This window comes from Actinia tenebrosa, unplaced genomic scaffold (assembly GCF_029948245.1).
Source record: "Actinia tenebrosa isolate PJP-AT-01 unplaced genomic scaffold, QUT_ActTen_1.0 PGA_scaffold2__45_contigs__length_23673736, whole genome shotgun sequence".
Taxonomy (NCBI): Eukaryota; Metazoa; Cnidaria; class Anthozoa; order Actiniaria; family Actiniidae; genus Actinia; species Actinia tenebrosa.
Genome location: NW_028292579.1, coordinates 8,426,787 through 8,498,288, shown reverse-complemented (window position 1 = coordinate 8,498,288; position 71,502 = coordinate 8,426,787). Strand labels below are relative to the sequence as shown.

The following is a 71,502-nucleotide window of genomic DNA, read 5'->3' as shown; positions in this document are numbered from 1 at the left end:
TGCGACTGCTGCTTGCTGTCATTTACATCCTTAAATGCCCTAAAGAAACACGATGAGATCTGCCGCGGAGTCGAAGAAGTGGCGCAACGGATCCAGATGCCCACCAACAAAGAGCTTTCATACGCAAACCATCAAAAGCAGATGCAAGTGCCTTACGTGATATATGCAGACTTCGAAGCGTTGATAACTAAGGAAGAGCAGAAACGTGGTGCCACGAATAAGATAGGATTACACGAGATCTGCTCCTTTGGTTACATAGTAGTCAGATCAGACGGTAAAGCAAACCCTCCTGTGATTTACCGAGGTAAGAACGCAGCTAATGAGTTTCTAGAAGCATTGCGAGAAGAGGAGGGGGAGATTAGAGAACAATTAAGACGTCCAAAGAAGATGGAATTTACCAAAGAGAACCAGGAGGCTTTTAACAAGGCAAAAAAATGCCACATTTGTCAACATACGCTTCTTCAGTTTGGAAGACGAGCCAAGAAAGCGTGGGATGAAGATGGAAAGTATCTAGGAGAAGCTCATTTTAAATGCGGGAAGTATGCTAAGAAAGGTGAGAAGCCGGGAAAGCCCTCCACGCACTGCATTCACTGCCACAAAGCATTTGTTGAGGATTTCTATGTGGATAAGGTTAGGGATCACTGCCACATCACGGGTAAATACAGAGGAGCGGCTCATTGGAAATGCAATATAAACTTCAAAGTAAATCCAGACATGGAGATTCCGGTGTTCTTTCACAACCTCCGCGGTTACGACTCCCATTTGCTACTACAAGGAACAGACGGCTCCGACGTCAAATGCATACCCAACAACAAAGAGCGCTACATGTCCGTAACTGTGGGTAAGCTAAAGTTCTTAGATTCGCAGCAGTTTATGGCGGACTCCTTAGCAAACCTCGTAAAGTATAACACCAACTTTCCCATTTCCAGTCAATATGGCGCGGAAAGGAAAGGAGTCTACCCATATGAATACATGGATTCCTGGGAGCGATTCGAAGAACCCCTACCACCCAAAGAGAGATTCTACAGCACCCTAAACGAGTCCGGTATAAAGGACGAGGAGTACCAGCATGCGTTAGATGTGTGGGAAAAGTACTCCTGTGAGAATATGGGAGAATACCACGACATCTACCTACGTTCAGACGTAGTGCTGCTCGCAGATGTTTTCCAAAGCTTTCGAAAGATGGCAATGGAATACTACGGGTTGGATCCCGCTAATTTCTACACGGCTCCTGGGCTCAGCTGGAGTGCTTTGTTAAAGAAGACAAATGCGCAGTTGGATCTCCTAACGGAGTACGACATGTATCGGTTTATGGAAGACGGTATTCGTGGCGGCGTATGCGGACCCAGCCGACGTTACGCCCGCGCAAACAACCCCTTAGTAGAGCACGACCCAGAGAAACCAACCACATACATTTACTACCTGGATGCGAATAACCTTTATGGTTGGGCAATGTCACAGTACCTACCTGTGAGAGACTTCGAATGGGATCCAGTGAAGCCGATAGACTTCTACATGCAGGTAGGAAAGGAGGAAGACAAGGGTTACGTCTTAGAAGTGGATCTGGAGTACCCAGAGCGCCTGCACGACGAACACAATGAGTTCCCCTTAGCACCAGAAGCGATAGAGATACCATTTAAGCAGCTAAGTCCGCTGCAAAAGCAAATGTGCCCTGGTTACAAACCGTACAGGAAACTAACTATGAACCTGATGGATAAGAAGAAGTATGTGGTACATTACCGCAACCTGCAGTTCTACGTGCGACACGGAATGCGCGTAGAGAAGATCCACAGAGTCCTAAAATTCACACAGGAACCCTGGATGCGCCCCTACATTGACTTTAACACGCAAAAGCGTACCGCAGCGAAAAATGACTTCGAGAAAAACCTCTTCAAACTGATGAACAACAGCGTGTTCGGAAAGACAATGGAGAACATCCGCAAGCGCGTAAGCGTAAAAATAGTCAGCACCAAAGAGGAAGCAGAAGCATACGTGTCACAGCCAGGCTTCGTTAGATACGTAGAAATGCTGAACTTCTACGTGATTCACATGAAAAGGGCAAACCTCTTACTAAACAAGCCCGTTTACACAGGCTTTACGGTGCTGGATCTATCGAAGCTGCTTATGTACGAGTTCTACTACGATAAGCTTAAGCCAAAGTACGGAGACCGCTGTCGCCTCCTGTACACAGACACCGACTCCCTAATTCTAGAAGTGCAAACGGAAGACGTTTACAAAGACTGCCTCCCCGACATAGACGAGTACGACACCAGCGGTTACCCGAAGGAGCACTTCCTTTACTCTGCGAAGAATAAGAAGGTAATTGGGAAGATGAAAGACGAAATGTTAGGAAAACCCATAGTAGAGTACGTGGGTCTGAAACCAAAGATGTACAGCGTGCTAAAGTTAGACGGCGTAGAAAAGAAAGCTAAAGGCGTAAAAAAGTACGTGGTTAAGAAGGACATTACGCACGAGTCCTACCTCAACGTATTACGAACACGCAAGGAACAGCGGCATAAGATGAACAGCCTGCGCAGCTATGGTCATCAGATACATAACGTCACGCAGGAGAAGGTGTCACTGTCTGCATTTGACGGTAAGCGATGGATGTGTGATGACGGAGTGCATACGATAGCATTCGGACATCACACGATAAGCAGTTCTTCCATGACGAACCCACGTGTGGGGCCATCGTGAAGATAATACAAGATGGGCTGACCCTTCTTAGCTATTACGCTTCGGATCTGGTAAGTTTCCAAAGACCAATTAGGATCCGTAGCTCTTTTGGATCCTCCTTCTAATTCACCCGGTCCGTAGAGATATCGGACTGTGACATTACCTAATTTTTTTTCATGGGGGAAGACCGCCCTCGAACTTCTGACGAAGGACTTGTGTTCCACGTGTTTCTTTTTTATGGCATCCCTGGGTTTTATTCCCGTAGCCCTGGCCGCCTCGTTATTCAAAGCCGCGATGACCTGGGGGAGCCGCTGTGTCCATTCCCTGTTGCGTTTGGAGGGATCTTCCAGCTCTTTCCAATACTGGTACCCAAAGAGACGCTCGGCCAGGGTCTTATTGAATCTTTCGACAATGCTCTGACCCCTGTGGTACTCTGCTTCGGCTCTCCTAATCTTAGTGCTGTGGTCTTTCAGGGTCTTAGTAACCACGCCCATGAACTCTGTCCCCGCATCCACTTGCAGCAGCTTAGGCCATTTCAAGACGCGCTTATAAATCCTACCTAGGGCTTCTGCGACTTCTCCAGAATCCTTGCTGGTTATGGGTTCGGCGTCCTTGTATCTGCTTGCGATATCAACTACGGTCAAAGCGTACCTATAGGTCTTTTTTCTCACCTTATCGTGCGGTAAGAAAAGCAAATCTGCCTGATGAACTTCATTAGGGGTATTTACGGTAAAGCTGGGCCTGGGAATGTACTTGGGCACGGGAAGATAAACCTGCCAGAGGGTTTGTTTTCTTAGCCAGTTCTTAGCCGTTTCATCTGATACCCTGGCCGCGGTCGCGAGTTTCTTGATAGCTGACGCTCCTTTCCAATAACCTTCAGGTCCATAGTAAATCCTTTTGAGTTTGTCCTCTACGCGGCCCATTATATGAATTCCAAAACGAGATTGATCTTACGTCCGTTAAAATCCACCGTCTTTCCGTCCACTTTAATGGTGATGTTTATGCTTTCTACCAAATTGGACAAGTCATAGCTTAAAGAAATGGGAGTGTATTCTACCAGGTCAAATGGATTACCTTTGGGCAGAAACTTGGACATAAGAGAAGACTTTTCTCCATCGTTGTAACTATGGACCAAGTCGCAATAGACTTCGTAAGAGGATGCGACTTTCCATTTCACAGGTATGGCTGTGTCGGTAATTGTCTTGCCTGAGGCACATAATAATGACCCCAATGGGTCAGACTTTCCAAAAGTTACTGAATAGTTTGGCATATTATGTTTGAAGGTCATTTCGTGCGGCAATCCTGTGGTGAGCGTATAACCGTGTTTTGCTAATTCCTTAGCAAGGGTGATTGGTGTGTAATGTCCATCGGGCAGCAATACGCCTTGATAATTGCCGCCGCCTTTATGCTCAGTGATCAAGGCATTGACTAAATTATACCAAGAATTGTACAAAGAACAACTAACCAGCCTAACCTTATGGGCTTTGATGGGAGGATTCAAGTAAGTGGTAAAGTCATTTTTATCGCTTTCCAAAAAGACGATCATATATTTCAGGAAACACAGTTTCCTTCGTTAGAGCAGATACGCCAAAGCTACGCCTCCTGCCAGCCCTGCGACTCCTACGAAGACCAACTCACTATCTTTTTGTTTCTTAGAAGGCTGATAGTAATTCTTAAACTGAGGCTTTCTTAACCCCGTTAATGCCGCGGGGTGTGCCTGTGCATAAAGTTTAAAGGCGTAGTCTGTGTTTTCGAAGTTCTTATCCGCCTGCATTTTGTCTTGGTAGTTCTTGTCCAACCAATCCCTGTAAGCTTGTCTTTTTTCATTCCAAGCCGCCACGTCCCGCTGATATTTCTCCAGCGCTAAATCATGCCTTTTCCTTTCGGCAGCTAAATCTCCGCTTTTGTCGCCTCTAACTAATCTATCCAAATATTGACCACCATAATTAGCTCCAGTGAATGCTAAAGCTGCAATGACTCCACCTGCGATTAAACTAGCCATATATATTACACCGTAGGGAGGTACTTTTCCTTCCGTAGGTAATCCTTTACCATGATAGCCCCGCCTACGGCAGCGGTCATCTTAGCAAAATTAGCGAAGCTCTTGCTTGGGTCTTCAGTAAAGTCTTCTTTGAGCACTTTCTTACCTACCCAACCAATACCCGCAACGATGGAAGTAATAATAGCTGCTTCTTCAACAGTTTTTAACAACGCGGTCGACATTATATTACAGAGCGAGAAGGAAAATCTAGGTCGCCACGGCACGTGGTGATAAATCTACTCCATTTCAGGGATCTTACTTTTTCTAACAGCCGGCTCCACAGGTGCGTGCACGGGCGCGTGATATGTTGGCGGTTCTACTTTTGGCTTCGTAGCCCGCCATTGTAAGTAAAGGCTGCCTGCTGCTATAGCAACTCCTAACGCGCCAATGACGTACCCAGGATTAATGAAGGATTCCTCTTCTTTTTCCTCCACCTTTTCTTCTTTTTTGGCTTTGTTCTTTTTATTCATCTCCGCGAGCTTCTTACCGGCAGCGCCTCTGCCTGGAGATTTAACCTTGGTAATCTTTTGCTCCTCTTGGGGCTGCTCTACCTTCGACTCTGGTTCACTCATTTATATCTAAGGACTTGAAGGACTTGATAAGTACTTGACTAAGTACTTAAGGACGACTTGGAAATAACCTGGGCGCGACCTGACCAAGTACTTAAGGACGACTTAACTAAGTACTTGAGGCGACTTGATCAGGTACCTCAGCAAGTGCTGCCTGGAAGACCTTTTCGACTTCTCTGTCCTTTTTGAAGTCCTTCCAAGATGTTCCGAAGGAACCTAGTACCTCCTTCAAGTCGACATGCTGAGCTACGTGAAGTGCCGCAGAGGCGACTGCCATTAACTTACCGCACTTCAAAGACAGCCACCCGCAGGTTATCTTAAGTTCTTGGGCGATGACATAGTCATCACTAATGTCCTTCCGTAGTTGCTCCACGTCGTCTATGGGCAGCGCAAGTCCGAGAAGCTTGGTGGCCAGCTTAATGGCTGAGTCTGCTACGGCGTCCGTGGTCTTACTTGCAAGGGCGGCCTCGTACCTCTTATGGAACTTCTTAACCTCCTCTTCTGACAACTTATTAACCTGCTCATGGGTAAGTTCCTTGCCTATCATTTCTTTACACTTCCCCGAAGACACAAGGATGTTGAGTTGTTCCTTAAGGTTACTTTCGTCTAACTGCGCGGGGACTTCATCTAAGAGCTGCTCAATGTCCATATATGTTAATGGAATACGGAAACCTCAAAGAGAAGATCATCTTGGAATGTTGGTGCGTTTTTAGGTGCCGCATGTATTCGTGTAACTGTTCCTTGCTTATCTCGCCGCCGTAGTCGCTTAAGATGGTTTCCAGGTCAGACTTACTGGGCGTATAAAATACGACAAGTGAACCTATGTTTTCCCTGAAGGGCTTAGAGACACTGGTAAGCTGCTGGGAAAGCAACCAAACGCTGATATTGTCGTGTCTACCGCTGAAGGCGAGTTTAACGAGCTCGGAAGTGCGTCTTTTTACGTCGTCCCCGCAGGCAATGTCATCCAGTATGAGTAAAGTCTGTGTATCTTTAGGGAATTGCTTGTGCCAGAACTTAAGATGGCTGGATAACTCGTTAGGATCTAAGATATCTACAAAGAAGTCGTCATCTTTCACTCCTATGCCCGTCCAGGTGCGGTTATTCACGTAGGTGGGGCATAATAGCACGACGTAGTCGAAACGGTATCTAAAGGGTCCTAATAGCTGCTCCACGATGAACTGCGTTTTGCCGCAGCCGGTGGGTCCTACTATCAGAGCATTGCAGGGAATATGGTTCGGATCCATTATATATACGATGGACCCAGTGGACGCAGTGCAAAGAATTGTCGCCGACGCAAAAGATAAAAGAGACACCATAGAAATGCAAAGGGAGGAGATAGACCGGCTGAAAGAGCGCGTGCAGGAATTGTACGATGAAATGTGCGGTCTGAAGCGCGCAGAACGGTTTGGCGCGCTGGTGACGATGGCAACGTGGGCTAAGGAGTCCGTTAAGGACTTCATGCGATATCCCCTGTAGAATGTTGACAATAAGGTTAAATCTTTGTTAAGGATGCCTGGAAACTATTTAAAAAGTGTCTTAGAATGTTGACAATAAGGTTAAATCTTTGTTAAGGATGCCTGGAAACTATTTAAAAAGTGTCTTAGAATGTTTACGATAAGGTTAAATCTTTGTTAAGTCGCCCATAAGCTATTCCAAAAAATGCCTCAGAATGTTGACAATAAGGTTAAATCTTTGTTAAGTATATATACTATTTAAAAAGTGTCTCAGAATGTTGACGTTTAGGTTAAATCTTTGTTAAGGATGTTAAATGGAGGCTAAGATATTGTTAAGTATATATGGACTGCTCGTTGTGTAAGAAGGTGTTCAGCACCAAACAAAGACTTCAATACCACGTTCGTCGCGGCGTTTGTACAAAGAAACCCCTTAGCCGCGCTTGTAAGGATTGCGGTAAGGAATTCAGCACCGTTCAAAAGATGCAACAACATCAGGATAAACGCATTTGTGGGAATAAGGAATTCCACAACCCCTTCGAAATGCGGCAGCATCTGAAAAGGGGCGTCTGTAATCGAACCAGACAGTGTAGTTTCTGTAATAAGATACTTAGTAGTCGTCAACGTTTACAGACGCACCGGAGAACGCATGAAGTGAATTATCGATTTCTCTTTGGGGCGTATGACTTGGAAGGCGTGGATTGCTACCAATGTGCGGATTTGATGTGTCGCTGCCCGCATAAAGAGGATTACTTAAGGAATCGCATAGATTACCATAAGAAGATAGTCCGTACTTTCCCCTCTTTTGAACGCGCCGAAGGCGTTCCGTGGACTAAAAGGGAGTATTGGAGGCAGGAGTGCGATCGTTGTGGTTGTGTTAGAGAAGAGGAACATATCTTCAACTGTCTTAACAAAGATTTAACCTAAACGTCAACATTCTGAGACACTCTTTGAAATAGTTTCCGGGGTGTCTTAACAAAGATTTAACCTTATTGTTAACATTCTGAGACACTCTTTGAAATAGTTTCCAGGCATCCTTAACAAAGATTTAACCTTATTGTTAACATTCTGAGACACTTTTGAAATAGCATTTCTTGGGGCCTTTAATAGTAAGGTAGGGTTTGTGCAAAGAGTCTCAAATCCCATTCTTATTTTTATTTATTATTATTAAGGATAATGAATAATAATAAATAAAAATAAAGACCCCTTTAAAGGGGCCTTGCAGAGTCCCCTAAGTATATGGTAGCCTACTTCACGGCATTCTTAGGAGGATTCCTAATCGCCCTTTCAATATATGGACTGTATTACTTGCGAACTACCTGCCGACTGCATTACCCCTCGTAGGCCGCGTAAAAAATACACCTGCCTTCATTGCGACAGGGTATTCTCCGAAGGATCCTTTGTGGGGCATTGGTGCTCCGCGGATCCTAAAGCGCAGCGGACTTTAGCAGACGCGCTTAACTACAAAGAGGAGATGGAGTGACTCTTCTTTCAATGTCAAACTTCCATCGGCCATTTACCTTACCATAGCTGCGTAAGTGGGTGAATTCCTCGCCCTGAATTACGTACCGCACGCAATCCGGCGCCCAAAGGGAATATTCCTTGCCTTCTAAGTCTTTGAGGACTAACCGTAAACGGTCGATGTCTTCGAAGACGACGTAATTTTTTATTTCGTATGCTTTACCGTGGACAAGATCACGCCAGTGAGTCAAGCTGAGCTTCATTATACCTATGGAATATCTTTAGGTGCGTTTTCAAAGTGGCGTAGGACTTAAACCGCTTTACACAGCCCTTACAGGGAATACGAATACCATCCGCGTAATCCATCAGGGCACGGCAGATAATGTCGTAATCGTTGCTAACCATCGTTAGGTAACCATTTACGTCAAGCTGCGAGATTTTCTTAGATTGCTTCGCGGATAAGACGCCGTTTCCTTTTGGGGTTTTCAACTCAATACACAACCCGCGGTATTTCTTATGCGCATTTAGGATTAAAAGGTCGGGTTGACCGGCTTGGTAGCCTTTTCGCCAGCAGGTTATTCGCTTGCTGTCTGAATCTTGAAGTTCGCCAAGACCCGGCGCTATGATGAAATCGGGGTAAAACCTACGTGTGTAGTCGACGACCTTCGCGTGTAGGTCGGCTTCATTTTCGATCTTAAATACTAACTTGTTTGGACCGTCAAACCGCCTTTCTATCGCATATTTACCCGTTTTCCTTAGCGCGGGTAGGACTTCCTCAAAGACCCAATCACGAAACTCCACAGCTTTGGGTAGTTTGGAGCTAAATATCAGTTCATACAAGCCAGGTTCGGATATAAACACGGCATTTGGTTGCGTAGTAAAGGAGCGGTGATTCGCAGCCCCTTGTAGATCAACCCATTTTTTCTGGTATTTCTCAGATACGTGTGCTCTAATTGCATCTCTAGGGCGCTCATAGCCCAACGCCAAAGCCACCTCCTTTGCTTTGAAGTACAAAGTTTCGCCTTGCACTATGCATTGCAGTTTGGTGTCGTTGTTTTCAAATACGCGAAGCATTGTATATTAGACAAATATTTTAATAGGCAACGCTCTTTAGCTGATTCATTTCTACGCTCAGTTGCGCGTCAGACACGACGAAGACGTAGCAGTTTATCTTATCACCGTCGCCCGCGGAGGCATTCTTGGTGCGTTTGATCTCCAATGTTATACCATCCTGCGTATTTACTAGACGTAAACCCTGACCATGTAGGTCTTCGTCGTTAATGGTGCGCATATCAATCCACAGCGCATATTTGTCCTTAAAGAATTCCTCGGGGCTAATTTGGTCGCCAAACTTACGCTTTGCCTCTCTGTACACGTCTGCGGGCTTTATTCCCTGGGAGTAGACCTTGTTTGGAACGCCGTTAATATTCACGCCGACGTTAGTAATGTTGGGGTTGTGAAAGGCTTCGGATTCGCGCTTACCGGCCTCGTAGGGTTTGGCAAACACCAACATTAACCCCGTGAGACTTCTTCGGGGGAGGTTAATGCTTTGGTTGATAACCTCATCCGTCTTATCCAAGAAGCTAAACGTCTTATACATCACTACGTGGTCGTAAAGGAATGCCTTCCCGGAGCTGTATTCCATGCCAGCGCTACGGGCCAGCTCTTCGCTGTACACGGTCTCATACTGCAGCTCTAAGTTAGTGATAGAGTATGGGGTTGTTGTGGTAAGTGCAGTGCTTAGCCCACCAATGATGTTATTAGCATCTGCTAAAGTTACTTCAAACTGCAGTTCGGCAAGCTGTCTTGGGTAATAGACACCGTGATTCGTGATTACTTCAAAGTCTAATGGTATGACATACTTGCTACCATAGGCGGTCTTTATTCGCTTTGCGTCTGCTACTGCGGTTTCTCCGCTGCCGTCAGTAGGTTGCGTTTTCGTAGGTGTGCGGACCTTACGCAGGATAACACTACCAATTCCTTGTTCTATCCTTTGCGCGCGGTCAAAGGCTGTCAACCATAGATCCTTATAGGTGGTATACAGATCGTACCTATTTAAGTCCAGCAAGGATTCCCCAGCAAACTTGATTCTCATCTTAGAAACGATGTTGCGACCCACGTTGTTAACGATAATCCTTTCATCTGTGGGGCTTGACTGCACCGCTAGGTCGAACCTTAACGCCAAGGTGCCAGGAACTAAGACTAGGTTATCCGTTAGGCGGGGCACGCCTACGTATAGGGTTTCCCCTGGCTTGGCGCTAGAAGGTGTGAATGTGACCCGGTGAAAGGTGCGTTCTGCTTTCAGCCCGCCAACCTGCTTAGGTAATACGTTGGGATTTAACTTTGAGCTTATCATATATAATGGAAGTAGAAGGAACAGACCCCGACTTCGATCCCACCACTGAGGAAGGTCAGGCTGACATTAACGACGGTGATGAAGAACCGCTGCTTCCCACCAAACAAGTCGACGATTCCCTAAGGAATAGAATTGCAAAGGCCCTAAGACATCCCAAAGCACGCGAGTACACGTTTCCGCGTGAGCACATAGAGCTTCAAAACATGGGCGAGCCGGAAGCAGCCGCGCGGGAAACCGTAGAGTGGGCAAAGCAGGAGCTAGAGCTGCGCTACACCCACCTTGATGCTGACGAGGTAAGGCTCACAGAACGCGGAAACAAAGTTCTCATAAGCGTTCAAGACCTAAGATTTCCTGACAAAGACCGCTGGACGAAACCACAACCCCTCTTTGATGAGAATGGTGACGTTAGGGGCGACGTCTTAAGATTAAAAGGCTTTCAGCATGCTACCCGAAGCATGTTAGAAAGGTTGCAAACCCTGAATGAAAAGGTCGCGCTAGAAAAACGCGCAATCGAACTGCAAAAAACGTTAAAAGAAAGGGAGGAAGAATACGCAAAGCAAACTCAGCTAATTGTCGATACCGAAAAAAAGTTCAGCAACGAAAGAATGGTAGAAATGAGGAACCAGGTGGATCAGGCCCTGCGCGAAAGGGATAAAGCACAAAGAGACTTGGAGGAGGCTAAAGGCTCTGACGCCTCAGTGGAAGCGCTGCGAGAAACGCTGGAAGAAAGGGAGGAGGAATACATGAAGCAAAACCAACGGCTTGCCGACGCGCATAGGAGGGAAGTCGAATTTAAAAATCAAGAAATAAGGGAGCTGGTAGACCAAAGAACCCAAATTCGACGTGAAAGAAATCAAACTCAAAGGGCTCTTAACCTCGCCCTGCAGGAGTTGGATCTAATTAAAGACGATACCGATAACCTACAAACTACCATAGCTGGCTCTTTGGTGGAACGGCGACGGTTAATGGCTGAAATCAATACTAAGGAGGAGCAAATCCGGCAAAGAGATCAGGCTATCGAAGACCTGGAGGGGCAAATAGAGCGGCAGCAAGAAGTAGTTGCGGACCAAACTCGTACCGAAGAGGAAAGGGAGGCTGCCCAAAGGGAAACAGAAGATCTAGAGGTGCGCCTTGCGGAATTACGGGCGCAAAAGGAAAACCTGGAAAAAGAGCTGGGGCTTACCACCAAGGAAAAAATAAAAAGAGCTCTGGTGAAGTATGGCGTTCCACTGGCATTTGCGGTTGCTATTAGTACCGTAGTAGGAGTTATCCTATCCACGCTTAAGGCTACGGGCGCGGGCGTAAAGAAATTAGGCAATGGACTAACGGACTTGGGAAAAAAGATGGCAGCCGGTCTTCCTGGGCTGCTGGGTTCGGTTGTTTCCTTGGCACTTAGGGCCGGCGGAGAACTGCTAAAGTTTGTGGGGAATAACATTTGGATCCTCGTAGTAGCTATTGGAGTGGTACTCCTGAAGAAGATGAAGGCTTAATCTTGTCTTTATATATTACTGGTGGCTTATCGTCGTCGGGCGCCCGAGGCGTCCTCGACTGGGGATAAGTAAAGATAGTATTCGCACCGCCTTGATAATGCGGAACTAGCGGCAGCACGCTCATGGTGCTAATGGGCTTGTGATTCCAAGTGGCATCCGTTGGGGAATCTCTTGACGGGGCGGCATTTATCCGAAGGTAGGCAACGTCGTTGGGGAGAACTTGTAACTTCGCATATTGGCAATTGGCTATCATGTGAAAAGTTACCGGCGTTAAGTCTTCTCCGCTTCTTGGAGGGGGCTCCGACGAGAAATGGGCTGGGTTCCTATTATTATCTTTTTTTCTGTAGGGTAGTAATGGGCGGTCATTCTCATCAACGATCCTAAACCCGACATTACACGAATACCCCGTCGAAATGCTAATGGTACACATGATCAATCCCAGGCCCCCAACCTTCACCCACAACCCGGTGTCATGCCAATGCTGTTCTAAGTAGTCCTTCTCCTCCAAAAAATGTAGAAACCAATCTTCCTTCGCGTGTGGGTTCATATATTACAGGGAATAAATTCCCTTCTGAGACTAAGCACCGTAAGAGTGCTAATGGTCTTGTGATTATAAACCGTATCTCTCTGATTTTCTATGCTATTTATGCAAACGCTCCCGGTGTCATCTACGCGCATTTGCAGCTTTACCTTCCCATGGCAATCGGCGACCATGTGGAAAGTCCAAACCGATAGATTTTCGGCGCTGCCGGGGTTGGGCTCTACGGAGAAATGCGCAGGCTCCCTGTTGTTTGTCTTCGCGCGCATAGGCTGCAGTACGCCATTGTCATCGCAGAAACGAAATCCTACGTTGGCATGGCTGCTCGTGCCAATGCAAATGCTGCATATTATCAACTTCTTTCCCGAGTAATTCAAATTCACGGACATGCCCGTGACATCAACCCAAGAGCTCTGGGTGTATTTTTTCTCGCCTGTGTAAGTCGTATAGACACAATCTACTCCAGCTACGTAGGGGTTGTTCATCGCCATATATAATAGCTCAGACCAATGCTTGCAGCGGTTAAGCCGACCTTTAGTAAGTTATGGTCATATTCCTCAGGTATCGCAGGCAGGGCCTTCTTTGATGGTTTCTTAACTACGGGTAGCTTCGTTTCATGCGACTTTTTTGACTTCTCCACGAAATGGGGGATGTTCCTAAGAGTGTCAGAGTTCACGTCGTTCACCCCAAACTTCATATCCTTAGTAGCTCGTTGAAGTTTGTTGTTGTATCCTACTACAGAACCAGTATTTATAGATAAATTACTGGGCATTAACCAACAACCCGGGGCTACTGCGTAGTCCAGTCGGACCTTAGAATTTTGTATAGCTAGTTGGTAACGCTGTACGCCCTTGCTAATGTCGCCCTCCAAAATCGAACTTTCGAATAGAATCAAAGCTTCGGCTCGCGTTTCTTCTGCGGCGCCGGTATTCCCCACTATACTCGATCGGGTGTTTACCTGAGCTCCAAGGATGGAATACACGTAAGCTTCTATGCTGCGGTTCAAACGGGCAAGGCCGGCTTTGGTTAGTCCTTTACCTTCTGGGGGTATGAAATTAAAGTATTGCTTCGTTTGCTCGTCGTTGGTAATCTTGATAATCAGCGGGTTAGCCCCTGCATACTTACCGCCCTCGTCTTTGAACAGAGGTCCGTCTCTGACTTCCTTAGTGGTTTTGGCATTTGGTTCAAAGAAGGTGCTACTGTCGTGAGTTTCTTTGTGATATCCCGTGTCCCATCGCAACTGCAGCGCATGAACTTCCTTATCACTTAGCACATGCCCACCAATCCCCCAATAAGCCCAAATGTACCCCAAACCATTGTTAGCACCGGTAGTGCATCTAAAGTCTTTTCCCACAACTCCAAACTCCTTACAAAGCCTGTCATAAGCCGGCACGCTGTATTTGTTATCTCTAGGATAAAACGCAGCATCTCCCGGCAGCGCAATAACACCCATTTCATGTAGTATTCTTCTAACCGTGAAGTGGAAGTGAAACATGAATATTGAATTCTTCATCAAGTTTGCACTTACACCGCAGCCGCTAGTGGCACACCAAACCGCAAAGTTCAGCTGCTGCGGCCAATAACGCATGTTAGGACCACTTAACCATTCGTGGGCTTCTTTTGCGGTGGTATGATTAATGGGCACGTTTTTGAAGATATCTCGCACCTTTAACGGAAAGGAATGGTTGTTAGAGATCCGCATGTTCAATGTCAAATCCAAACTTGGATGTTCATTAAACGTAACTGCGGGTATCGGATAAGTACCGGTACCAAGCAATAATTCCTTTGACCAACCTTGCACGGGCTTATGTTCGATATAACCAGAATTCTTCAGTTGATTGTCTATCTGATCGACCAGCGTAGGTTTCAAATCCTCGTTGCTGTACATCCTAGAGCCGTTAAAGTAAATCCCATCGGGTCTCCTTTCGAACTTACTAGGGTCTGCATGCGGAAACATCTTCCTAAATGCTCTCCAATTCCAGTAATCCCGGTTGTCGTGATGTGGCTGCTCCTCTATGTTATTCCCAAAAGCGTCGTACATTAGTATATATAATGGATGTTATACCATCAGCACCTAAGTTGTACCCAGATGTTCCCTATACTACACCTAACGAACTAAACGCCGAAAACTTTCGTCTGAATAAAGCGAACTTAATCCTGGCTTACTTGGAAGGGCAGGCAAAACACTATGAAAAAGTTAGAAAAAAGTACGTTAGAGCCCGGAGTACGCTACATAAGATTTCAATAACTTTGGGGTCTATATCTGTTGTGTTAACGGGCTCCGGCGTGGCTACTTCGCTTACTGGGCCGGGAATAATCGTTGGAGTTCCTTTGGCCGGCGTTGGGGCAGCCTGTGGTATTATCTCGGCTGTTGCTACGGGTATTATGAAAAAGCTATCCACGAAAATATCCAAGCATGACACGACAATAGCTCTGTCTAGGGCTAAAGTAAATACTATTACCGACCTTGTCTCAAAGGCTTTGCGTGACAGAAAGATAGACGACGTAGAATTCTCGCTTATTCTGACCGAAGAAGACAAATACGAGAAACTAAAGTCGGACATAAGGAACAAAAAAACAGTCGTAAAAGATCTTTCCGAGGAATCTCGCAAAAAGATCTACCAGGAGGCAAAAGAAGAGCTTCAAAGAAAGCTTGCTCAGTAAACATCTGCTTTGAAAAAAGCAAAACAGGATTCTATTTACATATTGAACGCCGGCTGTCTGGTTCATTTGCAAATTAGTTTCACAAAATATTACACAGCCTGCATCGTTTTCACAAAATATTACACAAATGTGAAAAAACTTGTGTAAAATCATCTTCTCGGAAGCAAAACAGGATTCTATTTACATATTGAACGCCGGCTGTCTGGTTCATTTGCAAATTAGTTTCACAAAATATTACGCAGCCTGCATCGTTTTCACAAAATATTACACAAATGTGAAAAAACTTGTGTAAAATCATCTTCTCGGAATCCATTCTAACAGCGGGTGACTGGGATCTATTTTATAAAATATTTCGTAAATTACGTCAGGATAATAAGGAATATCCTTATTCAGCCGACAAAACATCCACTCGGCTTTTGTCATATCAGAAACCTCAGGAATAGACTTACCGGTAATTTCAGACAAAAGATAGGGAATAGCTTTGTAATATTTCCCTAGTTTTAATTTTTTCAACGTTTTCCGTAGACTTTGTGGGGTTGGCTCTTCTAAATGGTCTATGATTTTCTTCTTTACTTCGTTGTCTAAATATATCGGATGTAAACCTTGGATATGACTCATCCAGTCCCTGAAGTATTTTATTCTCTTATATGGCGTTTTCTTACGACCTCCATTGGCGTAATACTGCTCTCTGGTAGCATTTGGTACGGCATTACGAATATTCTTACCACACTCGTAACACTGTGCTGACGTGTCGTCTTCTATTTGCATTTTCTTACCACAACACCAAAAGGGTTCTGGCTTAGGTATGATAACTTTAGGTCTTAGACAAATTATGCAAAAGTCGTTAACGAACTTCTTACATTCTTCGCACTCCATATATAGACTAACATATTTAAGTGCGCTGTTGCCCTCAACCACACTTGGAGTGGGGGTCGTCCGTAGGTGGATTTTTGACGCGGGTCTTACCCCGTGTTGAGATTGCGCTGGAACCCCCATTCCCTATACTACTCATTAAATATGCAGAAATCATTGTTTGGCGATTGCGTGACTAAAGACTTCTCGAAATAAATTCATTTGAAACATCATTGTTTTTCAAATCTAGTCTATACAAATAAAAGAAAACATTAATACACTAACCTTCAACACATAAGGGCCTTTTACGTTGCTCCATTCATCGGAGTTATCAAGAAATTAGAATTTGCAACCGTGGCGTTGGCTTGTTTATTCAACCGATTTCCAAAAATACCATCTATCAGTACCAGTCGACAGTTCGTGTTTCTTTACAAATAACTAGTCAGATTTCAATAAGAAATATACAGAACAGTATATTTATAAATTCGATTCCTAGAGAGTCCAGTAGGGTATTCTAACCTCACTGGCAATTTAGTGTCTCTAGTTTGCATATTGTCGGAAAAGTCACAGTTGGCGCGAGAAAAGAGCGTACCGTAGTTTCTTCCGGTTCTGTCCATACCCTAGTGGTGTTGGAATTTTATGTAGTACATTTGGCAAGAAAAAGAGGTGAGATATACATTATTATGCCATTTAAACATGAACAATGAAAAGCCCTTTGTGAGCAATTTTAAAAGTAGTTCTGTCAATAGATTATGGTGGAGCCGGATAGTGGCACCTGTGCGAACTACTATGCCATACTGCTCCGTTTTGATATAATTCATGAAATAATTTTGTTTCCTGTGAATAGTTACTGCGCTAGATTTCTCTTTACATGAAAGAAGACAGCTTGTTGCAAGACAAATTCCTGTTTTCTTTCTTTCTATTTCATCAAAGAACAGTAGTCGGTGCACTATGGTCCCATAACACGATCTGCACGCTGGAATGCTGTCTCGGTATAAGTTTATGACAGTCACTCGCAAACAATTACCGATCGATCTGTTAAATATCAAAGACCAATTTATCAGAGCGCTACTGACTAGTAGTTCTTGGAAGAAATAACCAAAGGTAGATCCCTGGCCTGTTCTGCATATTTCTTATTGAAATCTGACTATATAGTTACTGATAGATGGTATTTTCTGAAATCGGTTGCATAAAACAAGCCAACGTCACGGTTGCAAATTCTAATTCCTTGATAACTCCGATGAATGGAGCAACGTAAAAGACCTTTTCGTGTTGAAGGTTAGTAAAAACAATCATTAGCGATTTTTTATCACTTCAAAACATATAAAAAAACTAAGGAAACTGCCTCCATAATAGCGGTTGCGTAGGAGAATAACAATTAGCTCACTTAAAGCAGCAATTAAAGCCGACATCAGCCGTCCAGAGATCCAACAACATACGAACTATCGGGCTAAGGCAAGATGACAAGGAATTGCTCTAGGTCACTACAGAAAGCAGTTGCTAATGGAAGGGTTCCAGAGAAATGTGGCAACCATCACTATCGCTAAATGTGATCAGTGGTTCAGATATATGCAAACGTATTTGCCACGATGTATAAATGGTGAAGAAATTGAAGGCTAAAATAATTTTTAAAAAAATCGCTAATGATTGTTTTATTTCTCTTATTGTTCATTCGATTCATGCAATTGTTTGTTCAACCACGCTATAGAATATAACGTTGTCCCTCATGACTGTCCAAGCGCGTTATAGATTGTCAATGATTATGCTAATAGCACTAATGAATTTTCACTTTTGGGTAAATGATTGTCCATAAATGCAATTGTATGTCTTTTGGTATTATTAGACCTTTTGCATATAAGACATGTGTCCCGTGTCCCGAAATGTCTCACTTATACCCTGTCATTGTTATTCAGGCACGTGGAAATGAGTATTTTCCTCTTACTAGCGGTTTTCATGTCGGCTCTAATGTTCCTTTTCTGCCATATTTTTGTGTCAGTTACCCACGCTGAAAAATATGTGTTTTGTATTTCGTGTTTCATTTATCAGAAACAATTATTAAAAACAATGGACTACTTCGACGATACTGCGGCCATTGTGTTAAGGGGCACTTATAAAAGACTGTTTTTGCAGTTATGGAGTCGATTAGCATTCAATAGATCTTTCCCGAACACAAAATGGTTTCAAGTCGAGGCTGGCTTTGATAAAGAAAAGAATCAAGGACCGCCTCCATTTCAAGCGAATTGGGGAAAGGTTTATTCATCGCGAGAGAGATATGAATATGAAGATGAATGTGAAATGATACCAAAATACCATTTACGACCTGCATTTTTGTGATAAGGCGATCACCTTCAATTGCAATGCCTTGTGGGGTGTCCAGGGGCAAAGCAAAACAAAAATGTCGGATGCCTGTTATAAAGAAAGTTTTGTGTATTTGTAAGTGCTTCCACTTCATTGTTGTTAATTTGTCTCTTTTTTTTACCATTAATTTGTGTTGAATGGAATGCTAATGGTCGTCAATACTATAAAAAATCTTATGGTATTTATATTGTTATTTACATTTTATCTAGCACGAGCTAATTTGTGAAAAGCCTTACGAAAAGTTTTACGGATATGATGGAAATACTCTACTAGATCTTTGTTTTAAACATTGATGTCTTCGTAACAAAATATCAAAATTTCTTTTGCTTTTAATTTTTCTTACGCAATACATGCACGATTTCAGCTTCCTTTATGGTGCAGTTTCATTTAAACTATACTCGACTAAGTGTCTTTTATACGCCAACTGTATCTATAAAATATCGTTCGAAAAGAAATCTTAAAAATAGAAAAACGAAAAAACAAATGAAACATGTATAAAGGTATTAGTAGACCTTTATCAATAGACCAGTGGTTTCAATAAAAAGACTAGTCGTGAAATCAGCCTAAGTATGTAGATGACCAGGAGTTTAAGCTACCAAATGAATAATATTCCAAAATTTTACCGAGAGGAAATAGAAACTAGAAAGCTAAGGTCTACTGATACCTTATTCAAAATCTGAAAGATTTTGTCACTTGGCGACAGCTTTCTTATGGGCGTCGCGGCTGATTTGACGCTGTCCATCATGTCTGGAAGCATGTCCAGGACGCTATCAATCTTCGACTTTTTGGTGTCCTTCTTGTACTGGAAAGTTTGAGTGACCACAGTCACCATTGTTATTTATTTATCAAAGATATGCCACCACCGTTTCCTTTTTTTCTTTGGTCAAATTCCAGTGATTGTTCCGACATTATACCAAATTCTGAATTATAAACAATACCCAGTTTTTTCCTTTGAAATTTTTAGCATGGCTTCAGTGTTTCAAAGCAATGCTAGTCGTTCAGGTTTTGGCCGTGATGAATATCCACTTGACGTCCTGGATTGTTTGGGTGTCTTTGGTCCCGAAATGAACGGTGGTAGAGATTATTACAGTGTCCTTATAAACTCGCCACGAATGCTGAATCTTGGTATCTAACCGGGGAAACTATAGAAACATTTGAAGAAATCGTGATAAGGACGAGAATACCGATACTGAACTTACAACGTCGTATGCTGCTGCTCGCGTGCGAATTCGACGCCTAACTATACGAAATAGAAGACGAAGATTTCTAATGAATTAATATTATTGAAACTTTCGTTGTGACAAGGAATAAAAACGAATCCAATCAATCAGTCGCCAACTCATCACTATTCTTCCTCCATTCATTCGTCCATTGAAAACAAAACAAAAGAAGAATATTCCCTCCCACCTCACCCAATTAAAAGAACCGTTAATTTGCATAGTAAGATTGCTCATCAACAATGGCATGTATTCATAGGGTGATAATGATGCTTTTAGAACCCTCATTATCTTATCACGGTGCTTGATAAGTGAGTAGTATAGGGAATGGGGGTTCCAGCGCAATCTCAACACGGGCAAGATCCGTGTCAAAAATCCACCTACGGACGACCCCCACTCCAAGTGTGGTTGAGGGCAACAGCGCACTTAAATATGTTAGTCTATATATGGAGTGCGAAGAATGTAAGAGAACTTTTAAGAAAGAAGCGGATTTGAAAAAGCATTTGAAAATGAAGACGAAGTGTATTAGAAGAGTATATTTTTGCCCATCGTTTCGGCAACCATTTTCGGCTACCTTTTCTACTCTCGTAGGCACAAAGTAGTATTTTTTTGTGTCCTCTGCGCTGGTAGCAAGGGCGCGGCAAGACACCGCTACCTTTTCGAAAATCCATAGTAGTAGCCCAAAACCTTCGACACCCTCTATCTATTTCGTGGTAGTTGCGCCAAAGTGGCTATGTAGCCTGGTATGCGAATTCCTTGCAAAGTCTTTTGCGCTCGGTAGAGACCTTCCAAGATCTCCAAAAGTATTTGTGTAGTTCTTTGTTTTCCTAGCACGTATGCGACCATACCCGCAGCTATGTAGAGATACATGTCTATATCCTATGGACCCACGGAATACCCCTATGGATCCATAGGTACCTAGCTATGTTCGAACCGTATTCGTAGATATATATGGCAACGCCCAAAATACTATCCGAGGAAGAAATCGCAGGATTGTTGGAAGATAGGAGAAATGGAGTAGGGCTGCAAAAGGCAGCCAAAAAGTACGGCATAGGAATACCAAAGATTCGTAGGATAGAGCGAGAGAATGGTCTGGAGGTAGCAATCCCCGAAAAGCCACCAACTACAGACCTGCAGAAACATTTCCTAGAAGTGCAGGATTCCTTTGCTATAGTCTTGGACGATCTCCAAAAAGCTAGAGAAGAACTCCGAGACGCAAAGGAGGAATTGCTAGCCAAAATGGAGCAGGAAGAAGATTCGTTCGAGAAAATAGACGTGGAAGAAATAGAGAACGAAGTAGAGGAAGTATCCACGAAAATAGACTGGCAAATAGCCGGCAACGTACTATTTGCAGTCGCAGGCATAGCTGCCATTGTTTGGGCGCGCATGCAACCACCCAAAGTTGTCTACTACAGACATCCAGCGGAGGATACGAAACCGCAGAGAAATTCTAGGATTCCGGAGATGGAGTAGAGACGTGCACCAGTCTGTCTTTCTTCTTTGCTTTGGTAGTCTTTTCTCTACCAATTTTGCAGTATAGCGGTGGCTGCGATGTCCAGTCTATCTTTTGCTCGTCCAGAAAGTGTCCCCAAACCGGAGTAGTAGCATGTTCTACCGTGCAGCCCTCCAAAACGCACTCCGAGCATTTTTCGGAAAGGAATAGGATTGTCCTTTCTTTTTTTCTGTAGGTGGTTTTGGCGTATTTCCAGCATTGGTATTCGCCTGGATGCATATGTAGCGCCTGTACACATTCTTTGTTGGGTGGCGCAGGCACTTCTAGTAGTCTTTCCGGGTGTTTGGGATGTTCTATTTTCCTAACCAATTCGTAGTACGTATCCAAACCAGGTCCTTCGGGCACGAAGACAGTGGCTATGTTGTTCTGCCACTCCACCAATATTTCTTCTCCTGGTATGGCAGTGCGTATGTTGCCGTTCGCTTCGAACTTTCCAGCCGCACACGCTTCCAATAGGGCTTCTGTGGCCCATGCTACAGAAGTTTCCCTATTCCTTCGCAATACTACGCGGTGCCCTCTTGCCAACCAGTTGGCATCCAAGTCTCTGGGGATCGCATATCCTAGTATCTTGTAGTCTCCTGCAGGTATTTGGTCCATCCTATGCACTTTGGCCCTAGGCGTCTCTGGGCCAAACGGGCTTTCCTCTCCAAAGAACAATCTACACAGATTGTTGGTTCTCCCGGAAATCCTATCCAATAGTTTCCTGTATTTCTCCAATTCTTTCTCTATGGCTTTCCTGTCCTCTTCCTTCTGCCGCAGGATGGACTGCCTTTGCTCCGACAGTTCTGCGTGGTATCTTTTCGTAGCTTCGACCCACTCGTCTCCTTCCAAATCGTCCCGTATGTCTTCCAATCTTTGCTGTCGTTTTCTTTTGGACAGGAAGGATATTCTGCGGGAGGAAGGCACTTCCAAAATGCCGAACGGACTCTTTTCTACTCCGATCCTTTGTGCCTTCTTTGTGCGCCAAACCCACTCCACGTGTTCCGTTGGGGGCAGCATCGTGGCAATGGTGGGGGCATTTGCATGCACTCGAGTGGGAAACTTGGACTCCGCTAGTATGGTTGGGGAGTCCTTCGTGTAGCAGCGCAGTGGAGCTATTTCCACCGGGTCTGTTCCCAGAATATCCACACGGAATATAGGACATTTTCGGAACCCAAACTCTGCTATCGTCCAAAGTACGCATTGTTCCCACTTTTCGTTGCCTCGAACTCGCACACCGGCTATGCGCCGTGTTCCCAAATTGCAGTACCACGCTAGGAATATTTCTCCCGTCTCTTCGCAGCAAATGCAGCAGCATCTATCCAAGTGTTCTGCGAGAGCCAACCACAAATTCTTTGGCGGCTGTACTACGAATATGTCCTGCAAAGGTTCTATGGTCTCCGCAATAGCGTTGGTGTGGGATTTGGAGAAGTCTTTGCCGTAGATGGATATTTCCACTCTGCTGCATCCTCTTTTCTGCACGTCTGGGTGCAGGAATGTTCTACGCAGGTGGTCGTTCGGACAATCCACGTACTCTGCTAGCTTTGCTCCTACTGGGTTTTGCACTTCTCCGGCTTCGAAGTTGGATACTATTTTGTTGTATATTTTCGTACGTTTTCCGTCTTCCATCCAAGTGCAAACATGTTCTCCCACAGCATGCGTGTTCTCCAAAATCGTACCGTTGCGCCAACCGCTACTATGCTGCGGCACGTATCCCAACTCCCGCAAACGACGCACCAATGCAGCTCTATCCAAAGTTCCGGAGAAATCCTGTGTGTAGTCCACGGAGTATATTCCATATCCGTGTGCTTGTAGCAGCCTAGCAAACTTGGAAATGTTTTCGTCTACGGCTTCTATGGACAACTCCGAGGTGTCTACTTTGGCTACGAATACCGCGGCGGGTTCTCCATGCAAACTGGACCACTTGGCTGCCATATTGGAGACGCGGTCTACTATGTTTCCCTGCCTGCACGTGTGCACTACGCTGGTTGGTAGGAACACCCCAAATGTCTCCGTGGCTGCAATGGATATCTTGGAGACTATTGCCTTCGCATTCCTACAAAGCAGCTTCTTTCCATACAAATTCTCTTCGGAAACAAAACCATAGACAAACACATCGTCTACGAAAGGAGGCAATCCTTCCAGCGGCTGCAGACTGGTTGGTCCTTCGTTGCCCCGCAAGTAGTCGCACTTGGATATGTCTGGCAGCAGGTTTCCGTCGCAGGCATTGTCCAGCAGCAAATGTGCTAGTAGCCTACTCTTTGCTCGTATACCCATCTCTTGCAATGTAGTCGAAATACTCTTTTGCTCTTCCATCTTCTATATATAGGAGTAGAAGGTTTTGGGCTACTACTATGGATTTTCCAAAAGGTAGCGGTGTCTTGCCGCGCCCTTGCTACGAGGACTCGTTTTGGGGCCCTTGCTACCATGGAGAGGCATTTCGCCTCCACCTACTTCCCTACGGACATTTCTGGTGCTTGCTGCCAGCGCAGTGGACACAAAAAAATACTTTTCCTACGCAAAATGTGCCTACCAGGAATACCCGTGCGGTAGTAGAAAAGGTAGCCGAAAATGGTTGCCGAAACAATGGGTAAAAATATACTCTTCTAAAAGAAAGCTTGCTCAGTAAATATCGTGACAGGGTTCTATTTACATATCGAACGCCGGCTGTCAGGTTCATATGCAAATTAATTTCACAAAATATTACACAAAATATTACACAGCCTGCATCGTTTTCACAAAATATTACACAGCCTGCATCGTTTTCACAAAATATTACACAAATGTGAAAAAACTTGTGTAAAATCATCTTCTCGGAATCCATTCTAACAGCGGGTGACTGGGATCTATTTTATAAAATATTTCGTAAATTACGTCAGGATAATAAGGAATATCCTTATTCAGCCGACAAAACATCCACTCGGCTTTTGTCATATCAGAAACCTCAGGAATAGACTTACCGGTAATTTCAGACAAAAGATAGGGAATAGCTTTGTAATATTTCCCTAGTTTTAATTTTTTCAACGTTTTCCGTAGACTTTGTGGGGTTGGCTCTTCTAAATGGTCTATGATTTTCTTCTTTACTTCGTTGTCTAAATATATCGGATGTAAACCTTGGATATGACTCATCCAGTCCCTGAAGTATTTTATTCTCTTATATGGCGTTTTCTTACGACCTCCATTGGCGTAATACTGCTCTCTGGTAGCATTTGGTACGGCATTACGAATATTCTTACCACACTCGTAACACTGTGCTGACGTGTCGTCTTCTATTTGCATTTTCTTACCACAACACCAAAAGGGTTCTGGCTTAGGTATGATAACTTTAGGTCTTAGACAAATTATGCAAAAGTCGTTAACGAACTTCTTACATTCTTCGCACTCCATATATAGACTAACATATTTAAGTGCGCTGTTGCCCTCAACCACACTTGGAGTGGGGGTCGTCCGTAGGTGGATTTTTGACACGGGTCTTGCCCGTGTTGAGATTGCGCTGGAACCCCCATTCCCTATACTACTTAAGTGGGACGTCTTGGTACAACGGACACGTGTCTTATATGCAAAAGGTCTATTGAAGTTGAATTTCGCGCACAAGAAACTACATTCCGCGCATATGAATGTACAAACGCGCTATTGATTGTCCATTGATGCCTATGAATGTACACGCATATTCAAATATCGTTATTGAAAGTTGATCCGCGCTAATGATGTTACTTGTGATGTTGATGAAAGTACATTACACGTTATTGATACAACTATTGGCACAAATGAATGTACATTTTCTGTTAATGAACAGCAAAGGGTGTATATTAATGTTTTCTTTTATTTGTATAGACAAGATTTGAAAAACAATGATGTTTCAAATGAATTTATTTCGAGAAGTCTTTAGTCACGCAATCGCCAAACAATACTTTCTGCATATTTAATGAGTCAAAATAAAAGCTCTCGCAAAAAGCGCACAATTATTTCCCCAAAATAAACAATACATTTTTCAAAAGAACAGTTTCCCAATAGATGTTGACTGTAATCTCATAAGATTTGGAAGGATGGCACATAGGGAAACTCGCAGTTTTCGAGATGCACTGACAAGCATTGTAACTCAGTGCTCTTTGCTTTTTACTGTGTTAAATAATTCTGAGTTGTTCGATTTTTATGAAAATACTCCTAGTTGATCAAATAAGAGTTGTACTTTTGGTTAAAAGTATTAGAAGGCTCTTTGGATCAATAGTTTTGATACACGGACCAAGCGAAATAATTAAAGTAAGCAATTTTCAGCCATCTTTTGGCAGCGAAAATCGTCCCTGGAGCTCAAACAGATTTCCCCCTTTTTCTCGAAGACAAAAAAGTATTTTCCAAAACTAACCAGCGTTTGGTACTTCATCATACACTACTAAAATCCAATATTTGTCGTTGTAATATGCTCTCCGTATTATTTTTCCTCCTGCATTGAAATAATTTAACCTTTTCTATAGAAATATAAAAAGTTTTGAGAGAAAGTCTTTGATTTGTCAACTCGTCGAGAAAAATGCTTGTCAAAAAAATTATAATATACAATTGTTTGCTAAAAAACACACACCTGAATTCTTGAAGAACACTTCTTGATCCATCTTTGAAAACGTTTTTAAATCGTTTTTGGTCTATAACTTGCCCTAAAGCGATTTTGTTCTGTGCATTTGAGAGCCGAATTTGAGAGTAATTTTGCTTTGATATCAAGCGGGATCCCTGTGTTGTGTACACGGAAGTACGTGCGGAAGTGACGTCAGAGCTCCGCTATAAAGAGCGCAGACATAATATTTAGTGCTCCAAGTAAACCTTGGTATGGAGTACAACTTACCAGGTGGTTCCTTAAAAGTAGCCATTGCATTAAAATTACTTCCAAAGAGGATGCTCTCTACTTCCACTCCGCTGACCACTTCCATGAATGATTCGAGCCCGTCCTTGGTTGTTTTTTCGCTTATTCCCATCACTTGAAGTTTGTTTGGGTCTTTTGAGATTTCTTTAGGAATTTCTTTCAGTGTAATCGTAAGCTTAGAACCGTCAAGCTCGAGGCTTTCTTTCTGAGACACTCGCTCTGCATCTATAATAGAAAAAGAAGCTGATAAATGTACTATTTGCACGGAATAAAAGCTATAATTAGTACCTTTGCGTAGGAGACGCGCAATACATGGAGGGGAAATGAAAAGGACATACAAATAACACAAAAACAAATGAGAAATTTGAAGTTTATGCAATCAATACTAAATAACGAGCCAAACGTTTATCGAAAAATAACATGTTTCTTCTACGTGTAATTTATAAGCCAAACGTCAATTAGAATTTGTCATGACAACTATAGTACAAGAGTACATATATTGCAGGATTATATTCGTTCCCATCCAGCTGTCCGGAGAGCGCGCGAACAGACCAATCACGGTGCGTTTTGAATTTCAGTGGAGCGGCCCTCGTTCTCAGTCCTGTTATAAGAAAAATACACGCGGTTCGACGAAGCTCGGAAGGAATTTCTGACGGATTTCACTGATCTATGATAGAAAATAGAGTTTACAACACATTGGAATATTTCTTATATTATCTACATAGAATTTCACTGTTTATTTATCTGCAAAGGTGAATAAAAGACGATTGAACCGCTTGAGAGTCGGTTTACAGGAGTTTCGTGTTTTTGTCTTCTTTGTCTTGTCTTTGGCTCTAAAAAAGTTGATGGCTGCCTCTAGGTCGTTCTTCCCATCGAGTAGAGTTGAAACAGCGATCTGTGCTTCTCCAACGAGTATTATTTTGCTATTTTCTCGCTGAATGACTCAGCCAAAGCACAAGAACTTTTTAAGTACTTAATATTACTATTTGGAATATTTCTCGACACATAGCAAGTAAAATCAAATGTAAACAAACTCTATTTTTACGAGTGAAGAACCATGATCTTTAGAGTCATGATTATATTCGCATTTATTCATGTTTCTTTCACTTACAATCAACAGATCGAGGTACTTGTGTATAAGTAAATTAAGTCAGATGAGGCTTTGGAGACACAAAGGAGTGAAAAATTTGCCACTATTCACTAATATAGGCAAATTTTCAAGATGGGGGGCTCAAAATTCATGCGATGAACCGCGCGGTCTAATAGTGAGAGACTGGTGAGTGGGCCGCTCCATTTCTACCAACAATCCTTTTCGCGCGTAGTCTTCGGGACAGCTGGATATAACGTCGGTCACTAGGTTGTCTTATGGAGTAAAAGAATCCAACCAAATGAAGCTGTTTTGTTAAATTCAACCAAGATGATAGCAATAGGATGGCAGAAATATGCAATAACAGGACTAAAAACGATAACAAAATATCAACAAAAACAAACAAAATCAAGAAACAAGCAAACGAAGCAATACCGTCAGGAGAAGAAAATGTGATGTTAGCCAATCTCTCGTCTGGAACATGTTGAATATCCTCTATCTCTCCTCCTCCAGACCGTCCTGTATTCTCGAAAAAATTCAATAACGCGTCTTTGGTTGTTTTGTCTGAAATCCCTATAACTCTGACTACTCTAGAACGCTGTACAGTTTCTTCTGAGTCTTCTTCTTCGTCCAAAGAAAGAGCTTGCATTGGCTGGACTGGTTTTGTTACGGTCAGTGGACATCCGTCTAAAGTGTGTTTTCCCCACTCCAATACTTTTTTGGCGACTAAAAGCAAATACAAATAACAAGTCTTTTGACTACGAAATAATTTCTTGAAGATGCACATAATGCCTAAGAAAATTAGTAGTTAAATAGCCATTAACAAAAAATTACTGATACCAATCATTAAAAATAAAAGAAACTAATTTAAGGACGTTCGTGGGCATCGTTCGCGCGCAGCACGTCATTTGCATGTTTTCATGAGCCAAATATCAAGAAAACGTACACGTTTTTCACTTCTTCAAACTTTTATAGCTCTAAAAAAGTCAGCAAACCCCACTTATTTTACGGAAAAATACAAAATATTTGAAATTCCAAAAAAATATCATCCCAAGGGACTTGATTACAACATATTTTCCTGAAAAAAAATCTCCGTGAAATCGAACGCCGCGCGTTATGACCAACAACGCACGAAACAAAATGCTCATGAAAACTCAGAAGCTACGTCAGACGAAATTCCATATCGAAAAACGAATAATTTCTCGGCATCTTATTCAAGGCCTGGCCTTAAAAGGCACACGTCCTTGAGGTTAAAACTGTTATTTTCATCTTAAACTGTCGCTTAATTTAGAATTACTACGAATATGAACATTTACCCTAAAACAGTCACACGCTGCAATGCAATGACAACTACACTCTGTCCCCCCTCTCCCTCAATCTAGCATGGCAAATAACATCAGTCAACTTACCATTTGGAGATTCAAATTTAACGACAGCTTGATTTTCATTGAGTTCGACGTTTTTGACGTCACCACCATGAGACCGACGAGAATTTTCAAAGTACATTTGTATGGCGTCTTTTGTAGTTTTAGCAGATAGACCGCTGACCAGAACAGAAGCATACTAAAGAAATAATAATAATAACAATCATTTATTATCGCTTATTTTTATCGTTTATTTTTTCGGAAATACCACCATTTCAGTACCAATATGTTCCGGAACTCTACTAAACAACAGACTTCATTGGAAATCATATAGCAATTTAAGCTCTCCTAAAAGCTCCTTTTCAAACAACATGAAATTTCAATCGTTTCGTGCTGTACTTGTTAAAACAGATGACGTCAGTGATCCGCTATCTCCTTTGCACCGAGACCAAGTTCTTTCGCCAGACGTCCTCGTAGGAGTCTGATTCTCGTTGTATCAAGATGTAAAGAGAGGAAATGATAAAATATATTTTCCTTGCCTTCATAGCGGAGCACCATACTTAAGAGAAATTGTTAACCTGTCGAGTTAATTTTCATGGCTTGACTACTACGTCACTTCCGTCCTTACGTACGTACGGGCAAACGTCCGTGTACACAACACAGGGAACCCGCATGATGCCAAAGCAAAAAATAAAGCAATAACCGGCTCTCAAATGCACAGAAAAAACGCTTTGGGACAAAATTTAAGCCCAATAACAGAATTTTTTTTATATAGTCAAAGACTGATCTAGAGCTATTCTTCAATGATTCAGGTATGGGTTTTTAGCGAACAATGATCGTATATTTTTACTTTCTATCTAAAAATCAAAAGTTTCTCTCAAAAGTTTTAATATTTCTATAGATAATTTATTTTAATGCTGGATGGAATATAAAACGGAGTAAATATTACAAAAAAATATTCGCCCTTTATCTAGCTTATAAATCTTCATGATTCGCGCTTTTTTAAACCTACTCTCGCATGTTTTTACGTACATGAAAAAGCAGTTTCGTTGGCCTCCTATAGGATTCTATAGGCAAACAAAAGTAGACTTACATCCAATAGTTTTACTATTTTTATAGATAGTTTTTCAAAATATTGAATGAAGTAAAACAAGGTATACATATTTGCACTTTTTGTAAAGTTTAACTGAATGTAAACTTTTGTCGTTCATGATTTCCACATCTTTTTCACACATGAAAACAGATGAAAACTGGTAAAATGGAATCTCAAACTCTTGTAAGCTTAGTTTTTAAGTTTCCCGAAGAATAGTCAAACAGGCTCATATGAAAGGAATATACAATATTTTAATAAATAATTATGACTAGAAATTTTTCTCTCTGTTTCTACTAAACGCATTTATTTTCTTATTTTCATTAAATACGGTTAAATACATAGCTCTTATTAACCGAGTGCGAGGTCCGTACCGTAAGTTATGGACCGAGTTTTTTCCACTGCCTTATGGCCAAAGCGCATAGCGCGCGGGCCATAAAAAAGTGGAAAAAACGAGGATCCATAACTTACGGTACGGACCGAGCAAACGAGGTTAATAAGATATTTATTATATGGCAAGGCATTGAGATCAAAAAGAGGCGAAGCAACAAAAAGTAAAGTTGACAGCGCATGTCAAACGAGAACTGCATTGAAAGGGCTTCCTGTACGTGCCAAAAGTCATGTAGTGTTTGAGGCGCTCAAAAGGCGAAGTTTTAGTTTACTTTGAAAGAATTTAGCTAAAGTTCAAAGTTTTCTGAAATACTAGTTAACAAAAGTGAGGCTTTAAGTGAGGCATCAAAAGAAGACCTCAAGAACTCAACATGAGATTGAGACGAAAACTGTCGTACTTCAAACTTCAAGATATTCACAACCAAGATGAAAAATACTACAGCCTTCCGCTTGTTTTCCTGCCTTTTATTGAGAAAAAAACTCAAAAACTGTCTCCAGAAATGAATGAGAAGCTTTGAAAAATTACGGCTGGCTGAACATGGATAGTTTTCGTCAATTTTCAACGTTTTGACTGTTTGAAGCAGGCCGCCATATGTACAATGGCTGAAGTCATGAAGAAGGCACACTTTCGACTCAATTAAAAAAGGTACTGCCAACTCTCTGTCTAAAAATACATTCAAATTCAAGTGGGGGTGAAATATTACTGAAATATGGACATACTTCAAGAGCGGATGAGCCTAGAAAACTGCTTAAAACGTTTACGAAAGAAACTACTGGCTTCTTCACCCGATCGATTCAGATAAGTTCAAACTGGACGTTGTTAGCTCACTGAAATAACAAATTTACGTTAACTCTACGGTAAACCTATCTTTATTTCATTTACTGAATTAGCCGCTTTTCACCACCCTTTAGTTCGTAGTTTGACATAGTTTTAGCTTTAGCATAGTTAGTTTTTCTAGTTTTTTCTAGTCGTACAAAATCGCTCAACTAGTGCCGTGTAGAGCCTTGATCGAAAGAGTTTCGCTTGTATGAAAGAGTTGTCGCTTGTTTTATAAGTTTTACATTAAATGCCAGTGACTTTCAGTTATCTTTAATTATTTATTGAAGGTTTTCCGACGATTTTCATCCAGAAATATATTATTTTGATAAAGATTTGAATGTTTTAAAAGATCATAAGTACGTACACTCGGTGAACCATTTCATTTTTCGGTCCGTACCGTAAGTTATGGACCGCAAATTGACCAATCAAAGCGCGTGAAATTACCTTGCCATATAATAAGTAAAAATACGGTTCATATAAGCACATAGAACTCTTCATATGGATAACCAAACATCGTTATGTAAAGAAGAAAAAGTAAACCTATATTTTGCTCAACGTTCCTTAACAGTTTTCAAGTCTGTTTTGGAGTGTTGCTTTGTCCTTAAAAAGTTTGGTAATCTCCACCATTTTAATAAAAGACATCCAAGGTAAATATCAGTAAACTTGATATTTTATCGGATATATCTGGGCTATCTTTCGTTTTTCAAGTAAAATTAACCAGGAATTCAAAGCCTAAAAATATCGGTCATGGAAAACTGTTTTCGAGAACAAAACTAGCCCCTGGGGTCTGGGGTGGCTGGTGGTGGGTTGTGTACATATCGTGACAAAATGGGAGAGTAGTATAAGGTCGAAAACAAAGACTCTTGCGAAGAAGATGATGTAGTGCATTTCGATTTTTTTCACTTCATGGTTCCTATTAAATGGGGGACATTATCTTCATCTTGACGAAGAAAAAGAAATGAATATTTATATCTTTCAGTTTTATCTAAATCGAGAGCTTCGCTCTCTAGGCAGTGCCTAAATTCATATGATATCTTTTGTGCAAAGGCAGTTACCTTATAATCTTCTAGCTCTTCTTCATAGCCGGGTCTTTCACTTGTACTATCTTCTCTAGACTGCATTTCTTTGACCACAGTTAAACGAGCTCCTTTATATTTGTATATTCCTTTAGCAAGGACCCTCTCAGCAGCTTGAAGGGGATAAAGAAATGAGAAATAAATTAGACTTATTAAAAAATAAGATAATATACATTAGCACAAAAGCAAACTAAATAAAAAAACTAATGTTACAAACTTTTTTACGAGCTCATTGACAAAGACGTTTTCTTCTGAAAAATTGACACAGGCTGAATATAATTTCTAGATAAACATAAGTTATTCTTGCTTAAGAGAGGCATATTATTCCACTTCTCGTCTGATAACTTAGTGATTCTTTGTGGTGTTACTTTTTCTTTTATTTCTCTCTCTTTTTTTTTTGGCTCAAGCTATTAGAAGCTTTGCTATTTTATGCAAAACAAGTTCACTCACGAGAGTGAAAGTTTAAATATTAATCAAAATTGCTTAAAATAAACAGCGGTTTATATTGAAAATAACGCCGACTGTCGAGTCCTAGGCAGGGTGAAAATTCCTTTTCTGGTTGGAACAAGTGGAGTTTGCCAGCCAACGCTTTGGTACTTTTAATCCCGCTTTGAATCCCACGAGTCCATTACCCATAATGCACCCGATATAGTCATATATACTATCACGCTGGGACCAGGCCTTACTTGAACTCGGCCACATTATAGCTATTGTAGCTTCGGGATCCGAGAAGGCTCGGGAAAAAATTCATAACAGCCGATCGGAATTCGGAAAATACCACCGACTGTCGAATATTGCTGCTTTGTTGACAGGCCTTTGCAGTGAGCCCAAACATGGCGGGTTTATTTTGGTTTTTCGAGCGACGATAATTTTTTATTTTTCAGCTATTATGGATATCGACTCATCGAAAAGGTAAGACAAGTACAGTCTGTTTAATGTCGTTTTATTTTCAAACTAAGAAGAAATCAAAAATTCCGAAACGATACGATTGACTTTAAGGAACTGTTTGTTCATTTTATGCAGTGAAAAACCTCCTAAGTTTATTTTAGAATTTTTTAAACCAAGCGGTTTGTTGAGGATTTCAAGATCGTTTTGGCACGTTCGAAACGAAGAATGAACTAATATAGCTCTTATTCTCTGTTTTCAGTGCGAAAGTTGGTCTTTCATGCGAAAGTCTTTCATATTTCGTGTTTAGTGTTTGAAAAGTGGTGTTTGGACATTATAAAAGATTTCAAATAAGGCTAAATCACTGCAGTCGAATGCAGTCTAACATTCAGGTGAGTTTTATAAGTAAAATATCAGTCAACATTCATGTTGACTCTATTTGTCTACTGTAGGCAAAAAAATGACGCGCGCTCTAACACTCTTCCGCAAAGCCAAAATGCTATGTTTAGGATGGTCAGAAGTTTAATAAGCGATATACTTAATTCTTATATTCTTTCATCGCGATGAGAGCGTTAATACAGGCCTGACCAATTTCTTTTAATGTTTGTAGAATTTTTTAAGCTTACGATGAATGGATTATTGAATTCTCACATTTTGTATGCATAAACAAACCCATCAGCAGGGTAATACAGCAGTGTTGCTATTAAGCATTTGTGAATAATTCTGATTTTTTGTTCTGTTTTTATGATCTAAAAGTGCTGGCTTTTAGTTGCTGTGTTATAAATATAATATATAATAGAATTTACATGATTATAGTCCCCCTGAAGATTATTCTTTGTCAAGTACTCAAATAATGAAAGCTTTTTATATTTTTTTGGCTTTAGGTGCTGTCTTATGACTGTAATCTGTAAAAAAGTGTTCTTGAATATGCCCCCTGAAGATGGTTATTTATCAAATACTGAAATGAACAAAGCTTTTCATCTATAAGAGCTGGTTTTAGGTACTGTCTTATGATCGTAATCTGTAAAAAAGTGTTCATGAATATGCCCCATGAATGATTATATCAAGTACTCAAATAAACAAAGCTCTTTATCCTTTTCTCTGAATAGCGACATGCCTCATCGTCGGCGTTTCCCAATAGGTCAGTTTGCAAGGGACTTTAAAAGAAAGAGAGAGGAATTAGTGGAAAAAGTAGTTGCAGATAAGCTAGAACATGAGAAACTAAACCGAGAAGCAAAAGCATTAACTGAGAGAATAAATTACAAAAAAAGAAAGGTAATTTAAAAGATTTTTTTGTTCCAGTCCTTTGCATTTTTGGCCTGACTGGAATTTTTTTTTTAAATTTTTTGATTCAGTCCTTTGCATCTTTAGCCTGACTGGAATTTTTGTTCTCACTGAACCAGTTCTTGCGTTTTTTGCCCAACTGGTATTTGAGTGTAATATAACCTGTCCCTTGCACTTTTGCCCGACTGGAATTTGTTCTAATTTGAACCAGCCTTTCCTAGGATCAAAAGTATCTGTTTTGAAGTTAAATAAGTTATAAAAAAACTTAATTTATACTTGTAGCTAGCAGACCTGGAAAGTGCAGAGGCCTTAGACAGTCCTTTGAAAAAAAAGGCACCATCAATTTCGAGTGTGATATTACCTAAGAGTAGTGAGCGCTTAAACCTCTCTGACAGGCAAAATAGAAGGCGACGCAAGAAAACAAAAAAAAGTTTAAAGAAAATTCACTGTGCTAGTGGAGAAAAAGATGAACGCCGTTGTGTTAATGATGGAATGTGGGTAACCCTCATAAATAACAGTAGAGATAATGAAATGGCTGAATACATATCAAATTCTGATACATGTATGGATAAAGTTATTCCCCAAATTGTGCAACAAAACTTTGAACAATATAAAACCAGTATTGACAACAAGGTCAGGAGCTTGGAAATACTATACACTGGAGGAATGATTAGTAAAAGGAAGTATACCAACATAAGAAATACATATACAGGTCCTGTATTCAAAGATTGTGAAATGCCCAAAATTCTGTCTTACAAAGCCCTCATTTCTTTTATTAACACTAGCATTGAAATAGGTGATCTTTATAGCCTCCAAGAGTTTGGAAAATCAGTTAATATGCCTGCCTCACCTGGAGTGTATAGACAACTGGAACCATTTCTTTTAAGGCTAGCCTACCTGTATCTTTCAATCCATGCCAAGAGCCCAATACTTCACTGGTTCAATGGAAAAGAATATGAGTTTCTTGTTACAGTTGGAGCAGATGCAGCACCCTTTGGCAGGGATTAGTGTGCCACTGCCTACCTTGTTAGTTTCCTTAATTTACTTAAGAAGGTCAACAGCTGTGATGACAATCATCTGTTGATGGGTGCAAGCTGTTCAGAAGATGATGAGCTACTAATAGTTTATACAAAGCAGCTTTTTAAAGAAATGGAAGATGTTGAGAGAAAGGTGTATGATATAGAAGTCAATGGCACAAAGCATGCATGCAAGTTCATTTTAAAACTTATCCCTAGTGATATGAAGTGGATGGCAACAATGTGTGGTGAGCTCAATAATGCAGCCACTTACTTTTCTTCCTTTGCAAATGTCAACAAAGGAAATATGGACACAAGGAATAGCAGAATTGGCACTGACCCAAAGACATCAACCTGGCAGCCTTGGACCTACAAAGGCAGACTGGATGTAGCTAATAAGGTCACAAAGGAGAAGTCTAAACTCACAGCTAGTGAACTGAAGGGTAGGACAAAAGTGACACAGTTCATTGCTAAGTCTAAGTCACGCCAAGAGTTTGTTCCTCCTCTAGGTAAATATGTTGATTGTTGCAAAGCAGAGCCTCTTCACAACTGTAATAATGCATGGCAACAGTGGTTTTGTATTCTACTCACCCTAGCCATTAGCTTCGTTCCAGAAGGATCTCTGAAAAGTTGTTCAACAGTAAATGAGCTACCAAGTCAAAGTGCCTTTGTTAAGTTCATGACCAGCCTAAAAGAGGTAGTGAAATGTACCAGGCTATGGAAGAATATCTGCAAATGGTTTTCTGAAGGAAGAAAGAAGAACCAAGCTCTGTCATATCGCTTCACAGGAAAAGAATCCAAGCTTTGTTCATGGGGATTTCAGGAGCTCATCAAGGTTCTTCTGGCCTTTGTTTCTGATAACAAGACAAAGTTGAAATTGCACGTCTTATCCTTCATAGCTTTAAAGCTGAGAGATAGTGCTTCTATCTTCAGCCAGGTTGAGACTAATGATGCAGATGTTGGAAGACTTACGAGCCTATGTTCAGAATTCTTCAATGCATGGTCCATATTTCTTGGGAGGATAACACCCACTGTATGGACAATTGCTTATGCAGTTCCATTCCATCACCAACAGCTAGTCAGGGAACTCGGTAATGGTTTAGGCCTGAATAGCATGCAGGGTAGGGAGGCCAAGCACATCAAACTTAAGAAGTACATGGAGTTCACACCATCCTCCAGCAAGCATTCCCGATGGTTGAGTGTTTTCAAACATGAATTTGTAAATGCTGTGTGGCTTAAAGAAAAGAAGCCTGAAAGTTGGCTTAAGATCAATCAGCCACGCGACCACTTTATCCCCAAATGTGTAGAGAATACAAGTTTTTGCTACTGTGGATTGAAGAAAATTGATAGCCCAGACCAGCTGAAATGTGAAATTTGCAATAGCCAACTGATGCATTTAATTGAAACCAGTGCCAAAGAAGGCAAGCTCCACAACGACTTAAAAAAGTTTTCTTGACTTTCTAACAAAGAGAGACACTCCAGATCTGTGAGTTCCATTAATACAAAATAACCACCACCCCCCCCCCCTTCCAAAAAAACTACTTGGAGATCATTTAAAAGAGACTTTAACCAGCTATTCTTGGTACATTATCTAAATCAAGGCCACCCTTATATCAAAATTGAATAACAGTAGAGGAAACTCAGTTGGGGATGATCAACATTTTCAACAAATGAAAATTCACTAGACTTTGCATCTTATCAAACTAATTTTAATATTAACTTGCCTGTTAAGAGAGGTTTACTTTACTATCCCTGGAATATTATCCTAATCAAAGCCACCCATATCTAAATGGAACAGTTTAATTGGTAACTCAGTTGGGGATGACCAATATTTGATGAAAAGTACACTCTTTGTATTTTAGCAAACAAATTTAATTGCTACTTGGTGTAAAGTTTACATAATCTGGTGAAGTATACACAGGATTTTGGCATTTTCATTGTCAGTGTACAATACACATTAAAATCTTATTAACCAGCACAGGGTCTTATATATGTACCTTAAATTTGGCTTGTGTTTATTATTGAATGCAGATTTTACTAGGTTATCATGAGTAATATACTGTAGGCCGTTCATCTGCGTTGACTGTGACAATGCTTTAGTAATAAGATGTTTCAATTTGCTTGTTGTTAAATTGACTTTAAGAACAAACAAATAAAATTAGCCTGTATTGCTTAGTTTTTTTGTTGGGGGGAGGGGGGAGATTGAGCCATGTATCAACACTTTAGATGAGAAATGCCAAAATAACTTACTGACTTAATACGAAAACTCTAAAATACTGCGAAAAAATGAGTGTATAAGGAGAATTACTGAGACTTATTTGGCTATAAGGCACTTTAAAACCAAATCCAAAGCAGTAACAATCCCTTGCAACAATCACTATCACTCTAAAGCCAACAAAGCCAATAATATTTATGAACTAACCAAAAAAAAGAGCAAGAATATATTAATGCTGAGGTATATTTTCTTTGTTCCAATATCCATACGAAAAATTAATAAAAAGTACTTCTCTGTTCTTGTAATACCTCCAGGTCATTGGCTTTTCCTTTGTTATAACAACATCGCATCTTTCATCTTCTTCCTTGAGGTTCACAGTAAAAGATTTCTTCAACAACAGATCCTTCGGAATCGTGTCCCCATATAGGTTCAACTTGTTGAAAATGTATTTGGCTTTGTTGGCTTCATAGATAGTGACAGTGATCACTGCTTTAGTTTCAGTTTGAAAATGTCCATAGCCTACCTTGTTGATGATATCAATGATCACTTCGAAAACTTCTAAAGGAATATCCATTTCTACTTCTCCTCTCCATGGGTTACACATGTTCGGATTTTTGTGCATTTTCCGCAGTATTTTAGAGTGAAGTTTGCTAAGGGTCCTCATCACGATCGGCTGGCTTGCTATTAACTTTTGTACATGCTGGTTTCTTTCCCGTAAATATTTCTCTTCTAATATGATGATACATGACTCAACTTCCCAAAAAAAACGAGAAATACAACCTAATTGATGAGGGTCGTCAGTATTTCCAAAGTATTCCAGTTTTTTTCTTTGCAAAATTGGAGTTAAAGAGACAGATGGAGGATTTTCCTTGAAAATCCTTTCCGCCATCTTGGATTGTCTCAAATTCTACCCATGATCCAGCGCGCGCTGTAAGTGGCCGAGTTCAAGGAAGGTCTGGCCCCAGCGTGTATATACTTGGTTGGATCATAATTTCTGCATATCGCTGTGTGTATATATATATATATATATATATATATATATATATATATATATATAAGAAATCTGTGAATCAATTTTCCGTAAAATAGTGCTCAATACATCGATAGAAGTAGAGCAGAACATTTGTTTGAGAAGAAAAAGTCAAGACAACATTTTTCCCGACAAGCCTGTTTCGTGAATTGCTTCACTCTTCAGGGGATTTATATATATATATATATATATATATATAGCCACTTGCAAAAATTATGGCGGCTTCCAATATATATACAAGTATATCCAAAGCATATCAAAAATTATGGAATAGCATCCCTTATATTTTTTTCGAGCTGTCTATCACTAGGGCTTTCTGAAAAAAATACCAAGAAAGATATCCTGTCTTGTATGAGAAACTTTCGATATACTTGTATTTATATTTGAAACGGCCATAATTTTTGCAAATGGCTGTATATATATATATACACACTCGATTGCAGAAACGTTGTAGTATACATTAATACATTTATAGTACAAATACCTAATGAGATGCATATTGCAATTTTACTTTTTTAACCCTCAAAACCAATTGATTTATAATCTGTAAGATGTGAAACACAAAAATAAAATATTTTGACATTCATTGAATGAAACAAATGATAAATAAAGCGAGTTTTCTGTTTTGCATATCATTAAATATACTGAATAATTAGGTATTTGTATAAATGTATAATAAAACCTTTCTGCAATCAAGTGTATATATATATATAACGATACGATCGTTGTTTTGTGTTCGAATATAAATGCAAGTCTTCTATTGTGGTGAAGTAAGCCTTTGAACTAAAGATAAAGACAATAAATTATACCTGAAGATTCCTTAAATACGATCCTTGCTTCGCCTCGATCAGGGTCAAACTCAATATTGTCTATATCTCCACCATTAGATTTCTTTTTGCTTTGAAAATAGATCTCCAAGTCGGTTTTAGACAACTCCTTTGGCACACCACGAACACGAATGCTACACCCAGACATATCTGAGCATACAACAACAAAGGTTTCCAGGAACTGATATCTAAATAAGTCCCACAATTCCGTGAAATCTATTTCTTGGAAATCTTTCTCGGGGAATTATATGATGTCAGGTGTCACGCTCCAAAGGTAAATTCCCCTAATTATAATTCATTAGTCCTGAAATCTTTAATAATTCCTGACCAATAATGTTAAATTATGCAGAAAAAGAAATTATTTCATATAGTAAAAGTATTTCATATAGCGTGAATCAAATTTTTTTTTTTTTTTTAAAGCTAAAATATATTACGTCAACTTGGGATTGTGTGACAAGTTTTCTTTGAAGCCAGGAATTTCCTTGAAGGAGCTGGGAACTTTTTTCCGGGAAAAACACATCAAGTAATATTACTTATGCTGAAACGAAGAAAACCGAGGCAATTCTTTCAAAGGTAAGATGGACGAGCCCGAAGTTCAGTTAGTTGCTTAAAATTTTTCCCTGTCAAAGTACGAGTTGGCGAAATATTAATACACAAAGATCAATGTTTACAAAGGGTGGATCCAAAACTACTGTAATTCAGAGCGAATTTTGAACGAGTTTTCAGAGCGAATTTTATTTTCGCTCGCTACACTAAACTAATGCGTCAATTTAGCTGGATTTTTTATATTTTTTGCTTTGATTATGCCTAGATTCTAATAGTTTTTATTTCAAATTTTCTAAGCGTTTAGACAGTATTACAACAGTGCTAAACAGTGCAAAAACAGTGGAATTCTTTAACGACGATATACAGTTTTCTCTTCCATCTTCTCGCGATCTATTGGTTTTTCCTTGCTAGAGTTCATTGACTGTAGAATACCCTATATTTCATATACCGGCTGCGTTACCAGCGTGGTTGGTCCTTGTAGAGTAGTAGTTAACACATCGGACAAGAATACCGAAGACGTGGGTTCGATTCCCACCAAGGGCATTTGATATTTTTCTCTTATTCTCTCTGACTGAAGATTTGTTGTCCATGTACCTAAACAAGTCCGAAAATTGTTCTTGCATGCATCATAAAGCACCTAGAGCACCTAGGTTCTTCGCGATTGTGTGAGCACGTACAGAATACTTTTCTCACAGCGAGAGAGTACTTTGAACAGTGTGATTTTTCCATGTATTAATTATGACGGCTTTTGAAGTTGTTTAAAACCAAGAAAATGATCCAAGCTATTGTACTTTTTCAAGAAACGATATGCAAATTCACAATGTTTATTTTTCCGTCAAGTACAGAATGTCACAACAACAAGTACATTCTTGGTCCGTGTAATGCGTGTACCTTATGGCCATTTGTCTTTTTGATAAAATTGAATTATCGATTTATTAAATTTGGCCCCAATTTTCGATTTTTTTATTGTTTAAAATTAAACTTTGAATTCCATTTTTTCAATTTTCGAGTTGTCGTTTAAATAGTTGAAGAAATTGACAGACACAGAGAGAAAAATCCCACACCTTATGGCCATTTAAGGTTTTAGCAAATTAAATTGTTAACTTTTTAGTTTTTGAATTCATTTTTCATTTTTTGCGCTAAAAAGACTATCGTTCCGATCATCACCCTCCCATTTTACCCGCTTCAACATAACCAAAATCAAAAATTGAGGTAGAATACATAAATTGAAACTACTATTTTTTCAACTTGATAAACTTTGATGCACATACAGACAGATGCATATCAGCCAATCAAAAGCGTAGCATTCATAACCAGGCGGCCGACACAAAGGTAGAACAACAAGCCTAAGAGGTGCGTCTAAGGCACCGCGGCGTCAACATGCATAGTGCTGTGTTGATGTTTCGGATCGAAGGGCATTGTATTTGCCTCTAACGTTGCATCTATGATCGATATGGCTGTTCTTAAACCTTGGGGAGTACAGCCAACGGTCCCCTAATTGCCAGCAAAACTTAACACCTAGTGATTTTCACATAAATATCAAAACAAATGAAATCTGCGTTCCTAAATCAGTTAAAGAACTGATTCCACCAATCAGAGACAAGCGTTCTCACGCCTGAAATGGACAAAGTATTAGTGAATACAAGACTGTAGATTTTACTGTAAGAGGAGACAAAAGAAAGCTTACTCCGCTTAACAGGAAAATTACACAAAAACAGAAAGCAAAAAACTATATTTCAAAGACATATAAATTAATATTAATCGGTAGATACCCCCCCCCCCCCCCGACGCTCCCGCCGTTGTTTGTTTTCACGTGCAGAAACTTTGTTTGTGATATCAAGCGATAGCTTTGCGGCCTATGATCGATTGGATGTGAGCCAACACTGTGAAAGCTTATTTCGGCAAATAAAGGTGAAGAAATCAAGTCTGTCATTTAAGATGTTTTTGACAGCAATTGACACACCTGGTATAATCATATGGTCTTTAGACCAGTCAGTACGACCTTATCTCATGAAGAGAAGATTTACGTGAAGAGAAAATTACGAAGGTAGGTCGCTTTAGAACGAACTTTTTTTATTATTTCACTGCTTCCTTCATTGCTCACTTGTCAATTAACAAATTTCTCAGGTATTTTCTGGAACCCTGACAGGAAGATGTCGGTTTACTTACACAGAGACGAGAAAAGAGTATGTCTTAGAACGCAAGATCTGACAACTGAAAGAATAAAGCTTATTTTTCAGGTAAGCTATTTATATTTTATACGTGTAAGTTCTTTATCCTCAAAATGTTTATTCATTTATAGAAATGCGCCATAAGTTCCCATACGTTTGTGAATAACTAATGTCTATTTGGCATACTTATATTTTAAGATTAAACTATTCGGATCGATCGGTAAAATGATAACTTTAAGGACGCATAAGCCTGAGAAAAGTACTTTCACTTTTAGGAGAATCATTTTAATCCTACTTGGCCGTACTTGAACAAACAATTATTCCTGTATTCAAAACTGTTGGTTTAGTAATTTCATGTTCTCCTCTTGTTCACTTAAATCCGCTAACAACTTGTTAACTCTCTAAAGGAATGTTCTCACGGAAAACTATTCAGTGATGTTTAATTTTTAGTTTATTTTTTAAACGACGATATCCTGTCAATTTACACTTTTGACATGTTGATTAACAGACATGGGGTTTTTCATATTACCCCCCCCCCCCCCCCCCCCTTGGCGCCAATGGAAAGCGCAAACATATTCCTCCACCATCCACCACCATCGGCCGACTAACTAGTATACAGCTTAGGGGCATAGACAGGAGGGCCCAGCACACCCCATCCTTTTGTAATTTTTTAGCGCAATTTAGAGCAATGAGATTGGGTTATCGCGAGTGACAGTTTAAAAGTGTTACAAATTTTAGTGAATATTTGCCATTTGTAGAAAAGGAATGATAAATGACATCAAAACAATGTTCTCGCTGTAGCCCGACTTTAACTTTTATGATTTTCTGTCCGTTGGTCTGTCTATCCATTCATTCATATTTATTTATTGATTGACTAATTCATTCATACATTCATTCATTTAATTTTATTATCTATCTTATTTATTTAAATAATTGATTAATTTATTTATTAATAGATTATTTATTTATTTATATTTATTATTTATTTCTCTTTATTTCTTTATTTGTTTGTTGATTGATTGATTGATTTTATATTGGTAACTGTATATGTACGACGTACAGCATTCTCCGTCTGTCAATAAGTGAATAGACCCCTTTCAGTTCTATTGTTATAGTTCTATTGTGAGTGGGACTGACATTGCTAATTGATAATAACTTTTTCCCTCTAGGTCAGTCCTGAAACTGTTTACTTGAAGGAAGAGTTTAGTGATCTGGTAATAATTCCAGACATAGATGGAAGTTTTCAGCTGGCCGGTTTACAGGATGGTCATTGCTATGATGTTGAGGGTTCACCGCTACAGTCGAGTACCACCTCTAGACTTTGGTCATCAACATCATCACCTGTTACAGCAACTTCTGCCCCTGTCTCCAACAGTCTTGCACTTTCTTACAGTCCAGCATTTTCTTCAGTACTGGCATCTGGTAGTGGACATGCCAAACGCAATCTATCATTTTCCCTAAAGGTCGTTCTGGCCAAAATGACACATAACGGAGCAAAGGTGGAGTTTATCGAAGAAGACCAAACATTCGTCACCTTGACTGAAGCAACCGCAAATGTGCCACACATAACAGCAATCGTGAAAGATGCTTTTAACAAGCCAGATATAGTCTTGGTAACTTCCAACGGGCTAGCTGTCAAAGATTCATCTGGGACCCAAGGTAAGAGTGCAGGAAAACGTTTATCGGATATCGAGCTACTTTTATTTCTAATACAGTTTACATGCATATGGAAAAAAACGATATTATACTTGAGCTTACAAATATTGAATTGCGTGTCTTCGTGTTCTTTGTAATTGTTTTGCTAAGCCAAAATTTTTAATCTGTTTTTTAAAGGGTTAATGTTTTGGAAAGTTCCAAGCCGAAAAATTTATGCCATACGAAAAGAGGAAGCAAAAGGCACGACTGTGAGACCCAAGAGAAAACATAAAGAATGTGAATATAATAATGAAGATGACCTAGATTTCCTAAAGAGCCAAATTGTTGAGCTTGGAAGAGTTGTCCAGGGAATGTCTGTTAAACTCGATGAAATGCACCAGTTAACCGTGTCAAAAGGCGAGGGCATGAAAGCAGCAATTGATCAGTTCCTAAAGTGCAAGATATGTCTGTCGTCACCAGCACAAGCACCGTGTGTGTCATCATGCTGTGAAATAGTAATTGGATGTGCAACTTGCTTAGATAGGTGGCTGGAAGAGGATGAAGAGAGAGGATGCCCTTGCTGCAGAGCAGCAAGGTTTGACTTCAAACCAGTCAAACTCAGGGGTGTGGACACTATCGTACAAGCTATTTATTAATAAACTTTTATTAAGGAACACAATGATAAGCTAACATAACCACTAAAAAGTATTTGTTGTTCATATCATATTAGCCATTAGGTGATTTAGCCCTAATAGCTGCCAGTTGAGTTTTGGTGGACTTTATTTTTTTGCTAAGAAAACGAAATTAAAAGATTAAGAAAAACAAGTGTTAGTCAACATCAACGAGTGCCAAGTCAGAAGACAAAGAATGACATCTTAGCAATTTATATTATTACCCATTTAAAGGTGGAAAATAGTTGGCGCCAGTTGAGTTTTGGTGAACTTCCCGTTTTCACGAAAAGTGAAAAGACCAAGAAAAAAGGTCAAGCTACATATTATTGTGTTTTGTTATGTTAAAAAACCACGGTCATAAAAACTCTATTGCAATATAAGTCATTTGATTGACGTGTAACACACTGTGGGTAGAACTCAAATACTATTAAGACTTTCAGTAAGATAATGACTAGGATAATTATATCCAACTCTCTAGTTTACGCTTATGCTTGTGCAGCAAGCGACTGTGATAAAGTAATATAATAAATTAAAGCTCGTTGAAATAAAGAAGGATTTCCATTTACTAGTTGATTAAATATTGCTTCATATGAAGCAATATTTTGGAGAAGCAGTTGCTCCCTCTGCGTCGACAGCTCCTGATTTCCTTGTAAAGGATCCAGACCAAAACTGCCAAATCTTGTGAGATTTCCTCCATTACCTTCATAGATCTGTGCTGCAGTCAACCCATCAGGGACCTGTTCTTCTGTCAAATTTGCAGTTCCATTATTTGCCTTCATCATTTCAATAGGTGTTTTCCTTTTCCCGCCTTCATTATACAAAAAAGATATGAAAAAATCTTAATGGCATCAGAATTGTTTCGGGAAATTAAAATTCCACGTAAAACAACTGTCTTACTTGCAGGTCTGCAGTTCCATGACTGAATTAGACGATTGATTCCAACTTGAACCACGTGGGTTGTAAATGTAGAAACGCAGAACTTTGTGCACTCATCGTCCATTCGCAATTGCCCAGCCTCCACCATATTGTTTAGACAGCTCTTTACTGGGTAGTTAGCTCGTTGGTTGACCTCGCTCCAAAATCTTTCAACTGGAAGATTCTTTCAGGGAAGAATTTTGAGAGTTAATTTCAGTTATCATATTCGTCCACAGTATTAAATTAGATAATATTTTCTTGAAGATTATAAGCGATGGCATTCGTACCTTTTTTGAAGTCGTTCGTCGATGTGGATCTTTAGTTGGGTCATTTCTAAGAGGAGCAAGCAATTCTTGCATCCCCAACGATAGGTAAAATTCGCGCCCTTGATCTGTTCTTAGTTGATCCCAAAGACCATACTTCATTACGACAGACCTAAGGATTGGAGTTAAACAAATATTAGAATAGAATAAATAGATTGCATTAAAATTCGAAATTTCGTAAAACACATACGAATTGGGACGGGTTTTTAAAAGTCGTTATAGCATGGGCTACATTTGTATCAGTAATGTAGTGAGGGCCTCTTGGATCCCTTAACGTTGAATAGATTACCGCTGGCCGTCATTAGGCTCAGCCATGACTCGGCTACCGCTGACCAGTGAATGCTAGGTCGGCCATCTTGGATTGTCTGTTTTGCTCATTCGTGAGTAACAGGACTCTTTTCATTGTTAAGTCAGTCTCCTGTAATGTTAATCGATTATCAATTATCATCGTTCACTCGTAATTTACCATTATACCCCATTGTATTTCATAGGACTTGACATCGTCATCTTCAAACAAGTATTGCTTCATAACAAGGTCACATCTAAAATGATGAAGCACTCGAAAGTAGTGATGGTTTTACTCGAAAGTTTATATTACTTAAACCATCACTGCACAGTCACTGTAATAACTGTTTATATTTAATATTTATTTATATATCTTTCTATAAAATCTAGGATACTTGTAAATATAAACAATTATGATTTCTTATATTCATTTCTATTTAAAGTGTGTAAATAAATTGAATTGAATTGAAGGAAAAAATATTTAGAATTCTGCAAACCATAGGACCATGTTCAAGTAAACCACTAGTACCTGTACACATTTTCATAGATGGCAATGTTGTTTTTCACTGGCATTGTGCAAAATCCAACTACCATCAGGGAATATCCGTCAATAGCACACACGTGTGTCACTCCATAGTCAACCAGCTTCTCATTCTGGTCACAGTGTAGTTTGTGTCCAAAATAAAGAGCTTTATATGGAACAGGATTACGTAATCTTGCTGTGTCGTTAGCTCGAGCTCTGTGGTAATGTGGAGCAATTTCCCTCGCTGTTTCCGATAACCGTCTTTGGCTAACGCGAACGCCATTTGATTGAAAATAACCTTTTAGCATTTTCCTTCCATAGGTTGGACCCAACTAAAAATGAAGTTCAACATGCCAATTTAGAAACGAAAGAGTTGAGAAAGAAATATTACAGTTCTAGATTTACTATACCTCTGATATTGCAACCGAAACGGCTTCTTTCAGGTGCTGTTTCCCAAGTCCAGATCTGTAGTGAATCTCCTTTTGATTGCAAAAGCGTCGCACCGACCGCTCGCTTAATCCCCTCGTGTTGGGAAGCAATTCGTTAAGCACCTTACTAATTTCCTTGTATGATTTTCCCTCAACTACAAGCGTTCGGATGAATTCAGGATCAAATCTTTCCATGATACGTATGTCCCCCTACCTGGAGTCACGTACTTTCAGAAAGGAAAATTATAAAAACAGTACTCTTGCGGTCATACCGTTTTGGTAGCTCGCTTATGTATGCTACGCCTGTGATTGGATAAATGAAACAGGAAGTGTATACTTGGCGCCATTTTAATGACCGGCAGTTGTCTGCATTCAACAAAGATTAACGTGGGAGAAAAATAGTATTTCATTCCTCTTCATTTAACTTTGTTTAAATTTGGGATTTTAAAATTGGGAATCGATCGGAACGATAGTCTTTTTAGCGCAAAAAATGAAAAATGAATTCAAAAACTAAAAAGTTAACAATTTAATTTGCTAAAACCTTAAATGGCCATAAGGTGTGGGATTTTTCTCTCTGTGTCTGTCAATTTCTTCAACTATTTAAACGACAACTCGAAAATTGAAAAAATGGAATTCAAAGTTTAATTTTAAACAATAAAAAAATCGAAAATTGGGGCCAAATTTAATAAATCGATAATTCAATTTTATCAAAAAGACGAATGGCCATAAGGTACACGCATTCCGTGTAACACTCCACAAAGAGCTTTTCAATTTAGTTGGCGTGAATTGGACATATGAAATTTGCCTGATTTTTGAATTTTCATTTTTTATGATCATGTCAAAATTCGAAAATTATCTCATCAATGTCAATTTTCAATTTTCGAATTCAAAAATTAAAAATCAAAATATATATTTGAAATGACTTTTCGATATTTTGATTTTGTCCTCTGAAAACGAACTTTGGAAAAATATCCTGTAGACAGGGGGAGGTGAAGATTAGGCGGACTGAGGGTAGGTGGGTCCACTAACAACAACAACAATAATAAAAAACATAGAGGGAGGGGAGGCACCAAGAACTCACCTACTGACCGGACTTTTACGGCACGAGGTTTCTAGTTCGTAATCGTATCATCCCGGCTTCCACTTTGTAAAAAAAGGCGCGAGATTGAAGTATTGTTACTTGTGTTGATTTGAACGACATGGCTTCAAGCAGAAGTGTTTTAGATCCTTATGAGCACGAAATCAAACAGCTTATAGAAGATTTTGGATATACGCTTCGTGAAGTTGGAGTGTTTTTAACCGAGAATTATGGATTACGACGAGGATGTTCTGAAAGGAATCTACAAGTCTTCTGTTCTTTGAGAGACATTCATCGGCACGACTACGGTAGGAAAAATCAAAAATCACCAATCAGATAACAGTAAAGCTAGACGGAGATGAACTGATAACAGCATTAGCCAATGAGGTTATCGCGTTCTCACGCTCCATACTTGTCTTCCAAAGTGGCCTAGGTAGTATAGTCGAAGCCGGGATGATACGATTACCAACTAGAAACCTCGTGCCGTAAAAGTCCGGTCAGTAGGTGGGTTCTTGGTGCCTCCCCTCCCTCTATGTTTTTTATTATTGTTGTTGTTGTTAGTGGACCCACCTACCCTCAGTCCGCCTAATCTTCACCTCCCCCTGTCTACAGGATATTTTTCCAAAGTTCGTTTTCAGAGGACAAAATGAAAATATCGAAAAGTCATTTCAAATATATATTTTGATTTTTCATTTTTGAATTCGAAAATTGAAAATTGACATTGATGAGATAATTTTCGAATTTTGACATGATCGTAAAAAATGAAAAGTTCAAAAATCAGGCAAAGTTCATATGTCCAATTCACGCTAACTAAATTGAAAAGCTCTTAGTGGAGTGTTACACGGACCATTCTTGTTCTCCATTTATAATATATATATTTAGGCACTGCCTAAAAGCGGAACTCCCAATACGGAAGTCACAGGGAGAACAATTTGAATGAAACTGAAAGGTAAAAATAAGATCGGGGAAAAAATCTTCGATTTTTTAAAATTCGAGATGAAGATAATTTCTCCCATAATAAAAACCATGCAGTGAAATCGAATCAAAATGCAGTACATTGTTTTTTGTTTTGTTTTTGTTTTTGTTTTTGTTTTTGTTTTTGTTTCTGTTTCTGTTTCTGTTTCTGTTTCTGTTTCTGTTTCTGTTTCTGTTTCTGTTTCTGTTTCTGTTTCTGTTTCTGTTTCTGTTTCTGTTTTTGTTTTTGTCTTTGTTTTTTTTTTTTTTTTTTTGCGCGAGTATACTCTCCCACTTCGAAATTTTGTACACAACTCACCACCACCCTCAGGGGCTAGTTTTGTTTTTTGAAGATTTGAATCTCTTTTACTTAAAAAAACGAAAGATAACTACAGATAATCCAATACAGTATCAAGTTTAGTGAAATTTACCTCGGTTGTCTTTCATTGAAATCGAAAATCTGGAGATTTAGGACAAATCAAGACTAAAAACAGACTTGGAAACTGGTTAAGGTGAGCAGAAAATAAGCTTACTTTAATAATTACACTTGACAAGAACAACTGAGACAAAATAGAAAATAATGCAAAAGGCAATGCAAAATACAAAATGATTAATTTCTTTGTCAGTAAATTGGCGTTTGTAAATGTTTTTTAATATTTTCTTAGCTTTTGAAAGTGAAAGTCTAGGTCTTTATACAATAACATATCTCAACAATACAAATTTAAGCTCGTTTTTATAATCATACTTGCTCGAACAGCTTAATAAACAGTTGAATATTTGGTGTAAATTTATATTTACACCATGATCTTGATTCAATTAATGAGAAGCGCGCGCCGAAGTTCATGTTCATTTTTGCGACGAATTCGAAAGTAAAACATTAAATCAATGCCAGGCACACAAACACATTCGATCTTTCAATTTTTGGTTCTTTGAGATTGAAGCCTTACGGCCATAGTTTGCGCTCAGCCGGTATCCTTTCTCTCGAAATAATCGTTTGCGAAACAGCTCCAGAATCCTTGTTCCCGCGACCCAAAATAAGAAGCGATTTCTGATTGGCTCTCGCCCGGTTGACTACATGACTACAGCGTCAGTCGGTACAAAGCGAAAATGGTCTAATCTATAGCATGTCCACGTGCACCATCGTAACATTCCTCCCTCCTAAAATAAGAAGAATTTTAAGGCAATTTTAATTACAACCACCTCTTACTTTTTTCAAGTTACTAATTTCGGTCATGTGCCATTTTCAAATATTATGTTTTTATTCGTATTTGAATTTAAATAGTCACGCAAGGTGCGCGCGAATCCCCTAATTATACCATATACCATGCAAACCGGCTTGATTGCAGAAAGGTAGTGTAATACATTTATACAGATACTTAATGAGATGCAAGATATGAAATGAGATGTAGAATGTAAACATGCTTAAATACGATTGCTTAACCACTACATTTTGTGGAAAATACGTTATTAACTTGACTTTGTGCAATACTTATGCCTGATATAGAGCAGTTTTCGTATGACTGTGAAAAGCTCAGTGCCGTAAGCGTGACGTAACGTGACCGTGATGCTTTCTATAATTTTAATTGGCTAATTTTTTTCACGCGCGATATGATTGGTCTAAACGTTCCGTGATCTTGGCGTGACCGTATCCGCGCCGTGAACTTTTCACGGTCATACGAAATCTGCACTATAATTGAAGATAAATAACACCAAATAAGTTACTTTTTTACGTTCTGCATCTCATTTGATATCTTGCATCTCAATAGATATATGTATAAATGTGTACTACAACCTTTTTGCAATCAATTGTATATATATATTTATTTATTTAGCAATTATTCGCCAAAGGCGAAGTAAATATTCTCCATATTCACTGAGCCTGAGGCGAATAATTGTTTAAGCATATACCAACTTATTTTTATATACGATAATTCAATAAAAACAAACAAACAGAAACTTTTAGTGTGCGTGACAAATTCACGCATAATATTTTTTAGCAAAACGTTAAGCAAAACGTTTAGGTCATACCTCGTTGCCTTTTTAGTATTGATAGGAATGGCATTTACTTTCATTTTTTCAATTTCCTCATCGGAAATCGTAGCAAAACGATTGCCGGCAGATGCCATTTTGTTGCCGACTCAATATTCCGAAATTCAGAGGTGAGTATCGTACAATATTCACCTCCAATTAACCAATGAGCGCGCGCGTTCTTAGGAAGTACAAACGTTGGTATATGCTAAATATATATATATACTTGATTGCAAAAGATATCAAATGAGATGCAAAACTTTAAAAAGTAACTTATTTGGTCTTATTTATCTTCTATTGTATCAAAGATAAGTATTGCACAAACTTAAGTTCAAAAAATATTTTCCACGAAATGTCGTGGCTAAGCAATCGTATCTAAGCATGTTTTACGTTCTGCATCTTATTTGATGTCTTGCATCTCATTAGATATTTGTATAAATGTATATTACAATATTTCTGCAACCAAGTGTATACTCAATTGAAGAATCGTCGTCGGGTTCAGAAACATAGAACATAGAAGCTGAGACCGAAATGGCACATGGGAAGTACGTTAATTAGATGAATGCTGTGACCGGCGACCCGTGGCATCATCCACTGTTTTTGATACGCGTTTGGCATTCTAAACCGACTGCATGGATGGCGCAAATGAATAATATATGATATAATTATGTCATTTCCCATGTGCCATTTCGGTCTCAGCTTTTATGTTCTGAACCCGACAACGATTCTTCAATTGAGTGTGTATATATATATCTTTTTTCATTGAAAGTATAATTCAGGATATACCTTCCCTGATAAACTCTTTCAATTCCTCTTCCCCTCACCAATCATAAGGTAAGGTCAACTTTATTTACGCACGCTAGCCTAAATTAACAAATGCCGGTTTCCATTAGGGGCATGTAAAATGAAGGAAGAAGATAAAATAAAGGAAGAATCTGATACCTTTGACGAAGAACCAAGTTCTTTGGTTAAAGTAACTGGATTTTCAAGCGAAACCACGAAAGATGGACTGCTTAATTTTTTCGAGAACACTCGAAGATCTGGAGGAGGAAAGATCAAGGATATTCAACTAAACGAAGTTGAGGGGATCGCAGAAATTATATTCTGGTCTAGTCAAGGCGAGTCTCTTCTTTTCAGTTTTTGAGGGGAAAAAGCGTGCCATGGGAGGGCCCCATATATCTCCTCCCACTCCTCTATTCTTCCATAAGAATCTCTTTAAGAAAAGACAGGTGGCCAAACAGATATACGTTCTATTCATTCTGCATTTCTTCTACATTGGATTTCTGTAATTCCTTGTCTTATGGGCTTCGTAGATCTTCTTTACAGAGGCTTTAGCATGTTCAAAACGCAGCTGCAAGGGTTGTTAGTTTCTCTCGCAATTTACACTGGTTACCTGTAGAGTTACGCATTGAAATTAAAATAATTTTACTCGCCTTTAAGAGGCCGTCTCCGTAAGATCGTTCCACTGGGTTTCGATTCCAAAAATACTTTTCGCTCATATTCCTACCATGAAAAGTATTATCTATCCCTACTACTAAAATGAAGTTAGATTGGTCAAAAAGTATTTTTCCTTCTTATTTTAAGGCGTTTCCTTTTCGCCCCTGTTATCGGGTCTTAATCGCTTGTCTAGATCTGGAGCGCAATAAATGTGTTATATGAAGTGCGCCTCAAAATTCTATCATTTAGAATCAGAAACTTAGCACAAAATTGAAAATTCTATGCCTCTACTTACGTTGAAAGTAAGAATAACTCTTTTAGCTGCTAATATAAAAGAAAAGCTAATTCTTATTTGGACTAGTTGAAAACCGAAATCAAAACTCCCGAAAACATATATAGCTCCAAAAAATGCCTAAATTTAAACTGGCTTGAATATGGGTTTAATACATAGATGGAGAGTATTTTCGGAGAATTACTGAAAAAATTGCAATAAAAAGCGATTTGAAGAACTTACGGCCTGAAGATTTTTGAGCAAGTTTGCGAAGTTCTGGTTTTGTTGATGATGTAAAGCGGCAACCAAAAACGATTTTCGAGTTTTCTCCGGTTGAATTGGTTTAATAAAAATCAGCAGAATTACCCAAAGTAATTTCGAAAAGAAATACCCTTTTTCATGTTTCAAGAAAAAGGGTACCTTTTTGTTCTTGCATGTATGGAATGGAATGTGAAATCTCGAAAAACATGCCAGTTTTGACGCAGGTTTTTGGTATTTTAATTGAAAAGTGGAATTGCCGGAATGATCCCCTGATTCTTCAAGTAAATATTTTGAATCATAGTGCTTGTGATTCGATAACTTGATATAACCAGTTGTATAAATACACACTGATCAAAACGACTGAACAACAGACAGTTGCCGACGACTATGAGCAAGAGGTAAATTACACTTATTACTGGGATACCTGTGGATCAGTCATAAAATGTCTTTGTTTTTTTTCCTGTCTTATCCACGACAACATGGGAAAGCTGCGCAATAGTACCCAGGGGTCTTCAGGAACTTACCCAAGAGACCTTTGCGGGCATCTAATGTGGGGTTCACATCCATAGTGCAATCGATTATCATTTACCAGGATGTCAATCAATGTCACTATGTTGTCAAATGATTATGAGTGGGCGGAGCTAGCAGATCACGTGGCGGGCAAGGTGACTTTCAGACCCAAAGTGGGTCCCTACCCTAGACCATTGTGTTATCCTCGTGTACATGACATATCAAAATGGACTATTTACCAGGGGAAAAGGGTTTGAACATGATCTTGCTTTTGGTTTTGGTTTTTATTTCGTTTATTTAGGTTTAGTTACTGGAAAAATCAACGGATGCCAAAGGGTGAAGCATCCATATGTGGACTATTATCTGTAACTATTGCCCTTTTCAAGGTTGCGCTAAAGACTGGTAACGGGTAGGACGCGCTAAATCCTGGGGCTGTTTTATAAGAGGGCGCATTTTTTCCCCAATTTTGTGGAAAGTTTAGCAAACTCTCTAATAAAAACACAGACCGAAAGACAAACTAAATTAACGCGATTCAAAAATTAAAACCTGTAAAATGAAAAAGGTAAATTGCTTCCCAAAATATCCGAATGATTCAAACGCAAATTAAGGACATTGTCCAGTCTGGTCGCATATATTTTAACATTCTAGATTTCCAGCTCTCCATCTCCCGTGCATGTCTGTTTATTCATGAGTAGTCTTTCGTGAACCAAACGCTAACATGGAATATAACTAGCACACACAATCTTGTATTACTGCTTTAAGATGATCGATCAAAACCATTTTTTAAAATCTCTGGATCGATAAGGCAAGTCAAAATGGTCAAGCATAGACTTCAGCATAGGAACGTTAAATGCGCCCAGCTTTTCCTTTTTGTTCTGATCGCATAAATCATATGGCGTCACGAATACTGTCAACTAAAGCACAGCACTCGTTTTCTCGTACGATGGCTTCGGTGTCCATGTCGTCATCATCTGCTTGCTGTGGGTTTTCTCCTCCCAAAATATCTTGAGTTTGGGTTCTTTGTTTTGATGCAAGACGCGAAAAAAATTTAGTTATTTGCGTTCTCGTCAACCATTCTTCTCTTTCAAAAAGTCTTTCATTCTGTTTATTACGAGCATTACACATTCTTGGGAGACTTGCTCAGGGTCAGTCTTATGTTCAAGTTCTTTTCGCAATTTCAAACTTTGTATGGAGAATCGAATACCACCCGTCCTTAGTATGTTTATGTGCATTGGAATGTAATGCTGTGGTAGACCTGGGTGGAAGAATTTTGTCATAGTTTTCTATGGAAGAAAACTTTCCAGCCCAGTCAAGACGTAGATTATCATACAGATTAAGGTTCTTTCTCAGTGACCTAACGCTCATGCTCTCCTATTTCAATATGAAGCCTTAGTTCAGAAAACAAAGCGAAAGCAAATTAAAACTGCAACCATCTTCTGGACATAAGAACATGCAAGGCTAGTCAACTTCAGTTTCTTTTTCTCTTAAGCCTTTTTTACCGGTTGTCAGCCATCTTTCTGTGCTTTCAAAAAATTATCGACTCTCTGCCAATTCGGATACATTTGTAGGTCCTTGATGGTTGATAAATATCGATTTCCATGGAATTAGCTGACCTGGTCCAATGTCAAACGCTTTCCAAACCCTCAAAATCTTTTTTTCGTAATGGAAGTTGTGAAGCCTGCTAATATGATCTATTTTATAAATGTCTAGATCTTTACTCGTCTCTCTAAGATACAAACTGCTGCCGTCGTTTATTTGACGGGTCTGTTTTGCAAGGCCTCTCTCATGCATGCGGCATTCAAGATTTCGTGTCCTTCGGCACAATACTTTCTAATTACTGATGCATTCATAGGACAAAGAACACGGTCACAGATGTCTTTCCCTATTGATGTGGCTCAGAAAAGTCATAGCGCACAATTACAATTCCAACACGATCTCCGACGTCTTTTATTGCTGTTATTTGCTGATTAAAATTATAACATCCAAATTCGCCGGATCGCAAGAAGGTTTGTTTTTATGTTGGGTAATGTTGTCTTGATGTTAAGGAGGAAGCTTAAGGAAGAAATCCGTGGAGTATTAATTGCGCTTCCTTGTTCATAAACGATACCCTTAGGTAGCCTGTGGAATAATATTATGACGTCTGTGGTTTCAGGCTTAGAGAGGCGTTTATTTCTCGTGTTGACTGTTAGAAATTGTAAATTTAAAAGTACAGAAAGTGGTATAAAATGCAAAATGCTCTAAGACAGTGGTCATAGCTAGAAAAATTGCGATAGATTTATGACTACCTTGGTCTGAGGGTCAATTCCCTCACGCCAGGTCTGCGATATCTGTATTTAATTTCAACATGTTGGTATGTTTTCTCTACATTTGTCGCAGATTGCTAGAACAGAATATAACGTTAGGTAACGTTAGGCGAAATAACTAATTTATTAAACACAGTATAAAATAGGAAATATTGATTTTCGATTAATTTCTAAAACTCGTTCTGCTTGGAATAAAAGAAGGTAGGCCATAGTTCTACGAATCGCTCTTTGCTGCAATTTTTTTCAGTAATTCTCCGAAAATATCCTTCATCTATGTATTAAACCCATATTTGAGCCAGTTTGAAGTGCCACAACTGAGAATTCAGGCATTTTCTGGAGCTATGTTTCGAGAGTTTTGATTTCGGTTTTCAACTAGTCCAACTAGAATTATTCTTTGTTTCAACTTTCAGTAGAGGTATAGAACTTTCAATTTTTTGCTAAGTTTCTGATTCTAAGTGATACAAGTATTTTTCGGCGCACTTCAAGTAACACATTTATCGCATTCCACTGAGACAAAGCGATTACGACCCGATAGCAGGGGCGATAAGGAAACTCCTTAAAATAAAAAGGAAAATCAGACCAATCTAACTTAATTTTAGTAGTAGGGATAGATAATACTTTTCATGGTAGAAATATGAGCGAAAACTATTTTTGGAACTGAAACCCAGTGGAACGATCTTACAGAGACGGCGTCTTAAAGTCTCTAATGCTGCACTATTTTTGTGATTAATCAGTCCTTATTGCTCCTTCTCGTTCTTTAAGATCTTCTTTTTCAAATCTACTGATTAAATTGCCTTACAGTCTTAAATCATATACAAAGAGGGCCTTTTCTTGTGACTGCACCTGAGTTATGGAAGTAATTATATTCCTTCTATAACGTTAAGTCTTGTGTTTCTCTTTCTTCTTTTCAGCGTGATCTTAAGACCTGGTTTAAAAAATGTTATATTCATGTTGTTTTTTTATGAAATAAATAGAGGATATTACATGGGCGCGCGGAGATACGAAATTTATCTTCGAGTGTTGAAAAGATGTCTCACGAGTGAGCGCAGCGAACGGGTGAGAGATTTTCAACACGAGAAGATAAATTAATGTAATATTCTGTTTATTATATAATTATCCATAAAATCAACTTAATAAGCTTTTTATTATTATGACTAACTAACTAATAGCTTAAATACACATGGTAACGATATTTTCACATGTGAAAATAACATGTTATTTTCACATATATATATATAGTTTACTGTATATATTTTATTTGTTATATTTTTGTAATTATATTGTAATGCGCTTTAGATCATTTATATGGATAGGGCGCAATATAAGTTAATAAAATTATTAACTATTGTTATTACATGTGAAAATATCGTTATCATGTGTATTTAAGCTATTGGTTTATAAATAAAAACTTTTTGTAATAATAAAAAGCTTGTTAAGTTAATTTTATGGATAATGATATAATAAACAGAATATTACATGGGCGCTTGGAGATACGAAATTTTTCTTCTCGTGTTGAAAATCTCTTTTCAACACGAGATCTTTTCAACACTCGAAGATAAATTTCGTATCTCCAAGCGCCCATGCATGTAATATCCTCTATCAATGCAATAGTTTTTAATAGTAAAAACAATTTAATTAAATATATTTGAAAATGTTTTCTTGTTGTGAAATTTAATATTTAATAATATTGTTTAAAATTGATATTGATATTTTTTGATCCATCCATCCATCCATCCATCCATCCATCCATCCATCCATCCATCCTTCCTTCCTTCCATCATTGTATGGTCGTTTGTTTGTTTATTCATTTAATTGACATTCAGATGCTAAGGCAGTTGTACAAAATTACAACTTGGAGTTGGATGGTACCAAAATGACCGCAGCTTTGATGAAGAAACTTCCAAAAGAGCTCCCAGTAGACCAAAGGAGACTACATGTAATGGGTCTAAACGATACGACTACAATGGACGGGCTCAATTCATTCTTGGAGGAAGTCACCGGTGGTGAAGTTGAAAGCATGCTCTTTGGTAGTAATTCTGATTGTTTGGTTTCTTTTAAAGAAACGATCGGTGAGTTGATTCTTCAACATGAAAAGAGGTAAAAAGACCGTTGAATTTAATTTTTTACGGCTCGGGGCTTATCATCATTCTGCGTATTAACCATTACGAGGTTTGAGGGAATAAACTGGGTCGAGTTGACATTGCAGTACACCTTGTGGGACGTCTGTTTCGTAGTGCACATATTTCTAAGGTGGCTTCTATTTCGTCCTCTAAAACAGCCCCAAATTTGTTTGATTTCGTTTGAATTAGGGATAAGATGAAGTTTGTCAAATTATCCTATGCTTTTTAGGTTTTGAGAATATGATATCATGCAGGAAAAATGGTCGCCATTTTCTAGACTCCAATATCTTTTGAAGAAAAAAAAATTGAAAACAAAATATTACTTCACTATCAAAGGTCTTTCAATCCAGACAACAACAACAAACAAAAGGGAAAAAAACAAAAACTAAAACAAAAATAAAAACAAAAACAAACAAACAAAAACAAACAAACAAAAACAAACAAACAAACAGCAAGTCAGAACATTGGAAAAAATTGCCAATACATTTTGAATAATTGCTCTTTTCGGTCTTTTTCTATTCCAAAGCAAAAGGTTGTTCTTAAAAGTAAAGTTATATAGCACAAGTAAGCTGCGTGATAAAACATTCTAAATGACCCTGTAAATCTTCTGTTCTTCGCAAACTACTGTAGTAGCGTGTTTTCGAGGCTACGAAAACTAAGAAACCATTAGTGAAGAATGTATAGACCAACACATGAGCTTATAAAATCAGCAAAAATACGGTTCTAAATTTTAACAAATTCCTATGAATTTTATACCAAAATATTCAGGAAAGCCCGGGGTTTTCAAATCCACTTCTGTTTTTTTGACGGGTTCTGTTTTATGTCAAGGAGAGACGATTTTCTAGCTTGACCCCGGTTATGTCATGCATTTTCTTTTGTAAAATACATCCAATAGCTTACATTCAACTCAAAAAGTACGGTGTTTTTTTTCAATAGAATTCAATCTAAACCATATAATACAGTCCGTGAATAGTCGAATTAACTGAATCCACTTCTGCTCTTTTGCCTAGATAGTCATTATTTTGAGAAAAGATCCAAAAACCGTGTTTTTGAGACATAATTTGTATGGGCTCACATGAGGGTGAATGAGCTTGAAATCGTAGCTGACCAAATGTTAACAGTTTTTTTTTTGATGTTAATAAAAGTGGCACTTGAAACCACTATTTAGACAGTAGCATCCAATTTTACATAACTATTTTAAATGGAATCCAGCTGATATAACATAACTGATTTAAACAACAAAATGAAAACAAAACAAAATTCTAACATATTTTAGGGAAAAGAAATAAAGGTTTTTTTTTAAATCATAGAATGTAGCTTGGATATATATTTTTTAAGGCATATGATTGAATGGATAAATGAATGTTTATGATTATGGATATATTGCAATTCATTTATGAACATTCATTCATTTACTGTCTAAAGAGATACTTATTTTCATAAATAATACATTTATTTATTTTTATTAAATTCTCAACATTTGCAGACTTCCACAAAGTGCAAAGGATGTGTAAGAACAACCTCGATTACAACTACCTAGGAATTGAAGAAGTCAAGATATGTGATTGTATCGAGGTGTCTGGACTTGCCCCAAAAACAACCAGGGATGCCTTATTCTACTACTTCAGAAAAAAAAGAAATGGCGGAGGAGACGTGAAACGTTTCGAGTTCGAAAACATCGATGTTTCCAGGAGAAGACTGCTTATATCATTTGAAGATCCAGAAGGTTGGTAGTCAACAATGGTTAGCATCGCAATGCTTGTTTTTAGGAGGGAGGGCAAAAGGGATAGATAGAGAGTCAGAGAAAACATTACCTAGAAAATATTTGAAAAGTGCATTGAAAAACTTGCCCAACTTAAACTGAATTGACAAAAATATTCATAGATTCAAACATTTTCTTCCTAAAACTAGTTCTATAGCTGCATAGGAAAGGTGCTCCTCATAAGCCAATCAAACAATTAAGTTATCCTAAATTTTTTTTCTGGTAGTCGTTTTAGCTAGTATGTATTTCATACATTTCATTTCAGACCATGTGTCATTCTCTGGAGAATAAGGCTCTTTGTTTAAGTCGCATCGTGTGTTTAATTTTTATTGTGTGGAAACGTTTACCAAAGAAATGATGCTCTAGGGAATAATACGTGGTGTGACTATGAGAAAATATTACGTCAAAGGTAATAAAGCTGATTATATTTTCAGTCCTTGAATCCGTAATGAAGCAAGATCACATTGTAGACGATGTACGTCTAACTGTCAGGCGTTACTACCCATTCCTTGGTGAAACATCACTGAACAACCCGGCAGGCCCAGAAAAAAACCATGTTATCAAAGTAGGCCCAAAAACCATGATGGTCATCAAGGATTTCCTCATCCAAGAATTTGATAAGCTTGTCCAAGAACGCCACGTAAAGTACACGTGGCAGCAAGAATCTGGGGAGATTGTTCTTGGTTGTGATGAACCCAAGATGGACAAGAAGACATGGGAGAATTCCTGTGCAGCTGTTGTTGCCTACATCAACCAGATTGTGACAGAAAAGATTACTACATCTCAAGAAATCTGGAGGCAATTATCGAATGAGGCAATGGACAAGTGTTCTGAATTCGAAAACCAAATAAGCATACTACATGTATTTGAATTTAAAAAGAAGGAAAATTCAATAGTATTGAGAGGAAAGAAGACCGATGTCTGTGGCCTGGCGAAGCAGTTGCAAGATTTAGTGTCTCGGGTCGAGAAGCAAATAGTGATTGAAAAAAGTAAAATTTCGAAGAAACTTGAACTCAATGAAGTGCAAATGGACTTGCTGATTTCTAGTGGATATGTTGATGGACTAAAGACAGGACACGAAGGCCTTGAAGTGACTGTGGTAAGAGATTCCAATGATCAAGTAATTAAACTACGAGGGCTTGAAAAAGACGTGAATGAATGTGCTGCCTTTGTCTGGCAAACGCTCTCCAGAGTTGAAGAAGATGAGATGGAATTTTCCAAATCTGTGGTCGACATTCTTGGCACTGAAAAAGGAAAGGCATTCATCAGCGCAAGTTTCAAGAATAACAGCATTGAAGCAATCATTAGTTTTGACAGCACGTCTTACGCCAGTCTTATGATCACAGCAATGGATCGGGATCATATTGATAAGGCAGTGGAGTTTATCAAGAATGTTACGATAGAAGAAAGCATTCCACTTGATAAAGACCAAAAAAAACTGGTTGAGACTGTTAAATGGAAAGAAATCAAGCATTCCATCCAAGGGTCGATGCTGTTACAAGTTAATGAAGAGCTAGCAGCAAGTACATTGTGGATAGTAGGTATCAAGGAAGAAGTCCACGAGGCTAAAAAAAATCTTGAGAGATTTTTCCAAGATAATGTAGTCTCAGACAAAGTAATTGATGTGGGAACTGGTATCCCAAAATATCTTTTTAGATTTGAACTGGATTCAATTAAGAAGATCGAAGAGTCCTTAAGGAAGTATTCAGTTAAAGTGACAAAGATAAGCGATGAAAGCGATGGCACAATTTTGGTTTCTGGTACGAAAGAGGGGATCATGCGGGCCTTTGAAAAAGTTAAGGTTTTGGTAAATAACATTAAACCGGGACTACAACGTAATGTTCCAGTTTGTAGAAAATGATAGAAGCCACTTTTATAAATTTCCTAGCAAACGTGGCTTGAAGTTAGCGAATTTAGATATCACAAGTTTAACTAAGCATATTGATAAATTGAGAGTCATAATGTCTGACTGCACTTTTGATATTTAGTCCCTGAACTAGACAAGCCTTGATATAGTAGTGAAAGACGAGTATGTCTTTATCCGCCCTAGCTATGAAATGATACGACACCTAGGGAAACTAATGGCAGATTGGAAGGTACGTGGCGTCTGCTTCTTTATTCGTACTATAATACTATCAGTTATAGCATGCTCTATCCACTGAGCTACCAAGTCTCATATTAGACTTCAAGGACAAATTAGGCGGGTTTATCGACCCGATAGTAGAGATAGTAGATTGTAGAGATATATGTGTTTATAGAAACCCAGTTTTGTTTAGGTATGTTATATAATTAAAATAATCATATACTGCGAGGATCAGCTCAATTTGATACATTACAACCGCAGTACAAATATATATTTCATATATATTCTCATACACATATATGGCGAGTTAATAGCAAAAATCTACTTTAAATATATCTACTAAGAATATATTTCTTGCAAGAAAAGGGGATTTTTATCGTTATTTAGTGCACTAACTTACCTTTTACCACCAAAAACCTACCCGAATCCTCCATCTTTTTTTACACTCTCACATATCTAAAATCCTGTATAATTAAAAAAAGTATTTAGAGCATTTTATAAAGTGGGTCATTATGTCAATTCTAAATTACTATTTCAATTATACTACTCACTTATTTATCCTTATTTAATCTATGGAATCCCCATTTGGGGAAATACTTACTCTTACACTAAAAAACCTCTACTTGTTCTTCAAAAGAAAGTTTTTCCCATTATTACCTTCTCAAAATTACTAGTCCTCTTTTTAAAAAGGTGTCTATTTTGAAGTTAAATGATCTTGTTTCTCTTCATACTGCCATGATAAGGTATGACTTCTATTGTAAGAAGTTACCTACTTGTCATTCCACGATTTTTTTTGCTATAGCTAAGGAACGTCATGCTTACAACGCAAGATTTGCTTCCAAACAATCATTTTGTCTCCCTAAAGTAAGAACCAACTATGAAAAGTTCTCTATCCGCTATCAAGGCCCAAAAGTCTTGAACAACCTTTATAGTTCTCTCAAAACAAAATCCAAATCCCTCTTTAAATCTAAATTCTTATCTGATCTTATCTGATCCCTCTTATCTTTATTATAATCATGTATGTGTGTCTTTTTGTCTATATTCGTTTCTATATTTCTTGTTCTCATAAATCTTTATTTTCTAATCGTACCAACTAATATCTGACCTCACAATGCCTCATACACTATTAGGTTATCTGGCTAGTTTAACGACAAGTTATTCCAGTTAGCCTGATAATAATAATAATGACAATAATACTATTCATTTATATAGTGGCTTATACTAGGGAATTATTGTATTCTGTTCTAGGCTTTCCGCAAATCATTAGATTAATTTTATTATAATGTAATGTATTTGGAAATTTAATTCAACTTTTTTTATACACAATGTAAATTTTGGTACGCACTTTAATAAACCCTTAACCCTTAAACCCTGTAAAATGTCAGCCACAATGGCCGATTTGATCACATGACCTCTTAGTGCAAGTCGTCTATTGAAGACATGTAAACAATTCGAATTACCTATGACGGAGTCGAATATTTCAGATAATGTTGGAACGAAAGCGATACGAGTGATTTTTCCTTTTATTTAGAACAACAACACGCTTTCTTTACGAAACAGCGACGACTCTCTCTCTCTCTCTCTGCCCCAGGCTTCCTCTACTTAACAACACAGGGTTCCCTAGTCTAAACCTAATCAATACGCATAAACATCCTCCTCCCCGTGAACAGGCTCCTGGTCCTGTTCACAAGTTCAATGTTCTATTTGAGATCTAAGGGGGCAAAGCTTCGTTATTGGACGAATATAAACATGATCCTTGGACTTGACTTTAGCCACTCTACGTGACCATCAGCTTCTGGAAAGACTTCTGCCACACGTCCCAAGGGCCACTTTCCTTATGGGTTGTTCTGATCAACCATGAGCAAAACGTCGTCTACAGCTAGGTTTCTTCTCTTGTCCATCCAGTTGCTGCAAGTATTCGATGGTCGAAAATACTCCTGCATCCATCTTCTCCACGCATGAGCCGTTAAGTCCTGGATGAAACGCCACCGTTTCCTTGGATTGAACACCAACTCCTCTGTTCCTTTGGGGGCAAGTTCATTTCCGGCTTGACCGTAAATGAAATGGTTGGTGGTAAGAGCAGGTTTACCACTTGGATCCGTCAGCGGAAGCGCATTCACCAGCCTTTGTGCCAATATCATATCATTTCCTCGGGCTTGCCTCGTCTCGCTATCGTTCTTGACAGGGCGTTCAACTGTCCGTATCGAGGCTATAAGCTATTTCTAAATTAACTACACGTGTAGCAGCACAAATTAAAAGACACAAATTACTCTTCGGGACTTTGGTCTTTGGTCATCGAGACTCCTAGTCTAGCTTCTAGAAACGGTGCCATAATCTGCTGGCCTTTTCGTTTCTTCCTTATTTTGCAGAGATTACACTCGCGTTCTGATCTTTTCACTTCTTCTCTCCCATGCACCACCCAGTACTTTTGTCGGAGCTCTTCAAACACACATTTAACACCTCTTCTGTGGTTCTCTCTACTGTGGACGTGGGAAACGACGATGAGCAGACTGACCCGATATCCTTTTGGTAGGATGACAGGATGTTTCGTGTCGTATGGTAACTGAGCCTTCTCAAGCCTTCCGCCGCTTTTGATGATGTGGTCTTGATCCAGAAATGGTGTGAGTTGCTTAATATGATTACGTCCAATTTGAGAACCGATCGGGACTAAGACATACATACACACACACACACACACACACACACACACACACACACACACACACACACACACACACACACACACACACACACCACACACACACACACACACACTTTATTTAACGTGGAAAATACATTTATCTAAAAGAAGCTAGTTTACAGGTATTCCACCTAATATTAATAATAATAATAAAATTGGACAAAAAAATACAATATACAATTAAAAGAAGATTTTAATCAATATATGCATAAACAAAATATAAAAGATATAAAAAAGTAAAAAGTTATTATACATTAGACCAGATTCTTTTCGCTGGCCTTAAGGTAAGCTTCACGGACGGCTTCTCGTTTTTGGCTTCCTCCGAGCAGTCTTGCTCCCAAGCATGTTCCTTGGCTGGCCAGGCTTTCTTTTCCCGTGTACAAGAATCCAGGGCCTTGAATCCACCTGCTGTTCCCAGTTAACTCTTCGGCATCCAAACCTCTAGTAGCATCGTCAGCGCAGTTCTCCTTTTCTAGAACGTGCCTCCATTGCAAGGGGCTGGTCATCTGATGAATTTTTGTTACTCTGTTCGCGAAAAATGGCTTTTCACGTCGGGACTGTCCTTGTATCCAGAAAACAACATCCATGCTGTCTGTCCAGGAGACGCATTTTTCTTTTGGGATTGCTATTATGTTCGATATGTTCTCTGCTAATCGAGCGCCGACGACTGCCGCCATCAGTTCCAAACGAGGAATACTGATACTCTTGATTGGTGCAACCTTGGCCTTTGCAGCTACGAAGGAAACTGTCTCGTTGCCATCTCCATACTCGTGTCTAAGGGCAGGTGACTGCAGCGTATGCCTTGTTGAAAGCATCTGTAAACCTGTGAAGGGAGACTTCACTCGCTTGTCCCTCACCGCGAAGGCACCTTTGGATCTGTAATCCTGCGAACTGTGGAAGCTGCTCAATCCATCGCGACACCCGGTACGCCAAATTCTCTGGCAGCTAGCAGCAGTAAGGGGGACTCGCGATCACCATTCGGAATCGCCCGGGAATTACCCGTGTTTATGCACTAGCGTCCCCCGCGGGAATTACCCGTGTCCCGTTATGTGTTGCGCGAAGATTTCCTTACTGCTGCTCTGTTGGGTACTGCAAACGAAGGTTAAGGTATTCTGTTGGATATACAATGCATGAATGTAAAGAGTTCGTAAACAACTTCTGCATAGTTTGCTTAGCACCTAAAATTAACATACCCAAGCCCAAGGGTTTCTGGTGTTGTGGTAAGAAAATGCAAATAGAAGATGACACGTCAGCACAGTGTTACGAGTGTGGTAAAAATATTCGCAATGCCGTACCAAATGCTACCAAAGAGCAATATTACGCCAATGGAGGTCGTAAGAAAACACCTTATAAGAGAATAAATTACTTTAGGGACTGGATGAGTCATATCCAAGGTTTTCGGTCGGTATATTTAGACAACGAAGTAAAGAAGAAAATCATAGACCACTTGGAAGAGCCAACCCCACAAAGTCTACGGAAGACATTGGAAAAATTAAAACTAGGGAAATATTACAAAGCTATTCCCTATCTTTTGTCTGAAATTACCGGTAAGTCTATTCCTGAGGTTTCTGATATGACGAAAGCCGAGTGGATGTTTTGTCGGCTGGATAAGGATATTCCTTATTACCCTGACGCAATCTACGAAATATTTTACAAAATTGACCCCAACCACCCCCTGTTAGGATGGATTCCAAGAAGATAATGGACGATTACGTCATATGTTTTCAGCCAATCAAAACCTTCACAATTTTCCTTCACATTTGTGAAAACGTTTCACATTTGTGAAATAGATTTGTGAAACTAATTTGCATATGAACCAGACAGCCGGCGTTCAATATGCAAATAAAATCCTGTCACGCTCTTTTCAAAGCAGATGTTTACTGAGCGAGTTTTCTTTGAAGCTCTTCTTTCGCTTCTTGGTAGATCTTTTTGCGAGATTCCTCGGAAAGATCTTTTACGACTGTTTTTTTATTCCTTATGTCCGACTTTAATTTCTCGTATTTGTCTTCTTCGGTCAGAATAAGCGAGAATTCTACGTCGTCTATCTTTCTGTCACGCAAAGCCTTTGAGACAAGATCGGTAATTGTATTTACTTTAGCCCTTGACAGAGCTATTGTCGTGTCATGCTTGGATATTTTACTTGACAAGTGTTTCATAATACCCGTAGCAACAGCCGAAACGACACCACAAGCTGCCCCAACACCGGCCAAAGGAACTCCAACGATTATTCCCGGCCCAGTAAGCGAAGTAGCAACGCCGGAGCCTGTTAAAGCCACGGACATGGAGCCGGAAGTTATCGCGATTTTATGTAATATGCTTCGGGCTCTAGCATACTTTTTTCGGACTTTTTCGTAGTGTTTTGCCTGCCCTTCCAAGTAAGCCAAGATTAAGTTCGCTTTATTCAGACGAAAGTTTTCAGCGTTTAGTTCGTTAGGTGTAGTATAGGGAACGTCTGGGTACAACTTAGGCGCTGATGGTATAACATCCATTATATATACTAATGTACGACGCTTTTGGGAATGATATTGAGGAGCATCCACATCACGACAACCGGGATTATGCCAACTGGAGGGCCTTCAGGAAGATGTTTCCGCATGCAGACCCCAGTAAGTTTGAGCGCAGACCCGATGGGATTTACTTCAACGGTGAAAGAATGTACAGCAATACGGATTTGGAACCGAAGGCGACCACCAAGCATCCTAAGACGGTAGAAAGGCAACCTAATTTTCCAGAGAATCTATTACCGGCAACCCAGAATTACCCATTTTACGACAACAAAGGTGGTGCGGATGACTTTGCTAAGATGGTTACCTCCTTAGAAATCCCCGTGGGTCCTACGAGGTTTAAGACAAAAGTCAGAGACATCTTTAGAGAAACTGCCATGAAACATACCTCAGGGAAAGAATCCAGAGAATGGTTATCAGGTCCAAACATGCGGTATTGGCCGCAGCAGTTAAACTTTGCTGTTTGGGCTGCTACTAAAGGATGTGGTATAGCTGTGGACATGTTTCATATTCCTTTCCTAAGATTCCACGTTGCTTTTACTATTCGTAGGATATTGTTTGAGTTAAGAGTACCGCTTCCTGGTGACACTGTCTTTAACCCAAAGGATAACAAATATGACAAAGTTGCATGGGAGCGATTAAGAAATGAGTTTAAACTTACCAACCCCGATTTTCGTAACAAAGAGGGTGCCGCCCATGGTTTAGGAGAAACTTACACCTATGCTTCGTATGTTGGTGCCAGCATAGAAACGCCGGGTATGGGATATCCTAGCTCTTACGAATTCTCAGACTTAGGAGGCAGCGGAACAAAGGGTAATTTAATTTACTTTATAGAAAGTAAAGAAAAGTATCCTTGGGCGCCTTTCTTTGCCGCAAAGGGTATTGGACTGAAGAATCTAGCAAGAATTAATCGAAGCATTGAAGCCTTCGTTTACTGCATTCTAGGAGCCCAGGTTAGCACTCGCAGTCCCATCGTAGATGCCTCCGGTGCGTCACAGGAAACGCAACAAGTATTCCTTGTCCTCTTTGAAAGCGCTGTTATTGAGAATGAGATCTCTAAGTCGGTGCAGAGATATCAGCTTGCGGTGCAGCAATCTAAAGTGCGACTGGATTACGCTTTGTCGCCTGGTTGTTGGTTGATGCCAAGTAATTTGGTTATCAACACCAATTCCGTCGTGGGTTACAACAATAAGCTGCAGCGAGCTACCAAGGACATGAAGTTTGGGGTGAATGACGTGAACTCTGACACTCTTAGAAGCATCCCCCATTTCGTGGAGAAGCCTAAGAAGGAGCACGTAGAAAAGCCCGAACCAAAGAAGAAGCCCCAAAAGAAGGTCCTGCCTACGATACCCGAGGAATATGACCATAACTTACTAAAAGCCGGCTTAGCCGCCGCAGGCGTTGGTCTGAGTTATTATATATGGCGATGAACAACCCCTACGTAACTGGAGTAGATTGTGTTTATACGACTTACACAGGCGAGAAAAAATACACCCAAGCATCTTGGGTTGATGTCACGGGCATGTCCGTGAATTTGAATTATTCAGGTAAGAAATTGATCCTTTGTAGTATTTGCATTGGTGCGACCAGCCATGCCAACGTAGGATTTCGTTTCTGCGATGACAATGGCATACTACAACCCATGCGCGTAAAAGATAATAACAGGGAGCCTGCGCATTTCTCCGTAGAGCCCAACCCAGGCAGCCTTGAAAATCATTCCGTTTGGACTCTTCATTTGGTTGCCGACTGCCATGGGAAGGTAAAGCTGCAAATGCGCGTAGACGATACGGGAAAGGTTACGGTAAATAGCATAGAGGATCAAAGAGATTACGTTTATAATCACAAAACTATTAGCACCCTTACGGTGCTTAGTCTATAGATATATATGAACAACCCACATATGAAGGAAGATTCGGTTTTCTATTACTTAGAGGAGAAGGAGTACTTTGGTGATAGATGGTATGATACCAACCTGCAGGTAAAGGTTGGAGGTCTTGGTATAATCATATGCACTATTAGCATTAACACGTGGAATAACGCTAACGTTGGGCTTAGAATTCTTGATGAAAATGACCGCCCACTACAGCCCTACAGGAAAAAAGATAATAAGAGGCACTTGACTCATTTTACTTTCGAGCCTGCATACATAAGCCCGGAGAACCTAACATCGGTAACTTTTCACATAATAGCCAACTGTCAACACGCGAGGCTTCAAGTTCGCCCAAGCGATCGTGCTGCTGTCAACCTACCGGGTATTGTTGGGATAAATACCGCCTATTCGACAGCTTCTTCTCCGGTGGACGCTGCCTGGAACCACAAGACCATTTCTACTATGACTTTCATACCTTTAGTTTCGCATTATCAAGGCGGCGCGAATACTATCTTTACTTATCCCCAGTCGAGGACACCTCGGACGCACGACGACGATAAGCCCCCAGTAACGTACCCAGATAAGATTAAACCTTCATCTTCTTCAAGAGTACCACTCCAATAGCGACAACCAAGATCCAAATGTTATTCCCCACGAACTTTAACAGTTCGCCGCCGGCCTTCAGTGCCAAGGAAACGACCGAACCCAGCAGCCCAGGAAGACCGGCTGCCATCTTTTTTCCCAAGTCCGTCAGCCCACTACCTAATTTCTTTACGCCCGCGCCTGTAGCCTTAAGCGTGGATAGGATCACGCCTACTACGCTTGAAATAGCGACCGCGAATGCCAGCGGAACGCCATACTTCAAAAGGGCTCTTTTTACCTTTTCCTTGGCGGTAAGCCCTAATTCTCTTTCCAGGTTTTCCCTTTGCGCTTGTAATTCCGCAAGGCGTACCTCAAGGGCTTCTACTTCCTTCCTAGCAGCCTCCCTTTCCTCTTCGGAGCGAGTTTGGTCCACAGCTACTTCCTGCTGCCGCTCTATTCGACCCTGCAGGTCTTCGATGGTCTCCTGAAGTTGTCTTATTTCCAGATCCTTTTCAGCCATTTGTGCTATAATACGCCTTTCCCTGTCGTGACTCTCCACTAATTCATTTCCTATGCGTACTAGCTGCTCATCCTTACCAGCCAAGCGGCTAAAGGCATTCTGAAAGTCCTTCACGGCAGTGGTCTTTTCATATAACAACTTAGATATCCGCTGCCGAAAGTCGGCAACTTCGGCGGCATGACTTTCAACAGTAGCTTGGTTTACCCTCATGAATTCGTCTTCCATTTCCTTAAATCTTTCTTCGAGGACGTCGTTTTCCAGCTCTAGATTCTGGAAAGACACCTTAAGAGCCGCCAAATCCTCACTTGCCCTTAAGAGGTCCTCGCGCTCCCTGGTGATTCGTTCTAAGTCGTTATTAACTGCCTCCGTTTGGCTAGTAATCTCGGCCAATTCTCGTTGCGCTTCCGCTAAATCATATGCAGAAGAGGCTTGCTCGGCAAGGCGTGCTGGTAAGGTCCGTATTTTATTTATCTTGGCCTCCAATTCCTGTTTTTGAGAGTTCAGCGTAGCAACTTCCTCTGTCTTGGTTTGGAGTGACTCACTTAGCGTTCCTACTTGCGCCCTTAATTCTTCGTATGTTCCATGGCCGCCTGCAAAGACCGGTAATTTAGCTGCCGCCTTAAAGATCTTATTGAAATCCAGTCGCATTTCCTCCCTAGTCAAGCCTCGCTGCGTGGTTAAGTTGGGTTCCCCTATGGCTTTTCTCAAGGTGGGGGGGATCTTAGGGTCACTAAAGTATCTACCTCTTTCATCTCTAATTACGTAAACTTTAGAGCCGCTCCTAGAAAGTCTGCCTATGATAATTTCCTTACCCCATTCGTTGCTGTCGTCGAATTCCAGCTGGGCTTTGTTGTGATCCCAGTCCGGCAGCAGCTCCACCAGTCGGTCAAAGTCGGGAGCTTCGTCTTCCGACAAGGATTCATCTAAGCGCGCGGTAACCGATTCCGCCCAAGTTTGTGTAGGTGGCTCTGGTACTGGACCTAAGTCTTCCATTCGCAAGTATTCTGGAATGGGTTTGTGTGGATTTTTGCGCGTAAACATACGATTTAAGGCGGCCTTGAACCTCCTCCACCTTCTACCGAACTTGTTTTCTAAGGCTGCGTCGTAAACTAGGGGGTCGGTATCCGCGCCTTTAGTCCATGCGTCGTATTCTTCGTCATTAATATCGACTTGGCCTTCTTCGGTAAGGGGATCGAAATCCGTTCCTTCTACTTCCATTATATATGATAAGCTCAAAGTTAAACCCCAACGTATTACCTAAGCAGGTTGGCGGACTGAAAGCAGAACGCACCTTTCACCGAGTCACATTCACCCCCAGCAGCGCAAAGCCAGGGGAGACGCTGTACGTAGGCGTGCCCCGCCTAACAGATAACCTAGTGTTGGTTCCCGGTACCTTGGCTTTGAGGTTTGACCTAGCAATACAACCAAGCACCAAGGACAAGCGCTATACCGTCAATAACGTGGGTAGGAACCTCGTTTCTAAGATGAGAATCAAGTTCGCAGGGGAATCCCTTTTAGATTTAAATAGGTACGATCTGTATGCCACGTATAAGGATCTGTGGCTAACAGCCTTTGACCGTGCACAAAAGATAGAGCAGGGAATTGGAAGCGTTATTCTTCGTCAGCTTCGCAGCGATACTAACCCGGCGCCTACGGACTCCAGCGGAGCAACCGCAGTAGCAGACGCAACAAGGGTAAAGACCGCCTATGGTAGCAAGTACGTTATCCCCTTGGATTTCGAAGTAATTACGAGTCATGGTGTGTACTACCCCAGGCAGTTATCCGAGTTACAGTTTGAAGTAACCTTGGCGGACACTACGAACGTCATAGGAGGAATGGACAGCGCAATTAGCGGGGCTGTTGATCCTTATTCTATCACCAACTTAGAGCTGCAGTACGAGACCGTGTACAGCGAAGAGC

General features: G+C 39.9%; 4 protein-coding genes and 2 long non-coding RNA genes across 7 annotated transcripts; 4 read left to right on the top strand and 2 right to left on the bottom strand.

Moving 5' to 3' along the window:
- Nucleotides 1-25,523: 25,523 nt before the first annotated feature.
- LOC148909167 (uncharacterized) lies at nt 25,524-39,271 on the bottom strand. Its single transcript, XM_089034033.1, has 6 exons — nt 39,084-39,271; nt 31,824-31,957; nt 28,514-28,667; nt 27,318-27,830; nt 26,000-26,242; nt 25,524-25,606 (listed from the first exon to the last, which is right to left on the bottom strand). Exons 1-6 carry the CDS (start codon nt 39,247-39,249, stop codon nt 25,524-25,526), a joined length of 1,293 nt encoding a protein of 430 aa, XP_088890159.1. The 5' UTR covers nt 39,250-39,271.
- LOC116302078 (uncharacterized) lies at nt 32,577-33,821 on the top strand. The gene is made up of 3 exons (XR_004197813.2): nt 32,577-32,756; nt 32,992-33,121; nt 33,614-33,821. It is a non-coding gene; the product is annotated as an uncharacterized LOC116302078 (long non-coding RNA).
- A 315-nt stretch (nt 39,272-39,586) lies between the features above and the next one.
- Nucleotides 39,587-61,907, top strand: LOC148909163 (uncharacterized). Its single transcript, XM_089033504.1, has 5 exons — nt 39,587-39,674; nt 51,552-51,776; nt 57,264-57,509; nt 59,047-59,286; nt 59,757-61,907. Exons 2-5 carry the CDS (start codon nt 51,563-51,565, stop codon nt 61,181-61,183), a joined length of 2,127 nt encoding a protein of 708 aa, XP_088889630.1. The 5' UTR covers nt 39,587-39,674; nt 51,552-51,562; the 3' UTR covers nt 61,184-61,907.
- On the top strand, nt 40,814-44,109 carry LOC148909166 (uncharacterized). Of its 2 annotated transcripts, XM_089034339.1 has the most exons (4): nt 40,814-41,694; nt 41,775-41,887; nt 42,988-43,477; nt 43,652-44,109. In XM_089034339.1, exons 2-4 carry the CDS (start codon nt 41,801-41,803, stop codon nt 44,107-44,109), a joined length of 1,035 nt encoding a protein of 344 aa, XP_088890465.1. In that variant the 5' UTR covers nt 40,814-41,694; nt 41,775-41,800. The 2 variants fall into 2 exon arrangements, with proteins under 2 accessions (XP_088890465.1, XP_088890464.1); XM_089034338.1 differs by having other exon boundaries at nt 40,814-41,887.
- Nucleotides 44,102-47,125, bottom strand: LOC148909164 (uncharacterized). Its single transcript, XM_089034337.1, has 5 exons — nt 46,581-47,125; nt 46,177-46,502; nt 45,327-45,474; nt 45,022-45,223; nt 44,102-44,932 (listed from the first exon to the last, which is right to left on the bottom strand). The coding sequence occupies exons 1-5, from the start codon at nt 46,791-46,793 to the stop codon at nt 44,610-44,612; spliced, it is 1,212 nt and encodes a 403-aa protein (XP_088890463.1). The 5' UTR covers nt 46,794-47,125; the 3' UTR covers nt 44,102-44,609.
- LOC148909165 (uncharacterized) lies at nt 45,474-46,353 on the top strand. Its single transcript, XR_016120498.1, has 2 exons — nt 45,474-45,742; nt 45,854-46,353. It is a non-coding gene; the product is annotated as an uncharacterized LOC148909165 (long non-coding RNA).
- Nucleotides 61,908-71,502: the final 9,595 nt, after the last annotated feature.

Coding starts and splice junctions, on each gene's coding strand:
- LOC148909167 (XM_089034033.1), bottom strand. CDS start 39,249: ATGTCTGGGTGTAGCATTCGTGTTCGTGGTGTGCCAAAGGAGTTGTCT. Junction 31,958..39,083: donor CGTATTTAAGGAATCTTCAG/GTATAATTTATT, acceptor ATCCCCTTCAAG/CTGCTGAGAGGGTCCTTGCT. Junction 26,243..27,317: donor ACGCGCGAAAAGGATTGTTG/GTAGAAATGGAG, acceptor TTTCTATTATAG/ATGCAGAGCGAGTGTCTCAG.
- LOC148909166 (XM_089034339.1), top strand. CDS start 41,801: ATGTCGGTTTACTTACACAGAGACGAGAAAAGAGTATGTCTTAGAACG. Junction 41,888..42,987: donor GAATAAAGCTTATTTTTCAG/GTAAGCTATTTA, acceptor TTTTCCCTCTAG/GTCAGTCCTGAAACTGTTTA. Junction 43,478..43,651: donor AGATTCATCTGGGACCCAAG/GTAAGAGTGCAG, acceptor TGTTTTTTAAAG/GGTTAATGTTTTGGAAAGTT.
- LOC148909164 (XM_089034337.1), bottom strand. CDS start 46,793: ATGGAAAGATTTGATCCTGAATTCATCCGAACGCTTGTAGTTGAGGGA. Junction 45,475..46,176: donor ATCTATGAAAATGTGTACAG/GTACTAGTGGTT, acceptor TCCAATCCTTAG/GTCTGTCGTAATGAAGTATG. Junction 45,224..45,326: donor GACGAACGACTTCAAAAAAG/GTACGAATGCCA, acceptor CTTCCCTGAAAG/AATCTTCCAGTTGAAAGATT.
- LOC148909163 (XM_089033504.1), top strand. CDS start 51,563: ATGAAGGAAGAAGATAAAATAAAGGAAGAATCTGATACCTTTGACGAA. Junction 51,777..57,263: donor TATATTCTGGTCTAGTCAAG/GCGAGTCTCTTC, acceptor ATTGACATTCAG/ATGCTAAGGCAGTTGTACAA. Junction 57,510..59,046: donor TTCTTTTAAAGAAACGATCG/GTGAGTTGATTC, acceptor CAACATTTGCAG/ACTTCCACAAAGTGCAAAGG.